Source organism: Mus musculus, chromosome 7 (genome assembly GCF_000001635.26).
Source record: "Mus musculus strain C57BL/6J chromosome 7, GRCm38.p6 C57BL/6J".
In the NCBI taxonomy this organism is placed as follows: Eukaryota; Metazoa; Chordata; class Mammalia; order Rodentia; family Muridae; genus Mus; species Mus musculus.
Window position 1 is genome coordinate 16192814 of NC_000073.6, and position 70092 is coordinate 16262905.

General features: G+C 49.3%; 3 protein-coding genes and 1 non-coding gene across 25 annotated transcripts; all 4 read right to left on the minus strand.

Annotated features, from left to right (window-relative positions):
- Window positions 1-4406: 4406 nt before the first annotated feature.
- Window positions 4407-29265, minus strand: Dhx34 (DEAH (Asp-Glu-Ala-His) box polypeptide 34). Of its 11 annotated transcripts, none has more exons than XM_017312311.2 (17): window positions 28238-29176; window positions 25175-26137; window positions 23406-23717; window positions 22411-22665; window positions 21529-21631; window positions 19996-20213; window positions 17701-17875; window positions 13175-13368; window positions 12584-12685; window positions 11054-11290; window positions 10761-10934; window positions 10359-10476; window positions 9117-9223; window positions 6862-7146; window positions 6032-6208; window positions 5753-5888; window positions 4407-4617 (listed from the first exon to the last, which is right to left on the minus strand). In XM_017312311.2, exons 2-17 carry the CDS (start codon window positions 25883-25885, stop codon window positions 4484-4486), a joined length of 3438 nt encoding a protein of 1145 aa, XP_017167800.1. In that variant the 5' UTR covers window positions 25886-26137; window positions 28238-29176; the 3' UTR covers window positions 4407-4483. The 11 variants fall into 11 exon arrangements, 8 of the variants coding, with proteins under 8 accessions (XP_017167800.1, XP_006540432.1, XP_030098852.1 ...); XM_006540369.4 differs by having other exon boundaries at window positions 27853-29176; NM_027883.3 differs by lacking the exon at window positions 28238-29176 and adding an exon at window positions 29185-29219 and having other exon boundaries at window positions 4408-4617.
- Window positions 29266-41773: 12508 nt separating this feature from the next.
- C5ar2 (complement component 5a receptor 2) lies at window positions 41774-51341 on the minus strand. Of its 11 annotated transcripts, XR_881730.3 has the most exons (3): window positions 49480-49551; window positions 43608-45161; window positions 43007-43569 (listed from the first exon to the last, which is right to left on the minus strand). XR_881730.3 is itself a non-coding variant. In NM_176912.5 (2 exons), the coding sequence occupies exon 2, from the start codon at window positions 45143-45145 to the stop codon at window positions 44111-44113; it is 1035 nt and encodes a 344-aa protein (NP_795886.3). In that variant the 5' UTR covers window positions 45146-45161; window positions 51210-51341; the 3' UTR covers window positions 41774-44110. The 11 variants fall into 11 exon arrangements, 10 of the variants coding, with proteins under 10 accessions (NP_795886.3, NP_001139477.2, XP_011248896.1 ...); NM_176912.5 differs by lacking the exon at window positions 49480-49551 and adding an exon at window positions 51210-51341 and having other exon boundaries at window positions 41774-45161; NM_001146005.2 differs by having other exon boundaries at window positions 41774-45161; window positions 49480-49518.
- Window positions 41925-42051, minus strand: LOC115486844. Its single transcript, XR_003947191.1, has one exon. It is a non-coding gene; the product is annotated as a U6atac minor spliceosomal RNA (small nuclear RNA).
- Window positions 51342-53929: 2588 nt separating the features above from the next.
- Window positions 53930-66727, minus strand: C5ar1 (complement component 5a receptor 1). Of its 2 annotated transcripts, NM_007577.4 has the most exons (3): window positions 66700-66727; window positions 66332-66436; window positions 53930-56277 (listed from the first exon to the last, which is right to left on the minus strand). In NM_007577.4, the coding sequence occupies exons 2-3, from the start codon at window positions 66332-66334 to the stop codon at window positions 55225-55227; spliced, it is 1056 nt and encodes a 351-aa protein (NP_031603.2). In that variant the 5' UTR covers window positions 66335-66436; window positions 66700-66727; the 3' UTR covers window positions 53930-55224. The 2 variants fall into 2 exon arrangements, with proteins under 2 accessions (NP_031603.2, NP_001167021.1); NM_001173550.1 differs by lacking the exon at window positions 66700-66727 and having other exon boundaries at window positions 53932-56277; window positions 66332-66525.
- Window positions 66728-70092: the final 3365 nt, after the last annotated feature.

The window sequence follows — 70092 nt, forward strand, 5'->3', positions numbered from 1 at the left end:
TTCTTTCTCTCTTTCCTTCTTTCTTTTTTTTTTTTCTTTTTGACAGTCTAACTATTTTGCTCTGGCTGCCCTGGAACTAACTATGTAAAGCAGGCTAGCTTCTTCAAACTCATAGAGATCTACCTGTCTCTGCATCCCTAGTGCTGGGATTAAAGCCATGTGTTTTTCTTTTTCCTATTTATTTCTTTAGTTGTTGAGAGAAGGAGGCTGTGTGCTACATACCTATGGCAGTCAGAGGACAAGCTCTAGGAGGGAGTGGGCTCTCTCCTCCTAAAAGAGTCCTGGGGACTAAACTCAGGCCACCAAGCACCTTTTACATACAGACCCCTCATAGACGTTGTCGAATGGCAGCTCTGGGACACAATTGTGTATCCTTTAGGCTGCACATCATTGATTAATAATTTTTCAGTTTATTCATGTTATCTCCACGCATTGTTTTGTCTACACGTGTATCTGTATAAGGGCATCAGATCCCCCTGAACTGAAGTTACAGAGAGCTGTGAGCAGCCATTGTAAGATTTGGACAGTGCTCTTAGCCACTGAGCCATCTCTCCAGCTACTATCACTAAAAATTTTTAGTGTTTCTGTTTATTGACAATTTTATGCATATATGTAATAACCCTGGATTCTTTCCCTCCTCTCTCCTTTCTCTCTCACTCCTGGCTGGACTCCTTTTTATTCCCAAAACAGTTGCACTTGCAGACTTTTCTGTTCTGATGTAGTTTGCTTGCTTGTTTGGTGAGCCACAGGGCATAATTAAGGTTGCTTTCATGGGCATGCGAGTGGCTCACACAATCAGGCTTGGTACTATACTATTTTCTGGGGGTTTGTTCAGTTGCTAGCTTGCTTGCTTTTCCTTTGAGACATGATCTCAGTAAACTGCCCAGGCTGGTCTTGAAGTTCACATTCTCTCTTCTCAGTCTCCCAAGCGCTGGCATTATAGACTTTGCAATAAGTCCATCTTGAGGTAGTAGCTTTTAGAATATTCTAAACATCTGAGGGGGTGGGGGGAACACCTTACATAAGTCACTTTCCACCTCACACCCCAGGCCTGGCAGCTAAGAACCCACTTCCTCTCTCTGTGGACTTTGTGTGACAGAACTTTCCTGGGGAGATGTATCACATGACTGCTCACTCCAGATGGGAGCCCACAACAGGCCAACGTGTGGATATCGTCAAAGTCCACATTAGTGAATCAATGGGTTTTATTGTGGTTGCTCACAGGAGTATAGGTGAGGGGCAACTTACAGGAGCAGAAACAACTCAAAGACAGCTGTATCACCAACTCACCCAGGCATGGGTGACAGCTCTGGGAACCTGAAACACACTGCATAGCTTGCAGGCAGCTCAACAGGCTGGAGAGTGCTCTTTCCAGGAGACTCGGTTGGTCAGAACAATACCAGGAGGCTTGGCTGGTCTGAGTAACTCCCAGAAGCCTTTGTTGTTTCCTCTTAGTGAGGTTGGGGTCTAATGAATCTGGTCAGTTTTAGGGACTTCCTGAAGCAATTTTGAATTGTTTACTTTCTGTTGTAAGGAGCTTCCCTGAAGGATGGATAGAAACTAATACACAATGGGCTGTCTTGCCTGCCCTGAACCCTGCATGATCATGACCATGGTTCTTAACTTTAGGCTTCACCCATGAGAAAACAGTGCATCCACACTTCACTTGTCTCTTGTGCTGAGGATGAACTCCAGGGCTTTTTACACATTCTGAGAAATACTGCACATCTGAGCCACACCCCCAGCCCCTCACTGGGGGATTCTAGGCAGAGGCTCTACCACTGAGCCACGCCCCCAGCCCCTCCCTGGGGGATTCTAGGCAGGGGCTCTACCACTGAGCCACGCCCCCAGCCCCTCACTGGGGGATTCTAGGCAGGGGCTCTACCACTGAGCCATGCCCCCAGCCCCTCACTGGGGATTCTAGGCAGGGGCTCTACCACTGAGCCACACCCCCTCGCTGGGGGACTCTAGACCTTCTTTCAACTGCTGAGCCACACTCCCAACTCTTGACTTTTTTGAGACAAGGCCTTGCTTTGCACCCAAGGCTGGCCTTGAACTTGAGGTCCTTCTATCTCAGCTCAGAGTGTCTCTATTAAAGGTGTGTGCCCATCATACTCACTAGGGTTTAACAACTGGGTAAAGGTAAGAGATTAGATGTCTGGAGCTCTCCCAAGGTCAGACTTGGGACCTTACGGCATCTTTCCCTGTCATCTTGGGACGTGGCTGGAGTCTCTGTAGTTGTTCATTCTTCTCTGGTGATCACTGAAGCTGCTGTTGCTGAGAGCTAGTGAGCCCACTAACCTATCATAATCAAAGCCAAGCTTGAGCTCCAGCATGGAGGTGAGAAGAGACCAAGCACTGGGGGTGGGGGGAGCACCTTCTGAGAAAATGGACAGTTTCTCTATGTTCATCATCTAAAGGCTAAGGTTCTCAAATGTTATGTAGCCCAGGCTGGCCTTGAAGCCGCTGTGTAGATGAGGCTGACTTTGAACTCCGCACCCTCCTCCTGCCTCCTGCATGCTGGGCTTGAGGATGCCACACAGCCTGCACTGCTGTCTCCAACAGTACACTTAAGTTCATGCATAGAGTTCTTCAGTCTATTTCCTGATGAGTGAGTGTCTCTAACTGGTCCTGATGGTGGTACTGGTTTGAGAAGCCATGGACCTTCCTGGGCACAAGGCTGTAAAGGCCTCAGGCTCGCTCCGTTCCCAGCTTGGCTTCCTGAGACCTTCTATGAGTGGCTTCCACCCTCCCCACCACAGTCTGCACCCTCTGAACCCTAAGACCCACCCTCCCTTGTTTCTTTCAGACAGATGAGAAAAGCAACCAATGCAGTGAGTTTCGTAGGCTGTCTTTCAAGAAAGTGCCCCACTGAACTGAGTTGACTGTGTCTGTTTTGGGACGTGGCCCTTGGACTTGACACTGCGGGGCCTGTAATGGTGGCTGCTTCTGTCCCTAGGCCTCCTGCTTTATTGCTCTCTCAGATTCAGCACTTCACTTATTTTATCCACTTCTTGCCAGCTGACTGCACTGTTTGTATGTGTGGTGTATGCATGTGTGCCCATATGTACATATATATGCATGTGTGCACATGCGTGTGTGTGTGTGTATGTATACGTGCATGTGTGTGCATGTGTGCACATATGTACATATATATGCATGTGTGCACATGTGTGTGTATGTGTAGGGTATGTATATGTGCATGTGTGTGCATGTGTGCATGCGTCTGTGTGTCTGTCTGTGTGTCTTAGCTCAGAAGCTGACCAGGTATGTTCCTTGATCAGTCTCCACCAGGTTTTGAGACAAGGTCTTTGGCTAGGCTGGCTGGCCCACGAGCTCAGGGAATCCTGCCTCTGGCCCTAGTCCCAGCATTAGAGTTAGACCCATGTTGTTAGGCTCAGCTTTTTAATTGTTTTTTTTGTTTGTTTGTTTGGTTGGTTTTTGGTTTTTGGTTGTTTTTTTTTAGTGTGGATTCTGGGATCCACACTCAGGTGGCCTGAGCCGCAGGCCCTTTGCCACTTGAGGTGTCTCCCAGCCCCGAGGGTATTATTGTGTGAGGCTGATGGAAGTCCCTCACTTCTGTCCACTCTCTTGCTTCCTTAGTTTGCAGTGAAGACTGGGGATAGAAATCCTTCATGCCTTAAGATGCTCTGTCGGGGACTGAGGTCACAGCAATGCATTAATAACACCACAGCTGGGTTCCACCTCTGACTCCGGAGGCTGCATGTGTCACAAGAGGCTGGGCCGAGTGGGAGTGGGAGTGGGAGTGGGAGTGGGAGTGGGATGCCTGAAGCAGGCCTGAGGAGCTGCCTAGGGGATGAGGAGGGATGCAGGGGGCGGGGGGCGGGGGGAGGAGCAGAAAGCCTCCAAGGAGTGGGGTGTGACTAGGAGTCCAGCAGCAGGAAGTGGCTGGGCGGGCATCTCCAGGTGTAGCCGTGGTCCCACATGAACTTTAGCCCCGCCCCCCATCTCTACTTCTAACTGTCAGAGACCCAAGTGGAAGGGCAAACCTGGGGCAACAGACTCAGAGGCCTCAGGAGATTGGCTAGGCTCCCAGATCCCACACACACAGACTCACCAGGGCCTCAGTGTGGCCGCTCACCTCACCTCCCAGGGCCCCTCAGGGCTGCAAACACATCAAAGAGACAAAAGCTTGCTCTGTGGAGCCTTGATGGCCCAGAGAAGGGAGGTGCTAAAGGGCTGAGATGGAGTGGGGGGGGGGGGAGCACCCTCTTCCAGGCGAAAGGGAGGGGGTGTGGGGGGGAGGGCTTGTGGAGGGGGACTGGGAAGGGAGACAACATTTGAAATGTAAATAAATAAAACAATTAATTAATTTTTGAAAAAAGGCTTGACTTGGCGAGGGCCAAGGCTGGGTTTCTTCCCACTGAGGGTGAGGGAGGCACAGGTCCTGAAGCAAAGCCTGACTTTATTTGCATGGACACACTGCTGTCCCCCACTTGGGCGCTCCAGGAGCAGTGCTGGCTCAGACATGCTGCCTTCGATGTCTTAGTACCTCAGTTGGGGTAAAGAGGAAGTCCTGCCCGCACACCTGGCAGTGGTAGGGCCTCTGCAGGGCTGATGTCTTCTGTGGTGGTGCAGGAGCAGCCTCCTCAGACCCTGCAAAGGAAAGGAATGGCTCTGGTTCCCACCCAACCATGGTGCCTGTGAGCCAGCCTGGCCCCAGCATTGGGGGCACACAGCCACAGTCTCCCCTGCGGAGTGGCACTGTGTGACTGTGTGGCTGTGTGGGACTGTGGGACTGTGGGACTGTGGGACTGTGGTACTGTGTGACTATGGCACTGTGTGACTGTGTGACTATGGCACTGTGGGATAGACTGTGTGACTGTGGATCTGTGAGATTGTGGCACTGTGGGACTGTGGCACTGCGGCATTGTGTGACTATGGCACTGTGGGATAGACTGTGGGACTATGGGACTGTGGCACTATGGGTCTGTGTGACTGTGGCACTATGTGACTATAGCACTGTGGGATAGATAGACTGTGTGACTATGGCACTGTGGGATAGACTGTGTGACTATGGCACTATGGGTGTGTGTGACTGTGGCACTGTGTGATTATGGCACTGTGGGATAGACTGTGTGACTGTGTGACTGTGGCACTGTGGCACTATGGGTCTGTGTGACTGTGGCACTGTGTGACTATGGCACTGTGGGATAGATAGACTGTGTGACTATGGCACTGTGGAATAGACTGTGTGACTGTGTGACTGTGGGACTATGTGACTGTGGCACTGTGTGACTCTGTGACTCTGTGACTGTGGCACTGTGTGACTATGGCACTGTGGGATAGACTGTGTGACTGTGTGATTGTGGCACTGTGGGTCTGTGTGACTGTAGCACTGTGGCACTGTGGGTCTGTGGGTCTGTGTGACTGTGGCACTGTGGCACTGTGGGTCTGTGGGTCTGTATGACTGTGGCACTATGGGACTGTGGCACTGTGGCAGATGAGGCAGAGCACACTAAGGCAGAAGTGGCTGTGCAACAAGGAAAGCACAACCGCCACTGAAGAGAAAACAGGAGAAGAGCCAGCCCACTGCTCCTCCCTCCCTGAGCAACCAGGCTTCAAGGAATCCAGCAAGCCAGTCACAGGAAGCAATGTATGGTAGACAGTGGTTAAGGATATCACTCTTGGCACAGGACACACACACAAAGACACAGACAGTCACGGACACACAAACACACAGACACAGACAGACACATACACACAGAGACACATACACACACAGACTTGCCTGGATCATCGCCTGGCGCCTCAGGGCAGGTGTTCTCATGAGCAATGCGCTCCAAGGGTGTGAAGGGCATGTGCAGGCCACAGTGTGGGCAGGTCCAGAAGGAACGCAGACAGTCACTGTACAGGTCAGTGTCACTCTACGACAGAGGAAACGTGTCAGGACCCCTGCTTCAGCGGCTGGAGGCTCCCAGCCCCCACAGGGCATAAGTGTGACTATAGCTGCCAGCTGGGCCTGGAGCTTCCAACCACCCACTCCAAAGCCACAAGCGACCTCACTCACCGTGAGGCAGTTGTAGGTGAGATAATCAGAGACAGCGTAGCCCCCCTTGGTGGGGTGTGGAGACAGGGTAGAATTTCCAAAGAGGCCGGGCAGACTAGGGGCGGTCGTGATGGTCTGGGGTCCCACGTAGAGGTTCTGGGCTTCTAGACCAGTGAGCCTTCGGAGGCGGTAGGGAACCTACAGAAAGGGAGAGCAGAGACAGAAATGGGGTGGGCGCCCCCAGAGCCAGCTCTGCCTAAAGCCCTCCCTTGGACTTTGCCTAAGCCACTCCCAACTTGCTTTCAGACCTTTGTGGCCCCAGTGGCTCCTCCAGCCACCCTCCCCAGGCTCACCCTCTGCTGCCTCTAGCTGATGAGACCACGGCCAGACCTTAGCTACCTTGTCCCTCCTGCAAGGTGCCTCAGGCTTGGTCCCCTTTCCCCAACTGCCTAGGCCTGTCTTCACATGCGTGTGACTGACACACACACACACACACACACACACACACACACACACACTGAAGTCAGCCTGGATTCACCCCTCTCCTTGGACTCCCATGGTGCAGAATCAGAAATGACTATTCCCAGCCATGAGGATGGTTTCAGCCCACTCTGCTCACATCTTCCTCTCTGTTCTCACAGGAGACCCCTGGGCCCTCATGCTGCGCATGTCCTTAGCATACAGAAGGCACCTGTCATCTGCTCAGTGCGTGGCACATAGTGGTGTCTAGCAGCATGGCCTCTAGAGCCAAACACCGGTGCTTCCCCACATCAGCCATGTGACCTCAGGTACCACTGAGCCTCTTTGAATCCTTAAAGGAGCCCCCACTAAGTGACGCCCCCTTCTGGTACCTTGGCCACCATGAACTGCAGCAGCTCCCTGCTCAGAGCAGCCACCTCCTGGGGGCTGACTGCTGGAGACCCCATGTCTTCCTCCTGCTCTAGCTTCCGTCGCTGGGCCTGGCGGGCCAGCTGCCGGTCCAGGGCACTTTCCCAGTGGACACGGAGCCGCAGGGATGTTGCCAGGAGCCGGACGGCACTCTCGCTATCTGCGAGCTGCAGCTCTAGCCAACCGTCAGCCACCAGGCGGGAGCAGTCACCGTTGGTGTCAATGGAGCGGCTGAACAGCAGGAGGGACTGCAAGAGAAAAGCTGTGCGGCTCAGGAGGCCACCTCAGGTGCCACCTGGCTGTGTCCCTGCCTACCCCTCATTCACCCATCCATCTGTGCACTCACCTGTTCATCCCTCACCTGCCCACCTCCTACTTGTCCACCACGACACCCCATGTCCCTCTCCCACTAATCTATCCCATCTACCTATCCATCCCCCGTCCATCCATGTACCCAACTGTCTGCCTCTGCCTGTCTTTCACCTATCCATGTACCCAGCTGACTACCCATCAACCCTCATCTGTCCTTCCCTCCCCTGTCCATTCAGCTTCATGCCCACCCCACCTGTCCACCCATCCAAGTGTCTACCCATCACCTGCCTGACTACCTAGCCCCCCCCCACCTGCCTGTTCTCCCGTCCATCCATCTGTCTACTCAATATAACCGCCCAACAATGCTGCAGGCCTCCTCTGCCATGCTCTGGTGCCATGTTGGAGACACAGTGGTCAGCACAAAGCCAGCCCCACCACCAGTCAACATTCAACTTAAAGAGACAAGGATAAAATTAAAGAGTGCAATATCCTGGAAACCTAAGAATCAAGGCACCTTAGGGAGTCACAAAAAAGGGAGTGTGACCAAAGGAAGTAGTTAACTGGTGACACATGCTTTAATCCCAATCCTTGGAGGCTGAGGCAGGAACATGGAGGCCGGAAGACCCCAGACAGAGAGGCACATGGGTTCCTGACACCAAGGCAGAGCCAATCTCACAAGGGTAGGGCTGACTATGGGTGGATGGACTGGAGGCAGGTGATGTCCATTTGAGTGGATGGGTGGACAAGTGGAGGTGGGCATGAAGCTGAATGGCCAGGGAAGGGAAGGACAGATGAGGGTTGATGGGTAGACAGCTGGGTACATGGATAGGTGAAAGACAGGCATTTGGGTGATGTTCCCCTCATCATAAGCAAGGAGTAGCAAGAGGGGATTAGGATCCAGATGTCACCCCAAATGGTGAATGTCTCATTGCTACCATCTCACGGGGTCCCACACCATGCCTCTCTCTGTAGTATGCAGAAGCCCTGGCTGTGTTGCTTTTCATTGGCACGTAAGCCCCACCCAGCTGGCACAGACCCCCAGCCCCAACAGTAATGGTGGCTGGCACAAGGGAAAGGCCTCAGTGGGTCATGGGCCACAACTTCCTGTGGCCCCTGCACAGGTTCCTGCCCTTCCCCGGGAAACAAAACCAGAGGGGTCTGAATAGTGCAGACATCTGACTGACAGGAGAATCGGTTGGGGCAGCATGTGACCCTAGAGCTATTATCTACCTCTCCCTGTGCAGCCCAGGCGGTGACTCGACCTCAGCTTCCTGTGGGTAGAGTGGAACACCTAGCCCATGGAGGCGACTGTGGGCAGGCCTGGCACTTTCCTTAGTCTCTTCCTGGACAAGGCTCAGCTTCCCACAGCCACCACATCAAAGCTGCCCCAGTCTCCAGCTGTATACAGCAGCGCACACCTGCCTTGGGGCCTTGGCACATGCTGGCCCTCAGCTAAGGACACTCCTGTGATTCTGGCATGGTCCCTTCAGGACTGCAGCCAGTCAGCACATCTCATCAGCTCATGTCGTACCACCTGGTGCCCCACCGGCCGCTCCCCAAGCCCTAATTTTCCTGGTGATTTAAAAACATACACATACACACACATACACAAAATCTCAAATAGCTCAGGCTGGCTTGGAACTCATGAGCCACCTATTGGGATTACAGAGGTTCTGAGTTCTCTTGAAGACATGACATGGGCTTCCCTGAACTGTGAGTTCAGAAGGGCAGCACCCTCGGTATGCCTCTGGGTGCTGGGGACAGTGCTTGGCACCAGCGGGCACTCAACAAGTAACCATGGTGTAGAGCCTTAAATGAGAACCACCCACAACTGCTGCAGACCAGAAGCCAGTGGGTGTGGAGGGCGGCTCCTCCAGGCAACTGTCCAATCTGAGCCAAGGCCTACCTGGAGGGCCGGGATTCTGACGCAGTTCACCAGGTATGGCTTGTTGGTCTCCAGTAGGGAGACGAAGGCCAGCAGCTGATGCTTGCAGCTCATTTGGTCCCTGCCATCTGAAAAGCAAAAGAGGCATCTCAGGCCATCTGACTCTCCCTGCACCCATGGCCACCCGTCCATCACTCAGGGCCCGTGTCACAGCACACAGACAGCACGCCCTGGGCATAAGACAACTTTGAGTTATTACAAACACTGCCACAGCCTGACACTAAGGAACAGCTATCCACCTTGATGGGTCACCAGCACTATCCTGACATATGCAGTCCTTGTTACTAAATGACATGAAGTCTGGCCTGTGCTTTGAAATGCTCTGGCAAGGGCTGGTAAGGTGGCTCAGCTGGTAAAGGCGCTTGCTGCCAAGTCTGACAACTTGAGTTCAATTCCCCGGGACCCATATGGTAGGAGAGCTGACTCCGTCAGGCTGACCTCTGCCTGCGGTACCTGCGGTGACATGTATGCCCTTGAACACACACACAATAAATGTAGAAGTATTATTTGTAAAAACACGAGGTTCCAGCAAAGACCAACAAGGGAAAAATGAACCCAACCCTCCAGGTAGCTAGTGAGGGGACAAACAAGGCTGGGGACTGGGACCACTGCTGAGGGTTCTCGAGGGCATCCACAGCTCATCACTGCCTCATACGGTTGGAAATTTTCAAAGTGGAGAAAAAGAGAAGCTGAGGACGAAAAGGGAGGTAGGGTGGAAGGAAATGCTAGCAGCGAGGGCCACAGCCTGGTCACGATGGTTAACAGCGTTCATTCTGCCCTCCACTCTGCCAGTCCGAAGCCTTGTTGTCTTTTTCTGTGACCATCTCCCATTCTCCACACCAAGGTGCGTTGAGCTGGCTCTCGAAGTTGGCCTGTAGGGGCCCCTGTGGCTCTGCCTGTTGCTGCCTGTCTGCATGAGAGCTGGGGGGACCTCCCTCCTCAGGGCCAAGCTGAGGCTCTCGCTTCCCGCTTCCCAACCAGCACAGTGCTAACGGCAGTGTCTCACTGGCTGGATTCAGGAAGCGGCCTGGAAGTTCAGCACAGTGTGCTGTCTGCAGCCCGCTGGGCTGGTGAGCCTTCCCTGGAGTTTCCCTCCCACAGCACAGCACAAATAGGGGATGGGAAGGAACCCTGGGAATGCCCGAGTGAGGGACCTGAGTTGGAGGTGCCACCATCTGTCACGTGCCACCAGGGTCACTGTACCTTGGCTCCCTTCTTGGCCTGAGGCCTCCTGCCCCTGTGTGTGTAATACCTCAGGGCTGTTGGCAAAGACACAGGTGGGGTGCAGCACGGTGCCCTGCTTGGCCTGCGTGTGGAAAATCTGCAGAGGCCAAAGGCAAGCACTGGAACAGGAGGCCCCGACCTGTCCCGCGGAATACCCAGTGCCCTTTCTCCTCCCCTGGGACAAAGTCCTTCTCCTTATTCACCAAGTCCTCCAGATTCCTGCCCAAGCTGGGTGTGACCCTCTGCCTTGCCCTCCTCCAGCCCTGTCCCCTCTGGCTAGTGTGCAGAGCAACCCAAGGACAAAGCCAAGGGTCTTTCTGTCACACTAAGTTCCCTGGAACCCAGGGGGTGCTGAGGAAACACGTTAAAAGAGAAGTCTACCTGGTCTGAGTCCTTGCGGCCACTGTTGAACGCATCGGGCACAGCCAGCTGTGGGTACAGCCCCCGCCCGAGCACCAGCTTGAGCAGGGCCAGTTGGTCTCGGGTCAGGTCCTGGGCTGAGCTGGCAGCTGCCTGCAGCTGCTCCAGGTTGTGCCGAAGCTTGAATTTCACATCCTGCAAAGGCAAGAATGCGTGGTGGCTCTGAGGGATCCCGACCCCTGCTCTAGAAGGTGTTTGTGTCTCCTGTGTCCCATGCCCCTTCATGCCCCTGGCCCCGTACATGGCCGTCCCACCTGGATGTCAACGCTGTCAGCCCTCTGGGAGGTAGAGCCCTCTCGGTCCTCTTCATCGCTGGAGCAGCCATCCTCCTGCAGCCTCAGCACCTTGCGCCTGCGTCCCCCACCCTCCTCATGCTGTCGCTTCAGCTGGTGCAGGGCCCTGCGCTCTCGGCGCTGCTGCAGCCGACTGTAGCTGTCCCCTGGGGCCACTACCTGGGCCCCACTCAGCAATCCATGATCCTCCAACAGCTCCTATGAACAAGAAGGGCTCAGGTGAGTGGGCTCTGGGCTGACACAGCCTCAGGCCCACAGGCTGGTATGTGATAACTTCCTGGTATATTCTCCTCAGTGCAGAGTGAGGGTCACCCCATACCTCCCAAGGCTGTGGAGGCGGGGGGCGGGGAGGTCAGTCCTTGGCCCCAGACTTGAGTTCTGTGCCCTGGGAACAGCTCTTACTCATGAACATCTGGTCAGGCACAGATGGTTCACAGGAGAGTCAATAGCAGCTATTCCCAGAGCTGCCTGCAGGCTCACTTGAGGGCTAGCATGGGGCCCTCAAGGTCCCACAAGATTCTTCTCAAAGCTGGGTTATGCCTGGGAACCTGTCAGGAACACCTAATCTCAAGCCAGACCTGGCCATGCATACCTGTCATCCCGGCACTCAAGAGGCTGAGGCAGGGAAATCATGGGTTTGGGGCTAGCCTGGGCTACTTAATAAGGCCCTGTGAAGAGAAGAGGGACTGGACGTTTCTACTCAGTGATAAAGCACTTACCTAGCATGAACAAGGCCCTGGGTTCAAGGTCAACAAGAGTAGAACCAAAGCTCTGGAAGCTGCAGAAGTGGGCAAGGAATGACTGAGCCCAACACTGAGAGCCTAGCAAGGTTTCTGAGTCCTAACTGGCCCACCTGCCCTCGAGGCCATGGGCTACCCCAGGAACTCCTATTGCCTCCATGCTACAGACCACCACAAAGCTCAGTGTATCTGAGCTTCCTGTAAGTGACAGAGAGAGGCACACAGAACTGAAGCCACACAACAGTGGAGCGCACAGCTCTGTCCTCACTCACCTCCAGTGACCACAGTGACACGCTGCCCACACAGCCTGCCACGTGAACATAGGCGGCAGCTGGAGAGCTATTGTATCTGCCCATTGGGACTGAAGAGTGTCATTACTTTCATCTTCCAGGGGAAATTTCCAGGGGAAGCTAAGGCCCAAGGGTTGTGGTGGAGGGCGGGGCCTCAGGGGAAACCACACTGTGAGAACGAGCCGAGCCACGTTGGGCTGCAGACACATTGGCTGTCCTGTCACCTTGAATGCCCCCCCCCCCCGCCCCCAACACTCACCCTGAGCTGCAGGTCAGCAGCCTGGGGCCAAGGTGAGCCTCTCCCCTAGGATGCCATACAGCCAGTGACCCGTGTGCCTTCCCCAAGAACACTCTCCAAGGTCCACGCTTTTGCCACCTTGCCAAGGCTGCCCCAGTCCTGCTCCCCTTGTGGGACGGTGATGTGGTGGGGACCCAGTCACCCAGAAGGGTCTGGTCCTCACCTTGAACTGGCGCCGCAGGTTGGCCATCTCATACAGCCGGTGCTCCTCCACACCCCGGCGGCGGCACCACTTTCGAGAGTTTCCGCTCCGCTCAGACTTCACCTGGTTGAGGGGCAGACACCTCAGAGTGAGGACCTGGCCAGCTGTGGGAGCAAGCCCCAGCACGGGAGCCTCTGAAGCAGGGCGGGCTGGGGGCCGCTCTAAGGGACCCTCCTATCCTTTTTCCAGGACTCAGCCCCAGAGCTCATGCACCCCGACAGGAGCACCCAGACAGCATGCTGGGTTAGGTGTCCTGGGTCCTCCCCCTGAACTGCCACTGATGAGGGCTCAGGAATGGTAGACTGGGTATATAATGTCCCCCAGGAAGGTTGGCCTTTCTCTAGATAGCACTGGGTTCTGTCGGATACCCTGTGGATCCTGGGCTGGGCACTGGCTGCCACACCCCCACCCCCACCCCCACCCTGGGCACCAGAGCATGAATGGCAGGGACAGAGATTCCTTGGGTAGACTCAGGGCTCAGAAACATGAAGCAGCACAGCTGGAGGGTCCTCCAGTGGGGTTGAATGACAAAGGCACCCAGCCCAGCCTCACCTGCACCCAGGCATTGAAGACATTGAAGAGTGTGAAGGGGTCACCCTGGTCACTTTCCAGCGGTCTCCGGGCAGTGGCACAGTCCAGGTTGCTCTGGGCACTGCGGGTGAATGGTGACTGGACGCTGAGGGCAGCAGCAATGGTGAGCACAGGCTCTGCCAGGCTGAACATGGAGCCGAGGATCAGCATCTTCCCTGTGGACAGCAGGGGCAGCTAAGCCTCGGGAAAGTCAGCTCTCTGCTCTGGGGCACTCAAGGGCCCTGCTCTCACCTCCTTCTCCACTGCTCACAAAGAGCCTTAGGAACCAAACAGGCCGATGCAAACCTACAAGCTGAGATTTGTGGTCCCAGAACCTTAAGGAAGAGCCTCTGTTTCCCCATCTCTCCACTAGAGATCATGACCGGAGTTCCTTCCTTCAGCTCATAGGGCCCATTTTAATGCTGGCCAAAAATTTGAGCTACCCCTGACCTCCACCAGCCTCCCTTGGCTTGATTTCCTTGGCTCCCAGTGGCCACAGCTCTCCTCCCCTAGTAAGACTTGCACACAGCCTGCCCTGGTTTGTCTTGGTGCTGACTGTGCTTATAGCAGAATAAAACTGGCCACAGCCTTCATTTAGTTTGACGAGGAGGAGGAGGAGGAGGGTGGGGAGGAAGAGGAGGAAGAGGAGGAAGAAGAGGAGGAGGAAGAGGAAGAGGAGGAGGGAGAGGAAGAGGAGGAGGAGGAAGAGGAAGAGGAGGAGGGGGGGAGGAGGGAGGCAAGAGTAGGAAAAAAGGGGGAAATGGATGGCTGAAAGGTGATGTGGGACAGGGAAGGTTATGGGTAGGCACACTGGAAACACGTGTCCATATACCTGTGCCCATCAGTGAGGAGCTGGGAATCCCCGGGCTCTGGAGACCTGTGTGGACTTTCTGGGAGCTCAGACCCTGTCTGCCTGCCCCTGTCACATGCCTACACATCCACACTGCTCTCCTTACTGCTCCCTGGAGCGAGAGGCACTGAATAGTCAGACCCAGGGCTGCATGAGGCCCCAGCACGCCGAGATCCCCCTCGGTCCCTATCATTCACCTGTTTTGTGTCCATGAGACCCAGCAATGGGCTTCCCGGGACCGTCCCAAGACCATTTGTGTCTCACTGTGAGCCACTCAGAGCCAGCCCATCGGGGGCCATCTGTGCCACATGCCCTCTGCTCTGCCACTGCACATGCTCGCTTCCCCCCAGGTGACAAGTGGGTCACAGACTCACACCCACCACAGGAGAGGATGTGGAACATGGAACCACAAGCTCTATGCCTTCCCTGATGGGGCCTGCTTCACACACACCCTGGAGCACGTGCCAGTTCCCTGGCTGAGCCTGCTTCCTCACCTCTCCTGACGAGGATCAGAGGCCAAGTCCTCACAGGGAGCAGAGGAAATGGGGTGAGAGCCCGAAGCTCCCCTGGCACAGCACAGTAAGAGCCCTCAAGCACACTCCATCCCTCAGCTCTGGTTCCTTTACTTTAGCCTGAACTCCTTCTAAACAGACAAAAGCAGCCATCTGCTTGGCCATGCATGGGAGGCCTCAGACACCACGGCACCTCGTCTCTTTGGGCTGCTTGACCGGGGACATGAGAAATCACCTCGGCCACAGAGTTGGGCAGCGTTGGGTGTGTGGGTGGCCCTGCTGAGGTGGCAAAATGTGGGCTGTGGTGGAAGCAGAACATCATGAGTCAGGAGGACTGAGGTACAGGGTGACTAAGAATGAGTAAGAGGAAGAGACAGCCTGCTCTACACATCTCGTGACAGCCCAGGGCCGGCAGAGCAGGCAGGAGCAGGCTGTACAGAAGTGGGTGGATCTGAGCTGTGGAAAGGTTGGGACCAGGCTGGTGAGGGGCCATCGGACCTCGCTCAATCGGGCACCTTCATCTTTCCCTCAGGCCAAGCCCACTCCCAGTGTTAGCACCTGCAATGGGATAACTGCCCTATGAGAATGAGTCCTAACAGCGTGTCACAGGCAGGACAGTGTTTGTAGGCCCACTCCCTCAGGGCTAAAGCCCCTTCTTGGGAATGGATAGAGACAGGCTCACCCCATCCGCTCCAGGACACTGAACCTCAACAGTGCAAAGTTAGAGTTAGGTTTCACTGGGCCCCAGGCCTGGTCCATCTCCTGACTCACCAGACTGATCTGTTCATTTTCTACTCACCCCCTAAACACACATACACTCACACACACACACACTCACACACACACACACATACACACACATACACACACACTCACACACTCTCACACACACACTCACACACACACACACACACACGCACAATCTCTCACACACACATATACTCACACACTCACACACACATACACACTCACACACAAACATACACACACTCACTCACACACACACATACTCACACATACACACACTCACACACACACTCACACACATACACACTCACACACATACACACACACACACACACACATGCACAATCTCTCTCTCACACACACACATACACTCACACATACACTCACACACATTCGGCAGAGTTCTCCTTAAACACTCCAGTCTTTCATCCAAAGCTTCTTACTGACCCCAAGCCAGAGGCAGCACTATCCCTGCCTGCTGTTGGGCCTGTGCTTACGTGTCAGTTTAGCCCCACTGCCGCCTGGCACCCTCAGAGGCAGTGTGCTGTGTCCCCCAGGATAGGCCTCTCCTCCTCCTGTGCATGTGTGAGCTCCGTGATTGTGGGATGAGTGTGGGGTTTGACTCTTCACTGTCCCACTGGCTTCTCCAATACTACTGGCTCACGGCATCTAATGATGGGGTGGGAGGTGGCACTATTGTGGGCACACTGAAGCTGCTGGGAGGAGCAGTTTGCTGTGTCACACCGACCAGCAGGCCTCCAGTGCAGCGGCTCTCAACCTGTGGGGCACGACCCCACTGGGGACTGAACAACCCTTTTGCAGGGTTGCATATCAGATGTCCTGCATGTAAAATATTTACATTATGACTCATAACAGTAAATTACAGTCACGAAACAGCAATGATGGGAATGTTATTGTTGGGGGCAGTATCCATGACAGCATGAGGAGCTGTGGTAAAGGGTCGCAGTGTGAGGAAGGTTGAGAGACCTTGCTCTAGTGGAACAATAGCCACCAAGGCGAGAGGACCCCACGATCACAATGGTGGGGCTTTGTATGGTTTTGGCTTCTTGACTACATACATACAATTGGGTTGTAGGCTACTAGGCAGGGACAGCTGGAATGAGAATGTAGAGGAAGGGAGCGGGCTGCAGAGCGGACGTACCCTGTTGCCAGCACACACATACGCATACGCCACGTCTGACACTGACCTGCCCGAGTGGCCGTTTCCCACCCCGCCCCCTCCAGTCTCACAGCATTTATTGTCACCTAGTGATGATGTGCCACTGAAACAAGATGAATAGATGTAGCTCCCGGCAGAGGACACCTTTACAAACACTGGACTGTCTTCCCAGCTTGTCCCATTTCCGGCTGGAAACACTCCGGAGCAGAATAGTGTTACTTCCTTTTAGCTTGATCCAACCCAGCTGTTTTCTTGACTTTGTTTTAGAATGAACCTCTTCTGCATCATTTAAACGAGGTTCATGCGCTCATCAAAGCCAGTAACACAACCCTCTATCTGCATAGTCACTTGCCCACACAAGTATCTGAAGATGAGGTAGACAGCCTGCTACCTTCTGGCCCTGGCCGCAATACGCCATGGTGGAAGTCAGACCACACAGGGCCACCTCAGAAAGTGACTTCCGGAAGGAAGAACTGGAGTTTATCTTTTCTTACCCTTCTAAGGTTCTTTCCTTCCAACCTTATCTGCCCTCTTCCTCTGCCAGCCATACAGGCTTCTAAAATCACATTGGAAGGTTCCCACAGGGCCTCAGCACTGGCTAGTCCCTTGGCCTGGCACGCCTTTCTGTCACATGTGTCCAACATGGCAGCCACTAGCCACGCATGGCCACAAGTACTTGGATGTGGCTGATCAAAACATGTGTGCTGAAATATGAAAATGCACACTGGACTTCCAAGACTTACACGAAGAAACAACACAAATACCGGATAATTTTATACTAATTGTACATTGTGAAATGTTTTGGGTGTCTGTTTAGACAAAATGAATTACCAAAAGCGGACTCTCCCATCTCCCTTTGGATTCTCCCATCTCCCTTTGCTGAGTCTAAAGTTACACACAGTATGTCTGGTTTATGTGGGAATGCACTGCCCATTCTGTCCATACTGCTCGCACCTCGTCTCCATATCTCCCATCTCCACATAGCGTCAGCTTCCTGAGCAAGGTGATGGTAGGGCCTGGCCCTCCCTATACCTCCTGTCCATCTCCTGTTCTCGCTCTTGCTCTCCCCCTCCCCCTCCCTCTCTCTCTCTCCTTGTCACACCTATGCTGTCACACCCCTGTGTATGCCTGGTCTGTGAGTGTCCTAGGAAGGACCCAAGTGGCCCACGGGTCACTCAGAGTGAGCAGGTCTGTGAGCTCTGGGGGAAGGGATCCTTACCAATTACAACATCTACAGGCAGCTGGGCCAGCAGGGACCCGATGGGGGTGAGGGCCTCCGAGCTGTCCAGGGCCCCCTGCTCTTGGAGATAGAGGATAGCGGTTTCCACGCTGGCAGGTGGAGGGGGCTCGATGAAGGGGAAGGTGCGTGGGTCCCCCACACTCATACTCTTCATCTGCAATGACAGGCAAATATCCTCAGGGAACATGTGAGCCACTGTGGTACACAGACTACAGGGCATCAGATTCATCAGACTCCAAAATACCTGCAATGTCTATCTGTCTGTCTGTCTCCCTCAAAATTCTACTTGGAAGAAGTGCAATTCCTCAACCCGTTAGAGCAACTGACTTCCAGCTTACAGAGGGACTGCACTGGGCTAATCTGACAACTTCCCCGGGACAAGGCACACCGAAGCTGGAGTGCCCCTGACACCCTCTCCGGGTGGGGGAAGCTGGGGAGAAGCCTAGAGCTACCAAAGCCGTACTGCCTAGACCAGTCCACCACAGCACAAAGCCCTTGGATTGCTCCTTGGCTGGGCGTGCCGCCTCTGGGGGGCGCAGCAAGCCTGTGACACATTTGGCTGTACTGTGCTGTGCTTACTTGTAGGCTGAAGAATCCCCACCCATCTAGGGGGCCAGGGGGTGAGTCAGTTCCAGGAGAATGTAACGAGACACCCCCATCACCAGGCTCATCTCAGCATCCAGATCAAATACTTCTCGGTGACAAGAGAGTTCAGAGAGCCTGCCTGGACCATCTGGGGCTTGGAGGTCAGGCCGCCCACCTGGCCACCTGCCATCTCAGCTTCAACCCTGTTCTTTGATGCTGTTAAAAAGGACGTCCCATGGGTAACGCATGCCATCCCAATACCCAAGAGGCCAAAGCAGGAGAATTCTGAGTTCAAGGCCAGCCTGTGCTATAGAGTGAGATCTTGCCTCAACACGAGCACACACACACATGATCACACACACACACACATGATCACACATACAAACACACACACACAATATACACACACATATACACACATACACGCATACATATACACGGAAACATACACACACATACATACTTTCTCTGTCACACAAACACACACTGAAAAGTTGGGGAAAACATTTAAAAAGAAAGCAAAAGTGGAGTGTGTGTTTTGCTTTAGATTTCCCGCAGTGCTCTAGCCAGTGCTTCTGCAGTTGTATTTTGAGATCTAGTGACAGGCTCTTTGTATGGCCCAGACCGGCCTCAAATCCCACATCCCCCTGATTCAGCCTCCTGGGCGCTGGGACCCTAGGCGTGTACCTTCATGTAGGCTGCTGTCATTTTAACTGGCAGGTGGATAAGTCACCAGTGGGTCAGAGGATCCGTCCCAGACACGCCTGGGCTGTGTGGAACCACGGCAGGCACAGGTGGCAGCCTCCCTTGCTTCCTCTCTTTTTTTTCTTTCAATCTTTGACAATGAACCCAGGGTCCTGTTTGAGCTACACTGCCAACTCTCTCCACGCTTCCATTTAAGACAGATCAGCCTCACCTCAACTCACTCTGGAGCCTGGAATGAACCTCACCCTTAGACCTCCTCCTCCAGAGCTGGGATGCCAAGTGTGGCCGCCATGCTGGGTTTGCACAGTGTTGGGGATGGAGCTCAGTGCTGCACTCATTCATGCGAGGCTCTCTAGCTGAGCTCGGCCTCAGTCCTGACAGGAAACTCTATATATACACTTGCCACTCAGCCTCCGAGTGAGAACAAGAGAGCTCTGTTGGACATCCCATGAGGATCTCTGTTACAGACACTAAACCAAAAGCTACACTACAAGACAAAGGTCATGGTTTAAATGTCTTAAGAAATCTGGGGCTGGAGAGATGGCTCAGTGGTTAAGAGCACTGACTGCTTTTCCAGAGGTCCTGAGTTCAATTCCCAGCAACCACATGGTGGCTCACAACCATCTGTAATGGGATCCTATGCCTTCTTCTGGTGTGTCTGAAGACAGCAGCAGTGTACTCACATACACAAAATGAATAAATAAATCTTTTTCTTAGAAAGAAAGAGAGAGAGAGAGAGAGAGAGAGAGGGAGGAAGGGAGGGAGGGAGGGAGGGAGGAAGGAAGGAAGGAAGGAAATAGGTAGGTAGGTTGGGAGAGAGGGAGGAAGGAACGAATCCAGTGTCAAAAGCTCTGCTTCCAGCAGCCAAAGCCCTGGCTGTGCCCTTGGATCTGTGGAGCAATTCTCCAATCTGAGTGTGAACAGCCTTGGCTGGGTCAAAACCCCTCTGGACTCCTCTCGCCAAGCAAGATCAGGAGGCCTCACCTGAAGCACCAGTGCATCCAGGGCCACCCTGCGGATTTCCGGGACTGGGTACGGCGCAAAGGCATCATAGTCAGACTCGGCATAGAGACGGTAGCAGACGCCGGGGCCCGTGCGGCCCGCTCGGCCCTTGCGCTGCTCAGCACTGGCCTGGCTGATCCAGAATTCCTGCAGCCGCTGCAGTTTGGCCTGTGGGTCGTAGCTCATCTCCTTCACCTTCCCTGGGTGGAGAGAGGGTAGGAGCGGGTGCTGAGGAGGGCAATGAGCATGCGCAGCAGCACAAAGACCTGCTGGACATCCGTTCAGCCCCATACATGCCACTCTGCACCACAGCTCCTGAGAGAATATTCTAGGCCTGCCCCAACGTTCTGCTGACTTCCAGAGCATGGATCAAGAGTGCCCAGTATATGCTGCACCCAACCTTTCAGAGGTGGGACTTGGTGGGAGGGCTTCGCATCACTGCGATGTGAAGGGGACAAGTAGGGCTTCACCCTGCTCTGGCCCCACCCCCTTTTGCTTCCTGGCCCAGAGTGAGCTGTCTTGCTGTCACACACTCAGACTTTGTACCACAGGCCCAAAGTCCCAGGGTCGCTAGGGTCCCCAGGGGCAGAAGCCATGAGCCAGGCACATCTCTGCAGAAGCGATGAGGTGAGGTCTGTTAGGTAGGAGGCTGGCTGACACACACACCCTTTATTTACCTTTTTTTTTCCCCCCCTGATCTTTGCTCCTTCGGATGGAGCAGTCATCACACACACTCCGATTAAGTAAGCAGCTACTACTCACAGGCATAGGTATAGTCACGGAAGACAGCCACAAGCAAAGGTGCTGGTCTCCAGGACCAAGTGCACAGCCACACTGTATCCACTATCTTTGCTGAATTTTACTGCCTCAAAGTCAAGAGCATACCGTGTCTAACAGCACTTAAACAATGTCTTCGTGGTACATGATATTATGGGATGTTTTGCCTGCCATGCTGCCACTAAGTCCTAAGGCTCTCGGGCATTCACAGTGTACCAGGTGCCCCACATCCAAGAGAACCAGTTCACTACTCCTTGCAACATGAGGATGGTGTTGTTTCCATTTCCATCTTACAAAGGTGTCCACGACCGGACCCCAGTCCAGTCGGCTCTAACACATCTTAGTAACTAGGCTAGGCTGACAAACCAGTGAATCTTCCAGTTGGGAACACAGAAAATAAAGCCAGGGATTTAGAGTATAATGTTGGTCCTGCTCCCCAACTGTGGAAGCAGGGGTGATTACCAGGTGTGAACACTTGTACAGGCCCCAGAAAGCTGGGGCAAGGCTATCTAGAAAGGAATAGAGCTAGCTCAGCAGGAGATCAGTAAGCACAAAGGCCCTGGGGCAGATGTAAGCCCTTGGAATGTCTGGGGGATGCTGAGGTGTTGCCTGGGCCCCACAGCTCAGTACCACCTCCTCCCTGCAGGGGTCTAGGGCTCCGTGGCCACATCTCGATCTACACCTATGTTTCTCCCAGGTCCTCGTGGTAGCGGAGTGTGCGTAGAGTGGCATCCTCACCAGAATCCACCACGAAGCGGATGCCATCGATCGTGACTGAGGTCTCGGCAATGTTGGTGGACAGGATGCACTTCCGGACTCCAGCTGGAGCCACATCGAACACCTGGGGCAAGGGAGGAGGTCACGTCAGGAGCTAGCTCAGCCCTGACAGACCTGCTTGTTTCAGTGACATCCTGGGTGTTCCAGGCATACTTTACCCATGGCCTAATACAGCCTCCACACCCTCCTGGGTGCCTACCTCTCCTACGCATCATCTGAGCCATCTCAGGCCCCCCTCCTTCAGCTCCTCAGCCCCTGAACATTTCTTAAAACATCCCTTGAACTCGGTCACTGCCCCTAAACCCTGGCTCCTTCCCAAGTCCAGGCTCTCTGTCTCTACCCTCCACCCACAGAGCTGTTCTATGGCCTCCTGGTTCCAGTCGAAGACGAACACACTCCAACGCTTACCAACCCTATCTGCTTCCTCCCTGCTCAGAGCTTTCCTATGGCTCCCCAGTGTGCTCAGGACAAAGCCCACCCACTTGTCAGTCCCAGACTCCTGTCACCGAGGCCCTGTCTAGGTGCTTGGAAACAGCTAAGCATAACGGCCAAGAGCAACAGCTATGATGACACCCAGCCTGCCACATGTCTCTGTAAATAAAATTTCATTGGAATTCATTGAGAGCACCTGTGGCCTATAAACCTGAAAGCATCCCCCTCTGGCCTTTCACAGAAAATCTGCCGACTCTTGGCTAAGATCCTGGGTTTACAGGCTACTTGGCCATCTGATGGCCATGTGACCCCACAGAAGCCCACTGGCCTGGGACTGGGGGATAAAGCCAGCGTAGCTACACTTGCTTCCTGGCCTAGAGACTCCCCTGCTTTGCAGACTGTACTCAGTACCTTGTCCTGGTCAGACACAGAGAGGGCGCTGTGCAGCGGCAGCACCACCCAGCGCTGGGTGAGGCTGGCATAAGCCTGGGCTGCGTCCAGCACCGTGGTGATCTCCGCCATGCCACTGAGGAAGACAAGAAGGTCCCCCCGCTCCTCGGGGGGATACTTATTGTCGATGGCCTCCAGCACCCTCAGGAAGGGCCGTGGGTCCAGCTTCTCTGACTTGGATGCTGTCTGGTCTGCCTCCTGCGGCTGGTAGACTACCTGTGAGAGAGCAGAGTGCAGTCACATGCTGTCTCTCTGGAGCAGCAAGCAGGCAGGGGCTACGGGCTCACGGGGGGTGGTGGGACTGGTTGGTAGGTGGCACACTCAAGGTGGGTAACTTTTAGAGGAGATAGTGAAATTAAAGAAAAAAAACTGAGGTGCTGACAGTGCTAGAGGTTTTAAAATTCCGGTGCCGACTACAAAGCTGTGTTAACTAAATAGCATGCATGCTCTTAGGGAATGGTACCCTGAACCAGAAGAGCTGAGCCGGAGAGGGCCCTGCCCAGCACTTCTTAGGAAGCATCCACACGGGCATGCAGACCCACAGACGACTAGCAACACTGAGGTCCTGCCCTGCATTTGGCTACACCAACAAGCACAGAGCCTCACTACACAGGCAACATCTGGACAGGGTGGACACATCTGACATGTACATAGAGATGCAACTAAAGATTCTATGATGGCAGACCATCCAGCCCAAAACGTCAAGCCTGCAGCCTGAGAGAGCCCTGCCCTGTAAGATGGTAGAGCTGTGAGAAGCCTGAGGCCCTGAAGGACTGTGTACAACTGAGCAGTCTTTCCATCTGGAAGAGCTGTAGTTCCTAAAAGAAAAATATTGCCTCTCCCTTGGCAGACCCTAGTGGGTGGGAATGTTGAGGGACCAGATACTTCAACATGAGGGGCTGTCGGCTGCAGAGACAGTGGGAGACCGAGTCTAGGGAGGCCGCAGCAGTGCTCACCGTGATGGGGAAGAGCCTCCCAGGCACCTGCACCACCGGAGCATGGCTGAAGTAGCTGGAGAAGAGAGAGATGTTGATGGTGGCCGACATGAGGATGACCTTGAGGTCAGGCCGCTGGGGCAGCAGGCGCTGCAGGACACCCAGCAGGAAGTCATTGTGCAGGTGTCGCTCGTGGACCTCGTCCACGATCAGGACCTGGTACTGGGGCAGGCTGGGCTCACGCTGGATCTGGCGTAGGAGCAGCCCCACCGTCAGGAACACGATCTTGGTGGCTGCCGACCGAGTGCTTTCAAAGCGGATCTGGTAGCCAACCTGGGGTGGGAGGAGGGAAAGCAGCAGGTCGGGAGAGGATGCGACAAAGCCCAGGCACCAGAGCTCCTCCCTGTCCTACATGGGAGTCTGAGGCAGAGCCATGGCTGCCGGTCACACTGAAGTCGCCACGGTTCTGCTTGGCACACAAGGCGCCCTAGAGCTGGATTTCCTCCCCTGGATGCAGGAGACTATGTGTGGTTACACTCTCGTCATGTCTGCTGCAGTTCATATCAGAGCAATGGACAGGAATCCTAACAGCTATGATTTCCCCCTTCTTTGAGTCTTTATTATGCACCGGAAACACTACCTGAATGCTGCGAGTGCATAGCTCATGTGACCCTCACCCCATGGCCCTGTCTTGACTTCACATGAGGAAACACAACCACTTATCCCAGGTAAGAGCTGGGACAATACTGAGAAATATTTCTTAACCCTGACCTCACATTTCCCCATACACACACCCATGCCCCTCACATATACACACAACCATACCTCACACACACCCATTCCTCATGCACACACATCTGTACCACATACACACACCCATACACTCACACCCCTACCTCCACATACACCTACACCTTCTTGATGAACTCTGGCTTTAAATGCAGTTCTTTGGGGAGGGGAGTGGTTTTTTGAGACAGGGTTTCTCTGTGTAGCCTTGGCAGTCCTGGAACTAGCTCTAAAGACCAGGCTGACCTCAAACTCAGAGAGCCACCTGCCTCTGCCTCTCTAGTGCTGGGATTAAAGGTGTGCGCCACCACTGCCTGACAGGAGTACTTTTTCATAGCCTAAAAGTAGGCAAAAAGTCTCAAAACAGGACTCAAAGTGTACTAACCATAGGAAAAACAAGGAGAAGGCAGGTGGGAGAAAAGGCTGAAGGGAGTTACATTATAATCGCAACAACAGCAGAAAATTTAAGTGGTAGAGACATGTTTAGATTCCTAGAGGCTGCAGGTGTGGTGGCGAATGTCTTTAATCCCAGCACTTGGGGGACAGAGGCAGTCTTTAATCCCAGCACTTGGGGGGCAGAAGCAGGCGGATTTCTGAGATCGAGGCCAGCCTGGTCTACAGAGTGAGACTCTGTCTCAAAATGAAATCCAAGCATTCTAGAGCATAGAGTACTGCAACAGGTTAGGGATGCAGTCCCATGACATACACACATACACACTCATACACACACACATACACACACAATAACAATAACAAACCTGTCTTTAATGGCTGCTAGGAAATAAGATGCCTGAGCCTGACAAATGCTTCCATCTGTCTAGCTGTTAAGGTGCTATACTGGTTGATGCTAGCTAGCGGACCCTGTACAAGCTTATCTGTAGAGAGACGTTCTAGAAGAATCGTCTCTAGTTCTGCGCCTAAGTGTTAACTTTTATGCACACTGCCTCGAGGACTATCAACTCATCCTACAGCAGAAAAACCTGGGAACCTGCTGTGCTGCCCACCTGGGAGCCATACTGACTGAGGCTCTCGAAGCCAACGCGCTTGGCCAGTGAGATGCAGGCGATTCTCCGGGGCTGAGTGCATGCCACGTGACTGAAGCCGGCGGCCAGCAAGTACTGGGGCACCTGAGTAGACTTGCCACAGCCTGTGTCCCCGGCCACCACCACCACCTGGTGTTCCTTGAGAGTCTGCAGGATGCGGTTCCCATACTGGGCGATGGGAAGTGCCGCTCGCTCACGCTGCAGTTTGACGAGCCTCCCAAAAGCCTGCTTCTGCTGGAAGTCTAGGTAGTGAAGCAATGCACGGCGGAACTCGGACACTCTCTCGGGCGGCAGCCCCCTGCCGGGCCCATGACGACCCCGAGTGTCTGGGCTGAGAATGGAGAGGTTGATGCGGTAGCGTGGGTCGTAAGTGAGAGGTAGGTCAGCTAAAGCAGCGATGCCATGTTTGGGCATGCCAGGGTCCTTCTCCTTCTTCTGGGAGGTCTTGAGGTGCTGGAATCTCTGCAGGCGTTCAAAGAAAGCCCAGAACTTCTGACACTCCTCTGAACCACGACGGATATAATCCTCATCGCGGAAGAATACATCTTCCAAGAGACAACGAGTCTCTGGACAATTCCAGTCCCATTTCTCCGGGGCCTCTTCCTCCCTGGGAGCTCGATGGTGGTCTCGGTCTCGGTGACCCCTCCCCTCCCTTGTCCTGGGAGGAGGCATGGTTCCTATCAAACTGCTGTCACAGAAACAGTCTCCGTTCTGATCGCTTAGACTAAGTATTCTCACCTAACTCCCGACCCCAGGAACTGCTTTCTCTTCAAAGAGTCACCTCCCCTTTCCATGTACAGAGGCTCTGTGGACGGCAGGGTGGGTAGCCAGGGGCCTGGTGGGTAGGTGGAGCTGCACAAAGCGCTTCATGACTCCTGCAGTGGTCTCTGGAAGGGACAAGGGTCCATTCTGGACTTCCAGGTTCTGGATGTTTGGAGAAGAAAAGAGAAGATATATATCCATTCACTTTTAGAACATCAGTTAAAAGCCTGTTGTTCTTCAAGCTCTGGACTAGGAGGAGGAGGAGGCCATAAATGCTACTACATGTTGGTCACATGATCAGTCAAAGGGGAGTCTTGTAAGGAAGACAGAAACAACGACAATAGGCAACAGACTTCATCTGGGGTCTGTCGGGCTTCACAACACTGAATGGCGTCCCTGGAAAATGAACGGAATGTATCTGTGGTGTTAGGGATTGGTTTTGCCTGCCTGGCACATGCCATCCTTTACCTGGCAAGTTTCCATCCTCCTTCAGAGAATAGCTCATCACATACACATGGCTCTCAGGGTTTAAGCAAACAACAAAGGCCTGGCCAGCCATGGTATTCCTTTTGGTCTGAGGAATGGACACAAGTCCCAGTCAGGTCCCTACTCTGGAATTTGCACCTGGTCGCTAGGAGAGAGAAGCCCTCTGTTTTTATCTAACCAGACGAGTTGGGTTAAACCTGAACCCATTCAGAGTAGCTCTAGGGCATGAGTCTTTCCTAGATATGTACCTCCGACAAAACCCTGCCTGTGGACACAGTGGTCTGACCACTGTGAGGGGGCGTAGGAGACGCCTGGTGATATCACCAGTGTGCAAGGCTTAGTTCCTGCCAACACTCCGCTTCTTGGCTAAGTAAGAAAATGCCTTCCACTGCCCTACAGTGTTGAGATAGAGCCCGGCCCCTCACACATGATACACAAGTGGTCCACCACTGAGCCATTCTGCTTGAAGTCAGAATCTCTCCGGTCAGCTGAAGAAAAATCACAATGAAGGACATAGCTGTGTGCCCAATTTTCTGGAGGGAAGTCCCTCATTCTTCCTTTTTGTATAAGTTATATCTTATTCTGTATATGTGTTTTGCCTGCGTGTGTGTATGTGTACCAATGACGCCCTTGGAATCCAGAAGGCGCCAGATCCCCCTGAAAGTAGACTCACAAGTGGTTGTGAGCCACCATGTGGGTACTGGGAATTGAACCTGGATCCTTTGGGAGAGTAGCCCATGCTCTTAACCGCTGAGCCATCTCTCCAGCCCTTCATTCTTCTTTCCTAAAAGGATTTATCAGGACAATGAGATGGCTCAGTGACTAAGGGCATTTGCCACCAAGCTTGGTAAACAGAGTTTGAGTCTTGGAACCCATATGGGAAGAAAGAGCTGACTCTCTCAAGTTTTCCTGCCTTACACACACACACAAATAAATAAAATTTAATATGTGGGGGCTGATTATGATTTTAAGAGGCCCACACACTCCCTTGGTAAAGGACCTGGAGACAAGCAGGTCATCAGGTTTGAATCTGATCAGTTACCACAAGCAAACAAGTTTATCTGAAGTGGTTTTCTTCATCTATAAAATGGGAGCAGTATCATCAAATATCAAAAACACTGTCAAAGAGGCCAAACGGCCACTATTACTCAGGTTTAATGCTTTCTCTCCACAAGAAGAGATTCCAACACATGGAAAACAGCAAAGGCACAGAGCATCCAACCAGGGGGGAAAATAACACAAAAGGCCAGGAATTCTCTCTCGATGGCATTAGCAAACCCAACTCAGCCTTCATTCTCTCAAGGGTCATCATGAAAGAGCCCAGAGGTTGGCTTTATGCAGTCACAGGGGTGGGAGGGACTTGGTCCCCTCTTGGGAGTTGTTAGAGCTACCTTTGAGTGTCCAGGGAGGAAGACCTTGTGAGTCCCACAAACATAGCAGACACTGCAGAGTACAACACTTCTGAGTAAAGACTGAAGCTCGGTGATGACAGGACTGAGAGAACTCTATTCTAGAAGGGAATGAGGACCAGGCCTTGGAAAGCTGCTAGAAGATGGAGCCAGTGATCCTCAGAAAAAGACTGGGACAGTAAGGAGGAGAAAGCTCCTTCTAGGCAACAAAAACCCTGACTCACACTAGGCCCAACATCAGCACCCATGGCTGCCAATGGGTCTGTTCCCTCGGGCATTTTACTCCTTCATTTGGTTTGGGGTCTCAGGTAGTTTAGCCTAACCTTGAACTCTCCACACAGATAAGCATGACCTTGAACTCACTCACCATCCAGTCTCCACCACATAAGTGCTGGGACTGCAAGTAAGCACCATTATGTCCAAGTATGGCTTACCGGGCCATCTTCCCAATACCTCTCTTTCTATTTCTCTATTTCTCCCTCTCTCCCCTCTCTCTCCTCTCTCTCTCTCTCTCTCTCCCTCCCTCCCTCTCTTCCTCAGACCTCCATTTGAATTTCTCCACTTTCTCCATCTTGTTTCAACTTTTCCTCAAATTTATTTATTTTTGGAGACAAGAGTCATCCTATGTAGACTGGGTTGGCCTTTAACTCACAATCCTCCTGCTTCAGCCTCCTGTGCTCAGATCCAGCACCTAGCTCCCGGCCCTCTATTTGTTTACAGTTCTCCAGTCAATACTTTTATCTACCAATGGTGCCTTTCTTTACAGCTACCACTCCGGTATTTCTGTGTAGTCTCAATCACATATGTATACATATATGTTCACTTTCTCACAACATTAAGACTATTTCCACTCTATTTTGCTAAGCTAAATAAGCAGTGCGAGGAACGCAAATCTGGGGTGCATTTCTTCCTTTCGCCATTTTTCAGCACGACTCTACTATCACCTCCAACTTTCAAGGTTCTGTTTCAAACTCCATCTTTTCATAACTGTGGGTCTCACCACCATCCAGGCTTTCTTGCCAATCTCTTCCTGGCGCCCTTGTGAGCCTCTCTTGCAGGCACCCCATCACCCTGGTCCCCTTTTCTCTCCCTTTCTCAGAAACTTGTTCCCTCTGTGGTTTCAGTTCCGGGCCTCTTGGTCCTCCAGCTTCTAAGAATCGCGCACCGCCAGAGCTCTCTGGGTCCTGGCACATTCCTTCATTAAAATTGGGGTTCTCTTGACTCCCCTGCTCGCTCGGAACTATAGCCCCACACAAATCCTGCACCAGGGACCAAAGCCACGCAGACACCCCGCACACACGCCCCGCCCCTTACCTCCGAAATAGCACGGACGCCTCAACTTCCGGTCCTAAATGGTCTGCGCCTGCGCACGCTCCCGCCACTCTCCAGACTGCGCATGCGCAGATCGCGAAAGCGCGACCTGGCCTCTCCGTACAATGAAGCCCAATAGGGAGTAGCGGGCGGGCCAATGCCCATCGCACAAAGCGCTCTTGGGCACCTGGCTTCAGGCAGTGTTTTGGGTGATTTGACGCCCTCTAGAGGCCAGAGGAGGGGTTATAGGTAAGTGCCAGTCCCTAGCCGTGTCCTCTCCACAGCCCTGTAAACCCAGAATTACTAGAAAGTCAAAAGTTTCGGGTCCAAAAAACAAAACAACGCACGCCTCTAATCCCAGCACTTGGGAGGCAGAGGCAGGCGGATTTCTGAGTTCGAGGCCAGCCTGGTCTACAGAGTGAGTTCCAGGACAGCCAGAGCTACACAGAGAAACCCTCTCTCAAAAAAACAAACAAACAAACAAACAAAAAGTTTAGGGTCAGCAAGGGAGCTCAAACACTATTAAAACAGTCCCGTGACTGGGCGAACTAGTGCACGCCTTAAATTCCAGCACTTGGGAGGCAAAGGGAGGTGGATCTCGGTAAGTTCAAGGCCAGCCTGGACTACATAGTGAGTTCAGGTCATCCAGGACTACATATCTAGACCATCTCAAAAACCTAATTAAATTAATAAGACAGTCATGTGGTCACTCTATCACTATAACTCACTAATAAATAATCAGATGTAACCCCAGCAGCCTTAAGCCAGGGACCAGCTCTGTGCTGATCAGTCTTGTGTCCCCTTAAAGCCCTCTCTAGAGCCACACATGTTAAATTAATGACTAAATGGGTGAGAAAAGACTCCAGAGAAAACTACACAGTACTCCTCGATGTGCCAATCACTGGGGAACTGAGCCTCAGTTTCCCCATCGATAACCTAAGAAAACTTGTTGCAAAAAAAAAAAAAAGTCGCTGAAAAGCATATATAAAAATATATAGGCCAGGCTGGGTTGTAGCCAGGTTTTGAGTTCTCTGTTTCCTCTTCTGGTTTCTCTGTGCAGCTCACTTTTTCCCCCCATTCAGATATTAGTGCACTGAAGCTGTCATCTCTGACCTTGCTTCTAAAAGCAGCTCCCTCCACAGAGCGGGCATTATTGCTCAATATTTTATTTCTTTGCTTATTCATGTATTTCAGACAAGAACTTTCTCCTTTGCCCAGGCTCCAACTACTCATCCTTCCACCACCGCCTCCTGAGCGCTGGAATGTTCTTCACCCCGTCCTATTTAATCTTACTTTTGTGACTATCTCTGTGTCCTCCAGTAAGATGTGTGCTCCGTAAAAGTGGAGAACTCTTCTGTTTTGTTCACCAAAGTCTCCTCTGTGCAGAGAAAGAACCCCAGACCTTAAGAATGTACCCCTCCCCAGGTAGTACAATACTAAGGGTAAAGAAGACATTTGGGGGCTGGTGAGATGGCTCAGTGGGTAAGAGCACCCGACTGTTCGTCCGAAGGTCAGGAGTTCAAATCCCAGCAACCACATGGTGGCTCACAACCATCCGTAATGAGATCTGATGCCCTCTTCTGGAGTGTCTGAGGACAGCTACAGTGTACTTACATATAATAAACAAACAAACATTTAAAGAAAAAAAAGACATTTGGAAGCATATAATCTAAATCAATGATTTACCAAGGGACTTATATTCACAGCAAGCAGTAAAAAGAAAGTTTATGCACCTTTTTTTTTTTGAGACCGGGCCTCATGTAGCCTAGGCTAGCCTTCTTATGTAACTGAGGATGGGCTTGAACTCCTGGCCCTCCTGTCTCCACCGTCTGAGTTCTGGTCTCCCACGTTTGTATCAACACCAGCTATTTTAGTTGGTGCAAAGGATTGGTCCCTAGGCCTCATCTAAGCTAGGCAAACAAGGAACACGGAAGACGGAGGGGAGGAAGCAGCCTGGCAATGAGACAGAGAAATAGGGTGGATCGTAGACACACACCAGGGCTAGGACTCAGGCTTGGGAGCTGAGGTGGAAGGGAGCCATGGAGGAGTTTCAGCAGAGGAAGCATTGTAGACAGTATCTGCTGTCCATATGAAAAACAAACAATGGCGAATTGTGTTAGTCAGGGTTCTCTACAATAATGGAATTTACAGACTGAATCTCTTTGTCTATAATATATAGAAAGGGGATTATTAGAATGTCTTACAGGTTAGGGTCCAACCACTAAACAATGGCTGGCTATAAACAGAAAGTCCAAGAACCCAGAAGTCACTCAGTCCATAAGACTGGCTGTCTCAGCTGGTCTTCAGTAGATGCTGAAACCAGGACACTGGAATTCTGTGGGACTGTGATAGGCAGCCTATTTTGGTTGAGTGGGGCTTGTTCCAGTGACTCAGTAGAGAACTCTACAAGGGACAGAAAAGCAAGCCACGTTCCCAGAGACAGGTGCCTGACACCACAGAGCCCCCAACTCCATAATTCTGTGACTATCAGTCACGCAGACAATGTCCCAAGCTTCTGGCATTCTGGCTAGACTCCACCCCCACAGTTACCTGACTAAGCCAGGTATGCTCCTCCCCACAGTTACCTGATAGCCCAGCCCACTATCAGAGGGGCTGCTTGGCCCCTCCTTGCTCTCTTTAGCCCTCACCTTTTTTACTCTCTAGCCCTCCTCCTCTCTCTCCCTTCCCTCTCCACGTGGCCATGGCCGGCCTCTCTCTCTCCTTCTACCTTCTTTCCTTCCCTCTGCCTTTCTACAATAAAGCTCTAAAACCATAGACTGTCTCTGCTCATCAAGGCCCGCCGTGCTTGAACGATGGGATAGGCTTTCCCCTAAAGAGCCATGTCCAACCTCCCGCCGGAAGGCCATCCTGTGCTCCAGCCATGGAGCGGACCAAGGACTCTCGCCTGCCTGGAAACCATCCAGCGCCTCCTCTCCCCCTGCCCTCTCCTCCTGCCCTCTCCTCCCTTTGGCCCCAGGGCTCAGTGCTGCCCCGGAGCCCCCATTCTATTCTCAGCTCTTCCGTGGTATCCAGCGTGGGATGCTGGAGGCTGGGAACCTGGTGCCTAGGACTGCCCCTTGTCCACCACCGCCGAGTGGGGTCATTGGCTTCCCACAGCCAGACACCCACCCGGGGCCGCATGGAAAGCATGCGGCACTCCTCCCATGTGCGCCTGCCCAGAGCACCGGAACGCTGGCAGGACGCGGGTTCTTTCCCACTCCCCTCTTTCTCCCACACCCACGGCCCTGCAGAATTCCAAAAAAAGTGGGCTCTAATGCCAGAGAAGGAATGGACTTGCTAGCAAGGCAAGAGAAAGCAGACAAAGACCAAAAGCAAGCATCCTTCTTCCATGTCTTTATATAGACTCCCAGGAGAAGGCGGGGCCCAGATCAAAGGTGTGTTTTCTCACCTCAAGATCCAGATCAAAAGTGGTGTCTTCACTCTTCAAGACCTAGATCAAGGAAGGGCAGTGGTGCTGCAAAATCTGTCAAAATGGCAGCTAGCCACTCCTTCCCATCCCAGCCTACAGCCACCTGCCCTAGCAGGAGTTGTCAAAAATGGTAGCTCCTATCAAAATGGTGGCACCATGACATCTCTGCAGCCTGCAGCCATCACAGGAGCTGTTCACAGTGGTCCACCTTTCCTGCCGCAGACTACAGCTTTGGTGAAACACTCTGCAGGAGCTGTCCCACGGGAGCTGTCCACAGTAGCAGTACCTCCTTTCCAGCCTTCCTGAGCAGCATCCCGAGAGATGGAGCCTCAGCCAGAGCCACCTGTGGACGGGATCAATTTCCCATCCTAATCCATGGGCCCCATGCAGGGGAAAGGCAGTGAAAAAAGCCCCCAATCCCTGAACAGGAAAACCCACAAGTCCCTGAGCTTCTCATAAAAACCCACCAATACCTGAGTCCCCCCAAGCTCAGGATTTACACCAATCCTAGTAACTTTAATTTTTTTCAAATCCTATTTTTAATGATGGTTCTTAAACTCTTTAACTTTCTTATAGCCCACCACCCACCAGAGGTACTGGAAAAGAAAGTATATGGGGCAGGGGGAGGGGGAGTGTGAGAAATGAACTTATCTTAAAGGGTTCTTTGGAGATTTCTCATCTGTGTTGTCTGGAAATCGGCAGTTCAGTTCACAGGTTAGCAGTGGCAGCTAGATCCATTTGCAAACACTTCATGGAAACACTGAGAGTGGGGATAGCAAACACAGATCAGCAATGGTGGCACTACCTAGCAGAGACAGCCAGGCCTCAGCCTCCGCATGAGTCAGCTGGAGGGACCAGGAGGCAGGCCAGGAGAAGTTCTCAACTGTGCCTCTCTCAGGGAAGTGAAGACCAGTGAAGAAGCTAGACCAAGAAGTGCTGGAGAGCTAGCTCTATAAGCAAGCCTAGCTCAGCCTCCATCACTGTCCAGCTAGTCCTTTTTATATGCTCTCCAAACATCACGTGTCCTCCATGGGTCTTGCCTCAGCACGTGCATCTATCTCAGCTGACATCACTGTGCCAATCAGCCCGAGTTCACGGAAGCAGCAAGAAACCATGGCACATCACCAGAAGTTTTTTGCTGCATATCTCTCTACGGAGTCCTGACAAATGCAGTTCAACTACCCAGTGTAAGGCAGACCAACACATACATGTTGTTAGCAAAGAATCCGTTATCGTATGTCCTTTGACGTGCTTGCTCTAGCAGAGAACATCCTTTCTCCTGTGTCTGCTTCAGCTAGACATTCCTTCAGGAGTCTGCCTTAGTCTTTCACCTGTGTCTGCTTCAGGAAAACACTCCTTCACGTGTTTGCCCCAGCAAAACCCCCTCCAACACAAATGACTCTTCAAAGAACCCTTATGTTCCCACTTCAAATCCTCACTCTGGAAATCTCTGCCCTGAAAAGCTCTGCCCACTAAGAAATCCTATATAAGCCCTGCCCTTGTCCAGTTCCCTGTTGCCCATTCCTGGGAGCAGAGGGCAGCCACCCCTGGCTTCTTCCCTCTTCGCTGGACCCTCCAATAAATCTCTTTCGTAAGATTTTCTCTGTGATGTAACTCTCTTTTCAGACATAGAAAAGAAGCAATGAAGAGAAGACGTGAAGAGAAGGATCAGGGACGGGGCTCTGAGCTCCTCAGTTCAGCTGGGGACCCCCTCCCCTGGAAGCTGTAACACTCTGCTGAGGAGGCTTCCTCTCATAGCTATGTCTCAGGATGCCCTTCCATTGGGACACTGTGCAGTCTCAAAGCTATAAGGCTCCTGACCTCCCGTGTCTCAGGATGCCCTTACACTGAGATACCTTCTCCCCTCAGATCGGTAATCCATTTGAACAGGAGCACTTACACCCAGCACTTAAGATGCAGAGGCAGATGAATCTCTGTAAGTTTGCAGCCAGCCTGGTCTACAGAGCAAGTTCTAGAACATCCAGGGCTACCCAGAGAAACCCTGTCTTGAAAAAAAAAAACAAAACAAAACTGGAATCAAAAGATGTGTGTCTTCCTACCTTAAAGGTAGACTAGGAGTGGATCCATCTACTTCAAACCAAGCAAAAAATATCTCACAGGTATGCCCTCCATTTCTGGATTGTAGTTCATTACACATGTAGTCAAGCTGGCAGCCAAGAATAGCCATTACATGAACCAAGATGAGGAAAAAGAAGAGCAGAGTAGTGGGCCCTGAACAGAGGGGCTGTAATGTGATTTATTTTATGTTCCTGGCCCTTTAAATGATTCCCCCAAAGACTAGTCCACTCACAGTTTGTAAATGCTTAAGCTAGAACTGCTTGACCCTATGACCTTTAGTGTCAGTTGCCTCTTAGACTTCTAAGAACAGAAGAGGATATTTTAAAAGCCAGCAGAGCCTGAGAGACAGAGAGAAGGGCCCAGGAGGCAGAGTAGTAGGACTGGAGTAGGGTCCAGGTGGCAGAAGAGTAGTGTCAGAGAGTAGGATTAGAGCAGCCAGTTGATGCAGAGAAAGAGTGAGCAGATTGAAAATAACAGGCAGTTGAGCCAGGAGAAGCTGAGCTGGGGGAGAGAAGATACTGTTACGAGACAGGAGAAGAACCCACAAAGTAGCTAAAGAAAAATAAAAGCTACAGTTGGCCAGACATAGGGCTACCTATTTATAGGGAAAAGAAACATTAAAAGACAAGTGGCCACCAATGGTGGCTAGGCAGAAAGTGAGGTTTGATTTCAAGTACAGTGGAGCAAAAGGCAGGAAAAGGAGGGATAGTTATTTTGTTTCCAAAAGCCAACAGGGTGTTTCCTGAGGCTGTTGTTGGGACATCCCCAGCATGGTTTTAGCAGCAGTTTTTTTCTTTTCCTTTTTCTCATTTTGGGATGTTTTGTTTATAAAACACTGACTGAGCAACTGGACAAAAATGAGGGTGGAAATAGAGAAGCTCTGGAATAAAAAAACAGAAGGCAGGACATGCAGTTCTAGAAAGAGCTAATCGCACCTTCAAAGCAATGTTTATAAAACAAAAGGGGAGAATAAAAAACCCAGGGATAGACTAAATAGTGTTCTGTTAACTTTAAATTTTCTGAACGTTAATGAAAAAGGAACAACAGCATCTGAGAGACACTAGATTACAAAAAACAAAAAAGAACAAACTGTGTAATTGAATCATCCTGTATACTACATTCTCATGTGTTAACACATCAGAATGGAAGCCAGCAAATGATTTTCGTTGGGGATGCAGATTTGTTTATATTTCTATAGGAAACAAAAGCTGTGGATAGCATCAAAACTGATAAAGTTCAGAGTTGAGTAGGGGAAGTTTCTGAAAATCTTAGCCATCCAAAAACAGCAAAGAAGAAAGCCTGGCCAGCCACACTGCCTTCCACTGCCAGCCAGAAAAGCCTGGGCAAGAAATGTTCAGCACCTAAGCACTGACAGGCCTATGAGCAGGACTTTGGTCTCCTGCAACACAGAGCCATCCACAATGCAGAATAACAACAGATCCACGAGCTGGACTTTAAGATAGACTATGCTGAATGCAGCATCCTGCAAGCCCAATGTGGGTCTGCAAGCCAAAGGTTCACAGAGCTGGAGCAGATATTGAGAGACTCCATCAAAGAAACTCCGGAACACAAGATGCTAGAAGATAAGATAGTCCAGGAATACAAAAGGAAACAGAACCCACACTTCCAGAAAGAGAAGTGCTGCTGTTAGGTTCCTCTCTCAGTTGTGGATCTGCTCCTGAGTTGATCAACAAAAGGATCACATCAGACCCCTGGGAACCCTGAAAAGGACATTAGAGGAAACGGAGAAGCCGCTTCAGAACTGCATAACGAGTAGCTAGAACTGTTGGGCTTGGGGTAGGGAAGCGTAAAAATGAAAGCTCTATTTTCTGAGAACTCAGGAAAGTAAATGCAGTTTGGGATCTGAACTGCATCCCAAAGGGAGATTGAACAATGTTTTTAAGGAGAGAGGGAGCTGGGGGCAGAGGGGAGCTGCAGTGCTCTCCAGTCGTATTTTGACATTGTGGGTTAAGCAAGGGAGTACTTGTTGGAGATTGGGCCGTATCCAAGGCACCTGGCTTCCAGGTCCTTAATTTATTCCCCTAGTTAGGTCCAGAGCTCAGAGTGATAAGAGGACGAAGGAGCAGGTCAGCTGCATGCAGTTAATTAGGGCATAATAGGCAATTGGTTATATGTTTTTATAATGTATGCACCTTGATTTAATTTCTATATTCTTTACCTGTTAACAGACAGTTAAGAAAACATTTGGAGAAGTGAGGTAGGAGTTCGTTCCTAGGCCTGGGAACATGAACTCATCTGACCCGGCCAGCAAGATGGAGACATTGTCCCTGCAACATCTGGACTCAGACAGCTGTTTACAACAGAAGCTGTTCTGCCGTTGGGAAGTCCCCAGCTGCCTTAGGGCCTGGAACCTTGAATTTAGTTTCTCCCTAGGATCAAATGGAGTTTGAAGACAAAATGGTCGTACTTAGAGTAAGTTTCTTTTGCATGTTCCCAACAAAACAAGCAGGAGAAAATGTAGTGTTTATTTTCCGTGCCTGGCCCCATGGCTAGTCACCTGACTCTTTGGGAATGCTTACACATTAGAACTGCTTGACCCTTTGACCTTCAGTTCCGGTTGCCCCTGGGCTTCTGGGAACAGGAGAGGATATAAAAAGCTAGCAGAGAGTGGCAGAAGGGAAGTGGGCAGGAGTAGGGTCCAGGAGATAGAAGAAAAGAGATTGAGCAGAGCGAAAACAAGAGGCAGTTGAGCCAGGAGAAGCTGAGCTGAGCCAGAGAAGATACTGTTACGAGACAGTTAGGAGAAGAACTCATACAAAATAGGGAATAAAGGAAGAAATAAAAGCTACAAGGAGTTATGTCAGCCAAGCCTGCGAGATGGTAGAGGAGATGGTAGGGAGTTGAGGCCTGGCCACTAGAAGTGTGATCACCAAGATAGAAAGATGGGAAAGTTATTCTGTCTGGACCATATGAGTTGGGTATCCCTTATTCAAAATGCTTGAGACCAGAGCATTTCAGATTTAAGCTTTTTTAATATTTCAGATTTTGAAATATTAGCATAGGTATATAAAGCGAGATACTTTAGAGATGAGACCCAAGCCTGAATACAGAATTTATTCCTTTACATTACCTCCTCATAGTCCTGGTTTCAGTTACTTTCCTCTTGCTGTGATGAGATGCCATGACCAAGCCAACTTATAAAAGAAATCATGTAATCAAGCCTTGCTGAGAGTTTTAAAGGGTGAACCCATGACCAGCCCAGCAGGGAGCATGGCAACAGGCAGCTAGGCAAGCATAGCACTGGACATTAGCTGAGAGCTTACATCTGATCTGCAAGCAGAAGGCGGGGGGGGGGGGGGGAGGTAAAGCACCAACTGCAGAGTAATGTAGGCTTCTGAAACCTCAGATCCAATCCTCAGTGACACACCTCCTCCGACAAAGCCACACCTCCCAATCCTTCCCAAACAGTTCCGCCAACTGTGGACCAAGCATTCAAATGTACGAGTCTCTGGAGATTGTTCTTATTTAACTACCACAAGCCTGAAGGTTGCTTTTACACCACGGTTTGAGGGGGGCTGTGGGTTTTGTTGTTACTTAGGCGGTTTGGTTTTGGTCTAGGTTTGGTGTTTGTTTTGTTTTGAAATGCTTATTTCTCTTATGAGTGTTTGCATATTTATATGTGCACCATGTGCATGCAGTGCTCAAGGAGGCCAGAGGGGGGTCACTGTATCTCCCAACACTGGAATTACAGATGGTTGTGAGCCACCATCTGTGGGTGCTGGGAATTGAACACCAGTGCTCCTGACTGCTGAGCCATCCCTCTAGTCTTAAGGTTCTGGTTGTTTGTTTGTTTGTTTGTTTGTTTTTGTTTTGAGACAGAGTCTTCTGTAGCACAGGGCTCAAACTCACTAGCCACGGGTGACCTTGAACTTCTCCTGCCCCTTCCTCTTGAGTGCTCTGATTGTAGACATGAGTCATCACACCTGCAACCTGTCCTATGAGGTCTGGTGTGAGTTTTTCCATTTGCTCTTCTAGTCAGAGTACAGAAAGTTGTGGGGACCTGAGGATGTAGCTCAGTCAGTAGAGCATTTGCCTGCTATGCACAAGGTTTGAGGTTCCATCCCTAGCAATGCATAAACTGGGTGTGGTAGGTGGTTTGAATGAGAAAAATGCCCATAAACTCATATATTTGTATGCTTAGTCCCCATGTGTTGAACTGTTTGGGAAGGATTAGGAAGTGTGGCCTTGGAGGAGGTGTGGCCTTAGAGGAGGTGTGCCACTCAGGATAGGACTTGAGGTTCAAAATCCCACATCAAGCCCAGTCTCAATCTCTCTCTCTCTCTCTCTCTCTCTCTCTCTCCCTCCCTCCCTCTCTCTCTCTCTCTCTCTCTCTCTCTCTCTCTCTCTCTCTCTCTCAGTCGGGATGTAAAGCTCTCAGCTTCTGCTCCAGTCCCATGCCTGACTGCTTTCCACCTTGGTCATTTAAAACTCTTAGCAGTGTCTCTTCCCAGAGATGAGGGTTGCTAAGACCTAGGACATGGAGCACGGTGACTCACTCCTGTAGAAACTCAAGGTCATCCACAGCTACATTTCAAGGTTTTAGACCAGCCTGATCTACATAAGTCTCAAAAAAAAATTGGACTTTGGGGCATCTTGGATTTTGTATTTCCACATAATGGGTGGATGTTCAAGCTAACTTAAGTTTGAACTACATACTAAGAAAGTCTTTGTGACTGCATTGCTATGATCAAACACCATACCCAAAAGCAATATATGGAAGAGAGAGTTTATTTGTGTTTCCACTTCAAATGGAGTGTCCATCCTGGCGGGGGAGGCTTGACAGCAAGCAGCCAGAACAGGAAGTGAGGTCACATCTTCAGTGGTATATATAGCTAACTGGAAGTGGAGCAAAGCTGTAGACTCTCCAGGCTTCCTCCAGCCAGGCTCCACCCCCTAAAAGTTCCACAAACTCGCCAAATAAACGTGCTTATGGGGTACATATCTTTCAAGCTCCCACACCAGATAGGGGTGAATGTTCAGTGAGAAATTAGACAGCAGTATCAAACATTTGGAAAACAGACAGAGAGATGGCTGCTATTGCAGAGAATCCAAGTTTCCAGCACTCACAGTAGGCAAACTCACAACCACCTGTAATTCCAGCTCTGGGGAAATCTGATGCCCCCTAGTGGCCTCCATGGGTAGCACACACACACACACACACACACACACACACACACGGAAAACAACTCACATGGGATACAAATCCGTTATAATCAACAGAATACACTAAACACAATTTTAATCTTTCAAGGAAGAACTACATTAAATTGTTGTTGTTGTTTTGGTTGTTTTGGTTTTTGAGACAGAGTTTCTCTAGGTAGCGTTGGCTGTCCTAGAACTCACTCTGTAGACCAGACCAGCCTCAAACCCAGAGATCCACCTGTCTCTGCTTCCCAAGTGGATTAAAGGTGTGCACCACCATCACCTGGAAAACTACATTTAAAAAAAAAGAAAAATGATGGACATATCAAATCTGTTGCTAAGCCACCACCCACCACCAGCACTACTGCACAGCAAGCAGTTCTTGGGAAAATAGTGAACTGTGATTCACTGAAAACGTAAAGAAGTATGTGTATGTTAAGAAACTAGCACAAGCCAGCTGTGGCAGTGTGGGCACGTAACCCTGTCCTTACTCTAGAGGTTGGCAAAGGAGGCCTGGCATGAGTCTGAAGGCCTGCCTGGGCTAATGGAGAAAGACACTGTCTCAGAAAACAGATTTTAAAAACCACACAAATGGGGGCTACAAGATGGTTCTGTGGGTAAAATATTCAACACACAAAGAGGAGGACCTGTGTGTGGATCTCCGTCATTCATATAAAGCCAGGCACCATCTCACACACCCACAGTCCCAACACTGAGGAGGTGGAGACAGGAGATTGCTGTTCGAGCAGTCTAGATAATTCAGTAAGCCCCAGAGAGACACTGTCAAAAAATAAGGCAGAGGTCTGGCAAGATGGCTCATCGAGTAAAACCCTTGCACTACACCTGAAGACCTGAATTTAATTCCTGATGCCCACAGAATGGAAGAAGAAAGCCAACTCCTGAAAGTTGTCCTTTGTGCACCACAGCGTGTATGTGACATCACATGCACACACTGATAAATAAATAGAAATAAAAATTTTTGAGGGATGTCTGGAAAGATGGTTCAATGGCTAAGAGCACGGTCACTCTCTTCAGTCACACCAGAAGAGTGCATTGGATCCCATTATAGATGGTTGTGAGCCACCACATGGTTGCTGGGAATTGAACTCAGGACCTCTGGAAGAGCAGTTAGTGCTCTTAACCACTGAGCCATCTCTCCAGCCCAATAAGTCTCTCTTGTATGGCTATTTCTGGAGAGACATGAACAAACATTTACTCCTGCCATATAGGGAACTGATTGACAGTCCAAAGTAAGGGTGTCACTAAAGTCCAATAAAATGTTTTCCTTTCTAGGAGTTGCTGTGGTCATGGTGTTCCTTCACAGCAATAAAACTCCAAGACACTGTTTGAATGAGCTTGGTGTCTTAGTTAAGTTTTACTGCCAGCTTGACACAACCTGGGGTTGCCTGTGTAAAGGGAACCTCACTGAAGACTTGCCTTCATCAGGTTGGCCTGTGGCTATGTCTGTGAGAGAATGTCTTGACTGATGTGAGTGGATGAACCCACTGTAGGTGTCACCATACTTAGGCAGGTGACCCTGGGGTCTGTAAGGAAGCGACCTGAGCATGAGCAAAGAGCTAGCATGCAGACAGTGCTTCTCCATGGTTTCTGTATTCAAGTTCCTGTCCTGACTCCCCTCAATTAGGAATTATGATGTAGCAGTGTAAGCTAAATAAACTCCTTGCTCCTTTAAACTGATTTGGTCCGAGTGCTTTATTACAGCAGCATAAAGAAAACTACAGCACTTGGGGAAGAAGGGACCTGGTGTATGTGGTCAGTTTCAGGAATATCCTGAGACTTGTGAGTTGTTTACATCCTGATTCTTAAGCAGTGTAACTTGTTTCAGTTTGGAAAAATTATTGCACAGCCGTCTGAACCAGAGAAAGCTTAGAATAAACAACAAAACACAGTATTTTTTAACATCAAGAGATTTTATGTATAGTTACACAGAAAATACATTTGGAAGATCTCATGAAATTTCTCCTTCATTGTTTTAAGACTAAAGAATTAAATAGAAACTCTCAAAGTGTACTTTCCTTTTCTTCTTTTTTTTTTTGTTGTTTTTGTTTTTTCTTTTATTTTGTTAGATGCCACGAAATAGGTAATAGGCAATGCCTTAACCGTATGTGTGTTGTTAGGCCCAAGGCCTCTTCCATCCTTGTCAAGGGGGAGTGCTAACCTCTCCTTTCATACAACACCAAAGTGTACTTTCAAAAAGAAATTTTTGCCAGGCAATGGTGGCGCACGCCTTTAATCCCAACGCTCGGGAGGCAGAGGCAGGTGGATTTCTGAGTTCGAGGCCAGCCTGGTCTACAAAGTGAGTTCCAGGACAGCCAGGGCTACACAGAGAAACCCTGTCTCAAAAAACCAAAAAAAAAAAAAAAAGAAAGAAAGAAAAAATTTAAAAGACCTTCTGAAGAGGCTCTCTGGTCCAGTAAATTAACCAAAACTTTTTTGAACTTTTCAGACAGACAGATGTATACATTGTTCAAGGAGGGTTTGGGGTGGAGCTCAGTAACAGGACAGCTTCCTAGAGTCCCCCTGTGAGGAAATCCAGATGTCGCTCAATTGATAGAGCATGTGCCTAGCATGCATGAAGCCCTGAGGTTGATCACCAGCACCCCATAAACTAACGTGTGGTGATACAGACTATAATCCCAGCATTCAGGGGATGATGAAGGTCACCCCCTTCATAGTGAGTTCAAAACCATCCTGGGCTCTATGAGACCCTATCTCAAAAAAAAAAAAAAAAAAAAAAATCAAAAAAGAAAACCAAGACCAAAGCCAGGCCCTAGGGATCTGTGGGGGAGAGTTGGCTGGACACAGTATGCCATAGGCGTTAAAGTTCTGCAAACCTGGAGTAAGGTGGGGATCTACTCAATGTACAGCATATACCTGTATGATTTTTAAAAAAAAATAAAATAAAATAGTTTAAAGATCCTCGAAAATAACAAAAAAGACACCAGCAACACAAACAGGCCCACTGAGCAGTTGAAAACAATCAGAGTGTGGACAGAGGAAATGCAGTACTTTCTAAGACAGAGGAGGGGAGAAAGAGACAAGACGGAGGAGTTTGGGGCTGGTGAGATGGCTCCGCCAGTAAAGGTGCTTACAACCAAGCCTGACACCCTGAGTTCGATCCCAAGGACCCATATGATGGAAAGAGTTGTCCTCTAACCATCGTCCCACCCCACCCCTACTCCCTCCATGCTTTCCGACACAGGCAATAAATAATTAAATGTAATACCAAAATATAAAAGATAGAGTGAGTTCCTCTCTCACTCTTAGGGGACTTAGGATTTATCTGGGCATTTGTGTTGAAGAGATTGCAAGATAGGAAGAACCCTTGTTTCTGGGAGGGATGCAAGTCAGGGAAGGCTTCTTGGAAGAGATACCCCAGAGCAAGGCCTTTGTGTTTGCTCTGTCTGCTTGGAATAGTTCCCCAGATTTAAGCATGGATGCTCAGGTCCATTAGTCAGGTTTTGGCTCAGTCATTACCCGTTGTTCAGGGTGCTAGCCTACCTGACCTAGGCTGTCCAACCCTGTGTAGTGTGTGTGTGTGTGTGTGTGTGTGTGTGTGTGTGTGTGTGTCCCTAAGGTTAAGACTGGATGTCTTCATCTGCTACTCTCCACCTGGATCTCACTATGTAGATCAGGCTAGCCTGGCTCGACCTCCCAAATCTCCATCTGGACCTCACTACGTAGATCAGGCTAGCCTGATCTCACTATGTAGATCAGGCTAGCCTGGCTCTACCTCCCAAATGCTGTAATTAAAGTTATCACCACCGTGCCTGGCTCCACTCTATTTCTTGAGACAGGGGTTTGTTGATTGGGCTAGACCACTTGTCCAGAGAACCCCTTGGATCCACCTATTCCCTCAGTGCTGGGGTTAGAGGTGAATCACCATACACAGCTCTGTGAAGGTGGTGGGGCTCAAACTCAGGTCCTGGTTTGTACAGCAGGCACTCGAGCAGTCTCCCCAGCACCCTCTTTGGGTTCTATGGAACATCTCAACCTTGACATAGTCCATATCCCGTCAAGTGTTTCCTATACGTCTTCTTGTGTAAACTGCTAACTCCTGGGGAAGGAATTGGCTCCAGCCACTGTCAGCCCGGGACCTTTATATCAGGGTTTTGAACGAGCAAGTGCACAATGAATATTGAATGAAGAACAAAAGCCATCTCCGAGCTCCTGCATCCAGCTATGCTTGAAGCTGCACAGTTGTGCGATGGCCTAGGAAATCCAAAGCCCTCTTGCCTACACCGGCATCTCAGACACCATTTCGTGGCTGGTGGATATGGATACCTTGGTCACCGCACTTTCCTCATCCTGTGGATCCCTCAGGGCCCAGTGGCATGCAGCCTGGAGTGACTTGCAGAGTTGTTTTCTTCCGAAATACAAAAACATTATGGGATTGAGAGCACTGTGAGCCAGGGCCAGGCCATTAAACAGAGGCTCCGCCTCCAGGACCCGGGCGAGGAGCAAGGAGTGCGGAGGAGCCGCTGCAATGATTACCCGCAGGACGTGATAAGGGGTCCAGCAAATGAAAAACCCCACCACGACAGCTGTGCCCAGGGGCCAATGGCGGCGGGCCATCTGCCGTTGGAGGATGCCGTGACAACCGGCCATGAACACCAATGGCCCCAGGAAGCCAAAGAGGAATCGAACAGTGGTGATGGCAACCTCGGCGCTGACCGATCCCCCATAGTCTATGCCACACACAAGTCGGGGAGGATAGTGCTCCTGAAGCAGCCTACGGTAGACAGCAGAAGGCACAGTCAGCAAGAGGCCCAGCATCCAGGAGGAGGCCTGGACCACACGCACCCCAAATGTTCGATGATCTGCACCCTTCCAGGAGGGCCTGAAAGCCAGTAGGAAGAGGTCTCCGCTGAGGCCGGTCAGGAGCAGCACACTGGCATACATAGACAGAATGGTGATGGAGGACAACAGCCAGCAGCCTGCCGCCCCGTATGGCCAGTGGCCCTTTTGGGCGATGGGCACAGCCAGGAAGGGCAGAGACACACAACAAAGCAAGTCGGCCATGGTCAGGTGCAGGAACCAAGAGGCCCCAAGCCTGTGGCGGGACTCTTTCCAGGTCACCCACGCCACCAGGGTGTTGCCTGGCACACCCACCAGGAAGACGGCTGCATACAGCACAAGCAGGACTATCAGGTAGACATCACTAGTGAAGCAGGTGCCAGCTGGGCAGTCTACGGGCACGTCCGGAAGGTCACTGTAGTGTTCATGGTCATACTCATAGTCATAATACTCGCTGGTGGTGTGGTTCATCATTCTGGCCCCCAGACACCTGCAGGGGACAGGAGGGAAAGTCAACGGAAAACTCCAGCTTTGCTGTCCCCGGGCAAGGCGGGTCCAGCGGCTCCATGCTAGAGACACCAACACTGTGGCGCAGGGTGCCTGCACTCCAGGGTACCAGCATTCTGTGCCGGTTATTGCCAACTAAGGGATGAGCCTCTAGGAACTCCACGGAGGTCTGGTCTTATTGTGCTAATTGATGTGGGCAGATCCATGCTAACTGTGGAAAGATCCCTGGCTGGGATCCTGGAGAAAGAGGGCCAACAAGATGGCTCAGCAAGTGAAGGTGCTTGTCACCAAACCTGATGACCCGCGTTCAATCCCTAAGACCCACACGGTGAAAGAGGAGAAAGGGTGCTAAAAAGTTGTCCTCTGACCTCCACATGTCTGCCAAGCAGCACATACATACTCACACACATACAGAAAATAAAAATGAAGATTTTTTTTAAATGAGATAAAAATAAATGGGGAAAACGTGGGCAGCAGCATGCAATCACCACTAGTGTTTCTCGACTGGTTTCAACGTGATCAGCTACTTCGAGCTCCTATTGCCTTGAATTCCCCTCCATAATGGACAAGATATTGGAACTATGAATCTGACTATAATAATATGTGGTAATATATACTAGTATATCATATACAATATTATTAATATAACTATCAATAACCTTATAATCTTATTAATTTTTGCAATTAATATAATTTATATTATATACATTAAATATATAAATGAAAATAATATATTAATAATATTAATTTATATGTTGGTAATAATATCATTAATAATATAATATTGTTATATATTGTATAATATTAACAAAATCATATAATATATATTAATGTATAATGAATAGTAGATAATATAATTGTATTGATATTAATATTATATTACATAGTATGTATTATAGAAATATTATAATATTAATTCTCTAGATTATATATAATATATAATGACATAATATATAATAATCTATAATAAGTACCTTCTCCCTTAAGTAGCCCTTTAAGAGTATTTTATGTAGACCAGAATGGCCCCAAACTCACAGAAATTTACCTACCTCTGCCTCCCAAGTGTCTTGGGATAAAAAAGTGTGCCACCACATCTGGCTGTGGAGTATTTCATCACAAGCAACAGGAAAAGAAACTATTAAGATAGAAATAATTAGCCAGGCAGTGGTGGTGTACAACTTAATTCCAGCACTTGGAGCAGAGGCAGAGGGATCTCTGTGAGTTTGAGGCCAGCCTGGTCTATAAAGCAAGTTCCAGGACAGCCAGGGCTACACAGAGAAACCCTGTCAGAGAGAGAGAGAGAGAGAGAGAGAGAGAGAGAGAGAGTTGCGTGTGCCCCTGGGGAATTTTAGGTGGGTGTTCTACCACTGAGTCACGCCCCCAGCCCCTCATGGTGTCTCTTCACAGCAATAAAAACCCTAACTAAGACACAAAATTACCTAATAAAATAATAATAATAGTTTTAGGATATTAGAGGGCACCATTTTGTGCACGTGCAAGGCCTGGCCCCAAACACCTTTCAACACTGTGTTTTGATACAGTCTTGGTAAGCCGATTCTGCAGCTAAAGAGGCAGAGAGAGGGTGAGTAACTTAGTTAAAATCACTCAGCTAAGAAGACAGAACTGAATTGCAGCGTGTCCCTAGGGAGTCCAGAAATATTACCGGCCCCAGATGTGAGAAACTGGGAAGCTAGTCAGCCGTGTATCCCCGTGGCCCTGAGCTGACCCGCAGTCACGGCTGGCTCTGTCTGTGCACATCCTCCTCTAGGACCCAGCTCACCAGTTTGGTGGGACAGAAGAACTAAAGCCTAAGAAACACACACAAGACACAAAGCAGGCGGGGAAGGACAGGACCTGGGCGGGAGGGGACACCCAACCCCATGTCTGGAGTGGCTGGAACCTGCAGCTCTCATCTGACTATTTATGGGTTGTCTGGCACTGCCCAAAGCCTTGGCCAACACTGTTAAAACAGGAAGGACAGAACGGAAATTGGGACACTCTCAGCTCTGCCAGGTAGCCAGCTATGAGGCCAAGCCATTTTTCTGAGTAGTTTTCCTTCCTTAAAGTAAACTGTACCTGTTTAAAAACAAAACAAAACAAAAACTCACCTGTCACCCCAGCACTCAGAGGCTGAAGCAGGAGAAATGCCATGATTTTGAGGCCAACCTGGGCTATAAGTTAAGACCCTCATCTCAAAACAAACAAACAAAACAAGCAATATAGAGCATAACAAGAGTACAAAAACTCAAAGCTTCAATAGCTGTGTGGCCTTCAACAAGCTGCGGAATCTCTGTGTACCTGTATAGGGATAATCACAGACCCCACCTGGGAGAGCGAGCGCTGCGGATAGTCAGTGTAGTTAGCGGATCTGCTATGGAGACAGGCTGCCACAGTGCTCGTCCACAGCAAACAGCAGACAGGGTGTGCCTGCTCGTGTGTGTGTTTGTGTGTGTGTGTGTGTGTGTGTGTGTGTGTGTGTGTGTGTGTGTGTATGTGTGTGTGAACTGCTGTTATCACTACCTCTCTTCCCATCTCTGACCCCACCCTTCACAGCTACTACTGATAATAGTCTGGGACAGTTTCTGTACTCAGTCACTATCAGCCTATGGTATTTCCTCTGTAAAGAGAGACAAGGATGGTTCCCAGAATTCATGTTCTCTCTCTCTCTCTCTCTCTCTCTCTCTCTCTCTCTCTCTCTCTCTCCCTCTCCCCCCTCTCCTTCTCCCTCTTTCTCCCTCTTTCCAACTTAAGTAAGGGCTCCAGCACTGAGCCACGCCCCCAGCCCCTCACTGGGGGATTCTAGGCAGGGGGTCTACCACTGAGCCACACCCTCCAGCCCTCCACATTTTTTCAGACTGGATATCTCACAGAACCTCAAGTTTGCCAACTGGCTCAACAGATGGGCCAGAGAGTAAAAGAAACCTTCTTTTCTTATCTGCCTTCTCATCTGGGATTACAAATGGACACTTCTGCACCCAGTGACATTGCTTTCTTTTACAGTAAATCATTTATATTTGTTTGGCTCTATACACAATACATAAAATATTATTGCCATTATTTTACATATGTCTATGCACACAAGTGTTGGCCACATGTGTGCAGTTACCTGCTGGGGCCAGAAGAAGGCATCTGACTCCCTAGAGCAGGAGTTACAGGTGTTCGTAAGCCACTGATAAGATGGGTTCTGAGAACCTAACTCAGGACCTCTGAAAGAACATTGCATGTTCTTAACCATTGAGCCATCTCTTCAGCTCCAAATTGCCACTTTTAAGTATAAGCCAGGAGTATGCCTTTAATCCCAGTGCTCTGGAAGCAGAGGGAGGTGGATTTCTGTGAATCCAGCCTTGTCTACATAACGAATTCCAAGACAGTCAGAGCTACGTAGAGATATTTTGTATCAATAATAACAACAACAACAACAACATACAAGCTGATGAGAAAAGAGATGGTGGTGAATTTGAGCAAAACTCAAGAACATTCATATATAATATAAATGTCGTAATGAAACAGATTATTTTATATGATTCAGGGCTGGGGGTGTGGCTCAGTTGGTAGAGTGCCAAAGTCCCTGAGCTCTGCTCCCAGCACTACATAACCTGTGTTTGATGATCCCTGTACTCTGGAGGTGGAGGCAGGACACTCGGGTGTTCGAGATCACCTCAACTACATAGTGAGTTTGAGGTCAGCCTGGACAGCATGAGCTCTTGTCTCAGGAAAATACAACATATATAATCTGGAATGCTAATTCTGACTCCCAAGATTTCAAAATGAAAGCTTCTAAGGCAAACATTATGAGCCTCTCCACCCCTTCTCGCAACCTCCTTTATGCCTCCCTTCCTCACCTCTCTTCTGACTGGTCCCAAATTGGCCGAATGCACAAGCACAGCAGACCTCAGCAGCCGCAAGGAAGCCCAGAGTCTCTCCACCAGGGACAGTAGCGGGCCTGAGTCTCAGCAATGCAACCCTTCCCCAGATCCTATGGGATTCTCTGAGGACCCTGCGCAACCTTCTTAACCAGGAAAAACAGGCGTGGCCTCCGCTAGCCCCAGGGAAATAGTTGTCTTTTCTTCCTCCCCGTGAGTCACAAATTAACCCACAGACAGAAAGGTCGGAAAAGCCGAAAGTGTGTGCCTCCACCCGCAGCCTCACTACTATCAGCTTCCTGGAAGCCAGAGGTGTGTGGGCTTTGAACAGCAAGGTCTGGAGGGCTATCTCTGAAACCACTTCCCACCCACCCTTGGCACTAAAGGACCCCTAAGATTCTGCAGTAATCACCAGCGGCCTGCTAACCCTCCACTGACCGGCTGCGCTGTTCTCTGCCTCTCATTCCTGCCAGCCACAGACTCTTAAAGATCTTTCCTTCCTCAAATGTTGTGAGGATGATAGCCCAGAATGAACCCTCCTCAGAAAGATCAAGAAGCTGAGCCCAGGGCCTGAGGTTTCCGGGGAACATAAAATGCAAGTCCTGTCATGCAGTGGTGGCGCACACCTTTGATCACAGCACTCAGACAGGTCTCTGAGTTCGAGGCCAGCCAAGAGTCACAGAGAGACAGCCAGGACTACATAGAGAAACCCTGTCTCAAACCCCCACATGCCCCAAAATAAGCAAATCCTGTCCCCTTTCTGGGCCTCTGGTTTTTTTACCTGTAAAATGGGAAGACAGCAGGCATAGGAGAACATGCTTGTCACTCCAGCACTCCGGAGGCAGAGGCAAGGGGGAGCTCACGGGAGAGATCTGTCCGGTCCCCATGGGTGGATTGGTGGGGAATGTGCTCGTCACACAAGCATGGGGACCTGAGGTTGAAGTTCTGGAACCCATATAATAGCCACATTCAGTAGTATATGTATGTGATGCCAGCGTTCAGAAAGGAAGACAGCCAGGGAGTCAAAATCCCTGGAAACGTGGGCCAGCTGGCCTTTGCCATTACAAGCAACAAGAGACTCTGTCTCAAAGTAGAAAGGAAAGCTCTAGAATTAAGGCTAGCCTCTGACCTTCAAATACAAACTGTGACTCTCACAGGCCCATGTGCACAGATATTTAAAGTGAAAATTATTATTAGATATTTATTATTATTATTTGTAGTAGTAGTAGTAATGACAAGAACAAAAAAGAAGTTGGCTATAGTGGCTGGGTTTGGTTTGGTTTGATTTGGGTTGGGTTGGGTTTGAGACAGGGTCTCACGTAGGCCAGAGTGACTTCAAACTCACAGATTTGCTTTCCTCAGCTTCCCAATTGTGGGAATTAAAGTGTGCCCTAGAGTACACTGTCTTAAACTATACACCTACAGCATGGTGCAGGCTTAGGACACCGAGCAGGACATGGCCTCAACCCTGACATGGACTCTCGTCACTCAGCAGTTCCTGATGGTCGTCTTTCTCTCTGAGCCTTGCTTAAGGCTGAGAAGGATGCGGTCACAAATTCTTCTGTTGATATTTAGAGCATAAAGTCATGTTGTTAGAGGAAATTGCTTCTGGGTCAAGGCACTACAGATTCTGTGATGCAGGCCTCTCCTCTCTCTCTCTCATCCTGAAAGGCCTCAGTGTTCTCCACACCTCAACATGGGAGACTTACCTGGTCAACAGATGTGCCAAGATGATAAAAGGTCTGGAGCAGTGCACAGCTCAGTGTTAGGATATTTGCCTAGAATCCTCCAGCAAAGGATTGGGGGCCTGGCTCAACAGAACCAAGAACTCACCAATGAGGGGCTGGGAGTGTGGCTCAGTAGTAGAGCTAGGGCTAGGGCTCCTCAGGTGAGAGTGCTTGCTGCTGAGAGCGGTACCTATGAACCACCTCTCCAGGGCCCTCCCTTTCCTTCCACCTTGTGTTTAGAGACCAAGGCTCTCAACTTGCTCTAGATGCTCACTGATTAACCCAGGCCTGCTGGTCAGCAAGCCCTAGAGATCCATCTGTCTCACTCTCCCGTGCTGAGGTTACAAACACAACCCACCGTGCCTCTGTACCAGGCAAATCCATAGCCTGGGCTGGAACGCATATCCTTATGTTTAAATGGCAAACACTTTACTCACTGACCCGTCTCCCAGCCCCTCATATTTCATCCCAGAAGACTCTACTGCAATGTAACAGCTTCCTGGATGTGAGCTCCCGGAGGTCACCGTTACAAGGGAAGGCGGCTCTGGCCCCAGGCCTTGGAGCCCTGCATCTGAAGAACAGATAGGTGTGTAAGACCCAAGGGTCCAGAAGGCTGGGGCTGGGGGAGGAGAAAGAACACACTAGAGTCCGCCAAGCTCTCAGCCCACTTCCTTTCCTGCTCACTTCCCCTTCCAACCCTGTTGACATAAGCAGATTCCACAGGCCACACATTTGGCAATCCCCTGGACTCTGCAAACTTCTGTTTTGAGCTGCGTTGCTTAACCCTGACCTGCCTGGGAGTCACCTGGGGTGGGGGTCTCTCAACATGACCACCACCTGCTGTATGTCCAATTCCTTCCTTCCTTCCTTCCTTCCTTCCTTCCTTCCTTCCTTCCTTCCTTCCTTCCTGTCTTTCTTTCTCTTTCTTTCTTTCTTTCTTTCTTTCTTTCTTTCTTTCTTTCTTTCTTCCTTCCTTCCTTCCTTCCTTCCTTCCTTCCTTCCTTTCTTTTAGATTAATTTATTTTTGCCTTTGGTGCATGAGTGGTTTGTCTGTATATCTGCGTGCTACACACCATGCCTGTGGAGGCAAGGAAACTGCATCAGCTCCCCTGGAACTGGAGCTACAGACAGTTGTGAGCTGCCCTGTGGGTTCTGGGAAGGAAACCTCAGTCCCCTGGAGGAGCAGCAGCCAATGCTCTTAAACCACTGAGCATCCCTTTTTGTCTCGTTTTGGTTTTAAACTGGCCTCTCTCTGCAGCCTGAACTCACGGAGGTCCACCTATGGCCGTCTCCCAAATGCTTGTTACCAAGCCTGGCTGGGATTTTTGTTGTTGTTTGTTTGTTTGTTCATTTGTTTTTGTTTGTGTTTTCAGACAGAGGCTCATGTAGCCCAGAATGGCCTCATGTAGCCCAGGCTAGCCACAAACTCTCCTTGACTAGATGAGCCTCCTGCCTCTACCTCCTAAATCCACCATGCAGATTTAGTTTCTTTGTGTGTATATATTTGTTTTATTTTGAAACCAAGTCTCACTTGGACTGACCTGGAGCTCACTAAGTAGCTGGCCTCAAACTCCCAGAGGTCTGCCTGCATCTGTGTCTGGAGTGCTGGAATTAAATGCATGTACCACCACACCCAACCACTATTGGAGATTTTATTCAGTGCAGGGGACTGAACCAGAGGCTTGTGCGTGTTAGGCCAGCATGCTACCTACTGAACTGAAACACTGTATCCTGGGCCCAGCTTACATATTATATATAATTTTATATGTATGGGTGTTTTGCTTGCATGTATGTCCAGCATGTGTGGGCTTGGTGTCCAAGGCAGCCATTACAAATCATTAGGAGACACTATGTGGATGCTGGGAACTGAACTAATCCTTTAAAACAGTAGTTCTCAACCTTCATGATGCTACGACCTATGACCCTTAAATACAGTTCCTCACTCTGCAGTGTCCCCCCAAACCATAAAGTTATTTTCATTTCTACTTCAAAACTGTAATTTTGCTAGTTATGAATCGGAATGTAAATAATTTGGAAACAGAAGTTTGCCAAAGAGGTTGAGACCCAGAGGTTGAGAACCGCTGCTCTAAAAGAACATCAAATGCTCTTAATCACTGATCCGTCTTTCTAACCCCACCCCACCCCCTAGCCCCAGCCCTCAGCCCAACCCTTAAAACAGCATCTCATTACAGCAAGGCCAGAAGGAGGTGAATCCCTACCTACTACTTACTCCCTGAACCAGGAAGCTCAATCGCAGCCAGAGAAAAAGATTGATGGTAGGGTGCTTATGGGAAACTGAGGGCTGTCACAGGGGACTCCCTTAAGGAGGGGACACCTGGCAAGAAGACAGGATGGGAGCAGGATGGTCCTTGGAAGAGGTGCTGGGCAACCAGGAGATCAAGGGAAGGGAGAGGCATGAAGGAGGCGGGGGGGGGTGCGGGGGGGGGGGGCAGGATGTAGAGCCGGGTGTGTGGTAAGAAGGGAGGGCTGGGTCTGTGATGGGGCAGCTGAAAGGGCCTGGGTGAGCAGGTTGCCAGTGTGGTTTTTCCTGGAATGGAAAAGCAAGGGGAGGAAGAGGTTCTTGGGACAGCTGGGGCATGGGTCAGTGGGTGAGAAGCTCAGCTGTGGCAATACAGATGTGACCGATAATGAGAAAAGCCACAAGAGGGAGACAACTGGGAGTCAGGAGGACTACCTATAATCCCACCTCAGCTGTAAAACCAGCTTAAGGCTAGCCTGGGCTACATGAGATCCCATCTCATATATTAATTAATTAACTAACTAATTGATTAAATGTTTCAAACTCATAGAGGCCATACAAAACATAGAATAAAGCTGGATGTGGTGGCTCATGTCTTTAATCCTAGCACTCAGGAGATGGAGGCAGGCCCATCTCTGTGAGTTCTAGGCCAGCCTGGTTCACATAGTGAGTTCCAGGACAGCTAGGGCTATGTAAAGAGATCCTGTCTCAAAATAAATAAATACATAAATAATAAATGCCAAGGCATGGAGCCTGTAAAAATTCAGTGAGGTTAGTGTCATCATATAGAAAGTGTGAATAGCAGAACACAGGTAGGCTGGGTCTGTGATATGTGACAACCAGTGGTCACATATCCACTGGGAAGAAGAGAGGGCCTAGCAGAGCTAAACTCCAGTGTTTTCCATCATATACTGTTTATTTGGATCTCATGAGACAGTCTCCCTGGGTAAGCCAGGCTGGGTTCTAAAACTCAATTCTGGCCCCTGAACCTCCCACATGCTGGGATATAGGTTTGCGCCACCACACCCAGGTCTTCTTTCACATTTTTAATTTGACCAGGAAATTCAAAACCATTCCCATGCTTGCATGATACTTCTGGTGTTGATCTGTACATATTTTCTAGCCAACACATACACTCATGCACACACATTCATTAAGCTGAAAGAACGCATTATAAGACAGGACACCTCTGGCCAGTGATGTGACTCAGCAGGTAAAGGTGTTTGCTGCCAAGTATGATGACCTGGGTTCGATTCCATGAGGACCTTCATGGTTGCAATGAGAGAACCAATTTCAACAGGTTGTCCTCTGACCTCCACACATATACCATGACATTTGCCCAGCACCACCCCCTCACCCCCCACAAAATAAATAAATACGTGCTTTTAAAAAGTTAAACAACACATTTCTGTACCTTTTTAAAAAAAAAAAATTTATCAAGTAAGCCATGCATAGTTGTTTTTACAAAGCTTGGATATGTTGGGTTCCATTAAATACCATTCCTGAAAACACAAAATTGTAGAAATAAAGGATAGGTCGGACACAACAGCACAGGTCTACAGTCACGACACTTGGGAGATGGTCACAGGAGGATCTGGAGTTCAAGGCCAGACTACCCTACATGAGACCTTGTCTCAAAAAAAAAAAAAATCAAACATAGAAAAGAAATAAAGGGTGGGTGGATACTGGTTGCCTGGGGTTTGGGGCTGTAGCTTGCTTATGTGATATATCCATAAGCCCTGGGTTCCATTGAGACCTGGGTTCAGACCAGAACCATAAAAAAAAAAAGGGAGGAGGAGGAGAAGAAGGAGGAGGAGGGAAAAAGAAGAGGAAGAGAGGAAGAAGAAGGCCAGGAAATTCTCTTGTTCTCTGTTATCCAACCCCTGGAGGTCATCATTAGGTGTATCTGCCTAGCCACTGCAGGTGGGCAACGTAGCCAAGAAAAAAAAAAAAAGCCTTAGAAAAAAAGCCGAGTACTATCTTAATGTGATGCTTTTCATCAAAGGAATTTATATTTATAATCTCAGCCTTCATGAGGATCCTGGGCTCAAGGCTAGTCAGAGCAACTTAGAGAATTGCAGAAAATTAAACATGCAAAGAGAAGGAAGGAAGGAAGGAGGAGAGGCAGGAGGAGGAAGAAGAGGAGGGGGTAGGAGGGCTGGAAAAGGAGCAGCTAGGCCAGTTGTGGCTTCTCCTCTACACCGCCTGACTCTTCCGGGTTGAGGTGTCCGTCGTGGACGGAGTGAAAGTCTTGCTATCCCTGCCCACTGAATCCTCAGAGAGAGCGTTTCGTATGATGCTGGGGAGAGACCTTAGGAGTCGTCCATGGAAACCCTGGCCAGCCATGACGTAGATGATAGGGTTAACACAGCAGTTGATGTAGGCCAGGGACACGCACAGGGAGTTCAGCTTCTCCACCCTCTTCAAGGTGGGCGAGGACGGGGGCAGCCACGCTATCATCACCCCGGTCACCTGATAGGGCAGCCAGAAGATAAAGAAACAGATGACCACAGCCATCACCACTTTGAGCGTCTTGGTGGAGCGCGTGGCCTTGCGACTCCAGGTCCGGAGCAGGAGGAAGGTGTAGCAGATGTTTAGAGTGAGCAGAGGCAACACAAAACCCACCATCAGCCGCAGGATGGCCACAGCCTTCTCTTTGGGGAAGCTACCCCCACCATAGTTAATACCACATACAGTGTGCTCTGAGTAGAAGTCCTTATATGCCTCCCGGTACACGAAGGATGGAATGGTGAGGAGCAATGCTAAGACCCAGGCCACTCCACAGGCCATCCATGCCAGGCCAGTCCCGCGGACCTTCTGACACCAGATGGGCTTGAACACCAGCAGGAAACGGTCGGCACTAATGGTAGCCAGCAGCAGGATACTGGCGTACATGTTGAGCAGGATGAGCGAGGGCAGGACTATACAGGCGGTGGCATCAAAGTACCAGTAGTTATGATTTAAAACGGTCGTGAACAGGACAGGCAGTGCCAAGCACGAGAGGAGGTCGGCCACCGCCAGATTCAGAAACCAGATGGCGTTGACGGCCCGTCTGGCCTCGAAGGCTGTCACCCACACCACCAGGGCATTCCCAGGTACTCCCACCAGGAACACCACCGAGTAGATGATAAGGGCTGCAACATCCCCAGGTTGCCGCTTCGGGAGGTGAATGCCATCCGCAGGTATGTTAGGATCCATGGTTCCATAGTGATCATAGTTGATTTCAAAGCTGCTGTTATCTATGGGGTCCTAAGCAAATCAAACAGGTAGATTGTGTGAGTTGGTAGACACATTCCCAGGGGATGGAGGCATTGCCCGTCTTTCTGAGTCTCAACTCTACCAAGGGATGCTGAACACCTATAAAACTAGTATAGTTTGTAGATTTTATTTTGAGACAGGTTCTCTGTTAAATTACCCAGACTGGTCTTAAACTCACTCTGAAGCCCAGGATAAACTGAAATCATGGTGGTCCATCTACTTCAGCTGCCCAATGCTGAGACTACAGGCATGGCTCTCCAGACCTGGGCTTTAATCAAGTATATGGATTGGGGTAGGGAGGTGATGAGAAAAAATCTCGGGGCTGGTGAGATGGCTCAGTGGGTAAGAGCAACCGACTGCTCTTCCGAAGGTCAGGAGTTTAAATCCCAGCAACCACATGGTGGCTCACAACCATCCGTAACGAGATCTGACTCCCTCTTCTGGAGTGTCTGAAGACAGCTACAGTGTACTTACGTATAATAAATGAATAAATCTTTAAAAAAAAAAGAAAAAAAGAAAAAGTCTCACTCTGTAGACCAGGCTGGCTCCACTCTTACAGAGTTCCAACTGCCTCTGGCTTCTGAGTGCTGGGATTAAAGGGGTGCAGTGACTGACCAATGAGGTATTATTTTAATTTGTCACTGTCTATGTATGTATGTATGTATGTATGTATGTATGTATGCATGTATGTATGTATGCATGTGCATGCCATAACACACATGTGAAAGCCAGGGGATAACTTTGTGCACTGCGTTCTCTCCCTTAACCTTTATGTGGGTCCTAAGATAGAACTCAGGTCTCCAGGCTTGGGCGATTACCTGCTAAACCATCTTACCATTGGTACTGTATGGGGGGAGGGGGAGACAGGGTTTCTCTGTGTAGCCCTGTCTGTCCAGGAACTCACTCAGTAGAACAGCCTGGCCTCGAAGTCAGAGATCTGCCTGCCTCTGCCTCCTGAGTACTGGGATTAAAGGTGTGTGTCATCACTTCCCAGCTGATGTGACTTTTTAAAAGTGTGTATGTGTGTGTGTGTGTGTGTGTGTGTGTGTGTGAGAGAGAGAGAGAGAGAGAGAGAGAGAGAGAGAGAGAGAGAGAGAGAGAGAGAGAGGAGAGAGAGAGAGAGAGAGAGGAGGTGCCCTGGGAGGCTAGAAGAGGGCATTGAACACTTTGGAATTACATCTGGTTGTGAGCTACTCTACATAGGTGCTTGGAACTGAACTCCTGTCCTCTGGCAGGTACTGTTGACTCCTGAGCTACCTCTCCAGCTCCCAGTGATATAAAGACTCAAAACATGTATGAGGATTGTCCTGAGTTCAAGCTCAGCTTGACCTATGTGTCCAGACACTACACACACACACAAATAATAATAATAATAATAATAATAATAATAATAATAATAATAATATTATTATTATTATTATTATTATTATTATTATTATTATTATTTTGTTGTTGTTGTTGTTACTTCTTTGTCATTTAGTTTTTTGACAGAATCCACTGTATACCAGGCTAGTCCCAAAACTCACTATGTAGCTCAAGATGATAAACTACTGATCCCCCTGCCTCTACCTCCTGTGTGCTAGAATTATAGATGTGTATGCCCTGAATTTGGACTAAAACCCAAAGTTGGTATAAAGACAGGACAATGACATCTAATTTTGAAACACCTCATTGTTGGCAGTGAAGCTTTATCCTGGTGTCCTCGGTGGGCTGGAAATGTGACCATGGTGTATAAACATATTGGGCAATGTGGTCCTTTGAGAACTGTGACCGATATCTGTGGGTTTGAGGTTTCCTTCTCAACCTTCCGAAGGCTGAGACCTTTAACACAGTTCCTCATGTTGTGGTGACCCCCAGCCATAAAATGACTTTTGTTGCTACTTCCTGACTGTAAGCTTGCTACTCTCTGACAACAGATTGAGAACTACTGCTTTAAATGATCTTATATTAAAGCGGGCATGGCGGCTCATGGCTACAATCCTGACATTCAGTAACAGGAGGCAGGGTGGGGAAGCATTCAATGATCGCCTGCCTTACAGGAAACCAGTCTCAAAGCATGAAGCCACAGACTCCAAACCCAGCACAACATTAAACTAGAAATGGTGACTCCCACCCCAGAATCTGGGAGACAGAGGCAACAGACTCATCCTCAGATGCACAGTGATCCTCATTACCAGTCTGGGCTACTTAAGAAAAAGTTTTATACATTTTTCTCTTTGATTAAAATGATGGACAGAGATGCCAGGTAGTGGTGGTACACATGTTTAATCCCAGCATTTGGGAGGCAGAGCCAGGTGGATAAGCATGTATTTGAGGTCAGTGTGTTGGGCATAGTGAGTTCTAGGACAGGACAGAGCTGCTAACAAAGACAATGAGATACTGTCTTTAAAAAAACAAAAAAACAAAACAAAACAAAACAAAAAACCAGAGGGCTGAGAGATGGCTCAGAGGTTAAGAGCACTGGATGCTCTCCTAGAGGTCCTGAGTTTAAATTCCAGCAATCACATGGTGGCTCACAACCATCTGTAATGAGATCTAATGCCCTAGTGTACTCATATACATAAAATAAATAAATAAATCTTTAAAAGAAAAAATAGAAAGAGAGAGAGAGAAAGAGAAAAAATAGTTCGACATTTTAGTATAGGCGGGAAGCAGGCAAAGACTCCACCCCCAGCTGAGGATAGGCTGTCCTTTGGATACTGGCTTTGGAGTTATCCCCTGTGATCCAGACCTATGGGGCATACAGGTTCCTTTGCAAATTTCTCTGGCTCTGAGCCTCCCTTTCTTCCTTCATTATCTCCTTGACAGTCTAGCAAGCCACCCATTTTCCAAACCCTAAGTTTTGGGACTTACAATTGGAAGTGGAGGCAAAGTATTTGGGGCCAGCAAAAGGCAAAATAAGAAATAAGAACTAGCCAGGTGGTGGTAGAGCATGCCTTTAATCCCAGCACTTGGGAGGCAGAGGTAGGTAGATCCCTGTGTGTTCGAGGCCAGCCTGGTCTCCAGAGTGAGTTCCAGGACAGCCAGGGCTACACGATGAAACCCTGTCTCAAAAAAACAAACAAAACACAGAAGTGGATGATCACAGTCAGCTATTGGATGGATCACACGGCCCCCAATGGAGGAGCTAGAGAAATTACCCAAGGAGCTAAAGGGAACTGCAACCCTATAGGTGGAACAACAATATGAACTAACCAGTACCCTGGAGCTCTTGTCTCTAGCTGCATATGTATCAAAAGATGGCCTAGTCGGCCATCACTGCAAAAAGAGGCCCATTGGACTTGCAAACTTTATATGCCCCAGTACAGGGGAACGCCAGGGCCAAAAAGGGGGAGTGGGTGGTTAGGGGATTGGGGGGGTGGGTATGGGGGACCTTTGGGATAGCATTGAAAATGTAAATGAGGAAAATACCTAATTAAAAAAAAACAAACAAACAAAAAACAAAAGGAAGGAATGAAGGAAGGAAGGAAGGGAGGGGGGAAGGAAGGGAGGAAGGAAGGAAGAGAGGGAGGGAGGGAGGGAGAGAGAGAGAGAGAGAGAGAGAGAGAGAGAGAGAGAGAGAGAGAGAGAGAGAGAGAAATTAGAAGAGATGGGTCACCAGTTAAGAGCAGTTGCTGCTCCTGTAGAGGACCAGAGTTGTGACAGCTCGCAACTGTTTAGAACTCCAATGGCAGAATCTGACAACTGATCTTTGCAGGCTCCTGTAGGCACTTGGTGCACATATATACACTCAACAGACACATATATACATAAAACAGATAACTTTTCTTTTTAAAAACAGAAATAAGAATTAGAAGTAGATTTTGACACGGGTATGGTGATGTGCACTTGTATCATCTCAGGACTGGGAAGACTCGGGTGGGAAAATCAAGAGTTCAAGACCAGCCTTGGTTACTAAGAATGAATGGGTGAATGGTTGGGTGGGTGGGTGAAAGATGAATAAAAAGATTTATAGATCAACGGATGGGACATAGGTGATAGAAAGACAGGCAGATGGGTTAGGAACATAGCTCATCTTGTAGAGTGCTCATTTATCATGTATGAACCCTTGGGTTCCATCCCCAGTGCTACATAGACTGGACACGGTAGTGCACCTGTAACCCCTGAATCTATGTGGTGGAGGCAAGAAGATCAAGAGTTAAGAGCTATCCTCAGGGCTGGTGAGATGGCTCAGTGGGTAAGAGCACCCGACTGCTCTTCCGAAGGTCCAGAGTTCAAATCCCAGCAACCACATGGTGGCTCACAACCATCTGTAACGAGATCTGACGCCCTCTTCTGGTGTGTCTGAAGACAGCTACAGTGTACTTACATGTAATAAATAAATAAATCTTTAAAAAAAATAAACTTCAGTACCATTATAAAAAAAAAAAAAAGAGCTATCCTCAGCTAGGTTGGGGGTTCAAGACCAGGCTAAACTAATAGAAGAATAGAAAATGCCTGGGTAGATGATGAATAGCTAGAGATGAATGGTAGAGAAACAATGGATGGAGCATAATTGATAGCTATATTGACAGATAGAAAAACAGATATGTCGATATGCAGCTAAACTGATATGTTTATAGAAACAGAAACATAGATACATACAAAGATTTATAAGTATATACATGGGTAAACATATATACACCATAGACTGCATGTGGGGACTCTTGGGGAGGAAACACAAGAATTTATGGTAATGCTCGCCTGTAATGCCAACACTGAGGAGGCTGAACAGGAAGATGTGGCGCCCCAGACCAGCCTGGGCTATGCATTACATTGAGTGTCAGCCTGAGCTACATAGCGAGACCCCATCTCAGTAATAATAAATAACAACGACAACAAAAGAAGATAAATAAACTTCTTGTACTAGCCTCACACTTTTCTATAATTTAAAAATATTTCAAGCAGGAGGGTGGTGATGTGATGCACACCTTCAATCCCAGCACGGGTGGCAGGGGAGGACAGATCTCTGAGTTTGAGGTCAGCCGGGTTTATAGAGTGAGTTCTAGGACAGCCAGGGCTACACAGAGAAAAACAAAAAGAAAGCTAGAGAGAGACAGACAGACAGACAGACAGACAGACCCAGGACCCAGCCACTCATTTCACTCTGGCTCACCCTCAGTTCTGTATCTTTCTACTTGTTACTCTGGGCATCCCCACATCCCCAGGGTCCCATGCTCAGGTCACTTGAGGATTAATTCTGGGCCCTATAGGAAACCTCACAGCCTGCCCTCTGGGTATTCTCAAGGCCCCAGACAGGGTGGAATGCTTCTCCTGGCATCTGCAGATCTCACCATCCTTACTACAATGACTCAGACTTCTGACACGGGCCTCTCTAACCCCATCTCTCATCCTTGCCGGCTGACCTTCTCCTTTCTTGCTTCCTGACATGATCTCACCCTGTCCTTTTCGTGACTTCATGAGGCAGAGAAAAAGATGCTGATCGTAAACTCTGTGGTTTCCTGGGGCTTCCAGATACAAACATCTCAGGAAGCTTTGGCCTTTACAGAGTTCCTGCGAGGAGGGGAGATCGGCTGAGTGCACTGCATAACTGTGATCCCAGCACTCGAGAAGCTCGGGCAAAAGGTGCTTGAATTTGGGGCCAGCCTGGGCTACCAAAATTCTGTCTCCAACATAAAACAAACAAATGAAGACGGATATGAAGATGAAGAATTAAGAAGGAGGAGGAGGAAGAGGAGGAGGAGGAAGAGGAGGAGGAGGAAGAGGAGGAGGAGGAGGCAGAGGAGGAGATGATAATGATATTTTGAACTGACCAAAAGGGACTGAGTAACTTAGTAATAGCCTCTAGGCAACAAAGCACTATGCAGTTTTTAAAAGAATAAGGTAGTTGTTAATGAAATGATACAGAAAGGTCTTTGATATCTAGGGAAACTTTGTTTAAAATAGGAAATAGCAGTGGACAATGCACAATGTATATTACCTGTAGAAGGAAGGATGCACAACATGTGCATGAATGTGTGTGTGTCCATTCACGTGTACATACAGACTAGCCTCACATACTGACAGTAGTGGCTGCCTCTAAGGAAGGGACTGGGACTCGGGAATTAAGAGAGTTTTCTCCTGGGCTGGAGAATGGCTCAGCAGGTAAGAGCACTGACCGCTCTTGGAAAGTCCTGAGTTCAAATCCCAGCAACCACTTGGTGGCTCACAACCATCCATAATGAGATCTGATGCCCTCTTCTGGAGTGACTGAAGACAGCTACAGTGTACTTACATATAACAAATAAATAAATCTTTAAGAGAGAGAGAGAGAGAGAGAGAGAGCACTTTCTCCTGTTTATATGGTTCTTGGATGTGGAATACAATATATGTAACATATTATATGCATACATAATTTGAACTATTATAGAAGATGTCATTGTCCCTCCGTATACACAGTGTCCATGTCTGTGGACTCAACTAATCATAAGGTCAAAATATTTTTTAAGGAGAAAAACAATTGAGAAAAAAAAGACTAAGAAGGAAGTGGAGAGATGGTTCAGCAATGAAGAGCACTGTCAGCTTCCGCAGAGGACATGTGTTCACTTCTCAGCACCCAAGGGGATCTCACAACTGCCTGAAACTCCAGCTCCGAAAATCCAACACCTTCTGTCCTCTGAGGGCATCTGCACGCGTGTGACAGACAGACTCAAAAGCGTACACACAATTAAAAACAAATCTTGTAAGACAAATAAATAAATGATATAAAAATAGTTGCTTAAAGAATATGAACTATAGCCGGGCGTGGTGGCACACGCCTTTAATCCCAGCACTCGGGAGGCAGAGGCAGGCGGATTTCTGAGTTCGAGGCCAGCCTGGTCTACAGAGTGAGTTCCAGGACAGCCAGGGCTACACAGAGAAACCCTGTCTTGAAAAACCAAAAAAAAAAAAAAAAAAGAAAAAAAGAAGACTATAAACTATTATACAATATAATATATAAAATGAACATATATGTGTGTATATATCGAGAGAGAGAGACCAGAGGTGGAGCAGGAGGACAGGAAGTCAAAGCTATCCTTGGCTACATAGTGAGTTCTAGGTTCAGCCTTATCTACATGAGAACCTATTTCAAAATAACAATAATTAGCCTGGGGCTGGTGCGATGGCTCAGCGTGTAAGAACACCTGACTGCTCTTCTGAAGGTCCTTAGTTCAAATCCCAGCAACCACATGGTGGCTCACAACCATTCGTAAGGAGATCTGACTCCCTCTTCTGGAGTGTCTGAAGACAGCTACAGTGTACTTACATGTAATAAATAAATAAATAAATCTTTTTTAAAAAAACAAAATAAAATAATTAGCCTGGTCCATAAGTTTACATGCTTTTTGTATTTTCTTTTGAGACAGGGCCTCTTTCTCCTGAGTGCTGGGATTACAGGTATGGGCCACTTGTGAGGGGCTTTCAACTGCTCTTTTCTTCATTTAACACATGCAACCCTCATTGGGCTGCTACTATGGCCACACCCACTCTACAGATTTTAAAAAGTGGGGCTCTAGGTTAGTTAGAAAGCCTCCCAAAACCTATCAGCAAGAGCAGGGGTGGGGCCGAATCCCAAGAGCCTTCTCTTTAAAAGGTTATACCGCCTAATGCGTGGAATGCCATTGGGATAGTATATGTCTGTTCAAAGGCTGTGTTGCCCTTGAAATACATGGATATTCTACAGCTCCTTTATTGATAGTTTGCTATGTAGTAAATCTAAAGTGCTTAGCAAGAGGACTAGCATACAATAAGCACTCAGTAAATGCCTATTCACAATATTAAAAAAAAGTATTCATTCAAAGCTAGGCAGTGATGGCACATGCCTTTAATCCCAGCACTCAGGAGGTAGAGGCAGGAGGATCTGTGAGTTTGAAGCCAGGCTGGTTTATAGAGCAAGTTCCAGGGCAGCCAAGGCTACACAGAGAAATCCTATCTTGAAAAACCAAAAGAAAAAAATTATTCATTCAAAAGAAAAATTATGTTTAGGGGCTAGCCACGGTGGTATATGCCTGTGATCCCAGCACCAGGGAGCCTGAGGATAATCATGTGATTTAGACCATTGGGCTACATAGTGACATCCTGTCTTAAAAGATCAAGGACTGAAATGTTGTAGAGCCCCTGCCTAGAATCCCCCAGTGAGGGGCTGGGGGCGTGGCTCAGTGGTAGAGCCCCTGCCTAGAATCCCCCAGTGAGGGGCTGGGAGTGTGGCTCAGTGGTAGAGCCCCTGCCTAGAATCCCCCAGTGAGGGGTGAGGGGCATAGCTTAGCCATAGACTACTGGCCTAAGAATCCAGTCACGGGCTGCAGAGATGGTTCAGCGGTTTAGAGCTCTGACTGCTCTTCCAAAGGTCCCGAGTTCAATTCCCAGCAACCACATGGTGGCTAATAACCATCTGTAATTGGGTCTGATGCCCTCTTCTGGTGTCTCTGAAGAGACAATACTACTCACATATATAAAATAAGTAAATCTTTAAAAAAAAAAAAAAAAAAAAAAAAAAAAAAAAGGGCTGGTGAGTTGGCTCAGTGGGTAAGAGCACCCGACTGCTCTTCCGAAGGTCTGGAGTTCAAATCCCAGCAACCACATGGTAGCTCACAACCATCTGTAACAAGATCTGATGCCATCTTCTGGAGTGTCTGAAGACAGCTACAGTGTACTTATATATAATAAATAAATCTTAAAAAAAAAAAAAGATACTGACAGCCTATTCCAGTATTTAAAACAAACAAACAAACAAACAAAAAACAAAAAACTCAGTCACGCCCCAGCCCAAATCAGGGACTCTACAGTTCGGGTGGTCAATAAAGTGACTTCGTCTTCAGAAACGTTGTGTAGAAAGGAAAAAGAACCCACCCTGTTCTGGAAACCCCAATTGCTCGGGGCAGACACAGGATTGGATGGGACAGAAGAAGGATGAAGAAAGCGTGTACCCTCCCTGTCATCAAGTTTTCCGTTTCCTCTTTTGTGTGGATGAAGCAAGACCGTATCCTCTGTTACAGTGGGGCCAAGTCGCCGCTGGTCTAGCACCATGCCTCAACGTCAGGTCCCAGGCATGGAGAGGGACCTGCCTAGAGGGTCATGGCCATTAACCACAGAAGGACCCAGGCCATCAGTGCTCCCATCTGGGCTTCCTCTAACTTTTCTGGGAATGGGCGTTCTTTCAAACTGGCTGTCAAGACTCTCAACATTGACCTTCCTTAGACTTCTTTACATGTTTACCAGGCTGGCCTCGAACTCACAGAGAACCTCCCGATTCTGCCTCCTGAGTGCGGGATTAAAAGGTGTGCGTCACAGCACCCAGTCTCTGCTTGGTAGTTTTAGACTCAGCGTAGGAGACGGAACCCTGGGCCACACTCAGGCTAGGCAGTGAGCTACAATCCCAACAGGTTTCTGCAATTGTTTCATTCTTCCTTCCTTTATTCACACTGTTTGAGTTTTTGTTTTGTTTTGCTTTTAGTCTTTGAGACAAAGTCTCAACAAAGTTGCCTAGGCTCGCCCCAAATCTCAAACCTCCTGCTAGGAGCCAGGATAGCAGGTTTGAGCCACCACCTTGGCTAGTTTGTAAAATTATTTTTTTGTTCTTGCTTTTCTGAAGTAGGGTCTCATGTAGTGTAGCCCAGGTTAACCTCAAAATTACTATGTAAGATTGAATTTCCAATCACTCCCACCCAGCTGTACGAGGTGCTGGTCATTGGACCCATGGCTTCCAGCTCTCCCACAGAGCACTCTCACACCTGATCTCTACCTCCAGCCCATTTGTCTCTGAACACAGTATCTCATAGTGTAGCTCACACTAGCCTAAAAGTCACTATGTAGCCTTGACTGCAGCATCCTGCCCCGGCCTCTTGAGGGCTCAGATTACAAGTGTAAATGAACATGCCCAACTTCTAGAACTCTTCAGTGAGGAGAGCTGACTCCAGGGTCTCCTGTCCTGAAGAACCTTCTTGAGCCTACATCTTGGTGAGGCCGCCGTGGTTCCCATAAATCCCCTTAGTCCGTTGGCCACATCCCATCTCAGAGTGTGAGCTCAGGATGGGAAAGGAGCTAGAAATGGGCAAAGAAAGTCAGACAGGGAGAGGAATCCACTCACCATGTCCTGGCTCCTCCTGGGTTCTGTGGTAACCAGCGACGGATGCCTGAAGGTCCCTGTCACCCAGGCTGTGCCTTTTAAACCCTCAAGAAGAGATGCAGGCAACTGAGAGGAAATGACTGTCTTGTCTCCTGGAGGTGCTCATTGGTCACTCACTGACCATCCTAGCTGAGGCTCCCTCCACCGGTGCTTACCCAGTACACCCTCAGCACCACCCAGTACCAACCAGCCAGGGGAGAGATGTCAACTTGGAAAAGGAAGGAAGTCTCTGGCCCCAGAAGGGGAAAAGGCAATTTCCAGGACTTCTTCACTTTTGGGGACGCAGCTGCTTTTCCTGGCCTCGTTCCCCAATCTGAGGAGGAGCCTACCTCTTCTGAAGGAAGTTTTGGAGTTTCTGGGGTTTCTACATGACAGAAATAATGACCACAGCTCCCCAGCCTGGTGGCTTTTATAGCAAGAAAGCACACAGAGGGCTGAAGAGATGGCCAAGGTCTTGGCGTTTTCTCTTAAGGGGGTTAGGGAGATGTGTTAACTCAATGCTAGCACTCAGGAGACTGGGGCAGGAGGATCACCCTGGGCTGCAGAACAGGACCTGTCTCAAATAATAAAGCAAAGCATGCTGGGATCATGGCTTGGTTGGTTAAACACTTGCCTAGCATGTGCAAAGCCCTGGATACCATTCCCAGCACCGCATAAAACCTGATGTAGTGCTGCATCCGACCCCAGCACCCAGGCGGCTGAGGCAGGAGAATAAGTTCAAAGCCATCCTCCTGGCTGCACAGTAACTTCTAATCCAGAGTAGGCTTTGTGAGATCCTTTGTAGCAGTGGCTCTCAACCTTCCTGACACTGTGACCCTGAAAACAGTTGGTTCCACATATTGTGGTGACCCCCAACCACAAAAGCATTTCATTGTTACTTCATAACTGTAATGTAAATATCAGATATACAAGATATCTGAGATGTGACACCCTCCCCCCAGGGGTCAGGACCCACAGGTTGAGAACCTGTGCTTTTTAGCAAAGACAAAATTGGCTCAGGTTAGGCACAATTATACATGCCTGTAATTCTATTACTTGGACAAAAGCAGGAGGATTAAAAATTCCAGGCCACCTGCATAGGAAGGACCAATTTTTTAAAAAAATAAAAATAAAACAAACCTATGGTCACATGTGTGGTACGCAATCCCAACACTCTGTAAACTCATGGTCAGTAAGAGCCACATAATGAAAGCCTATCTCAGGGCTGGGGGGCGTGGAGCATAAGAGATGAAATGTCTTATTCTGTCTTAACAGCCTAATTAATCCTTTGTTGTGTTTTCTGTTTGTTTGAAACCTGAAATCTTCTATCTTCTCTCTTCTCCTCCCACATCCTACCCTGAACACCTGATGCATCAGCCACGTGAGACCACAGGACCCCGGAACTCCTGTGAGTATGCAGCGAGATGGGCCGTGAAAGGAACACACTCCGGAGATTTCAACGATGTCTATAATCTCAGCATTTGGGAGGTGGATGCAGGAGACACCATAGCTCAAGTTCATTCCTAGCAATACAGACAACCCGAGACACCATCTCAAACACTCAAAAACAGCCAGATGTGGTGGCACAAGCCTGTAATCCCGACACTCAGATGGCACAGACAGGCAGTCCTCTGTGAGTTTGAGGCCAGCTCGTCTACATAATGAGTTTCAGGCCAACCAAAGCTATATAGAAAACTACCTCAAAACAAGAGTAAAAACTAAATAAAGTAAATATGTAGCTTTACTGATTTGTTTTCTAAACTTGTGTGTGTGTGTGTGTGTGTGTGTGTGTGTGTAGGTCAGAGGACAAACTTGTAGGACTTATGTCTTTCCACCATGTTGGTCACAGGAATTGAACTCAGGTCAGCAGGCTGAGCAGCAAGCACTTTACCCACCGAGCCATCTCGCTGGCCCCTTTTCTTGGGCAGGGCTGAAATTTTTTGACTTACACAGTGGAAACCAAACAAAGCTGAAAAGTCTCATGACCCAATAACATGGGAAGTGTGAGCTGTCCCTTATCTACAGCCCCAGTGCCCTAGGAAGCCTGTCCCTTGCAGGAGTGCATGAACCAGCTGAGCAGGTGGCTGTAATCCATTGTTCCCTCAGGGAAGCTGAAAGTCCACCATAGGGTGGCAATCAACAACTACTACCCTGTGGTGCTGAGTGAGGCCCCAGGCTGCAGCCACAGTGGCTTCTAAGGCAGGATGTGGTGGACTGGTCATTGCAGAGCTGAGATACAAGTGGCCTTCCATGCTGATCTGATCCGGTGGGCTTGCAAGAGGTTCTAGTATTTGCTCTGCCCAAGAAGCAGGAAGCAAAAGACAAACAAACAAACAAAAAAACACAGGGGGGGGGGGAGAGAGGGGGGAGGGAGAGGGAGAGAGGAAGAAGAAGAAGAAGAAGAAGAAGAAGAAGAAGAAGAAGAAGAAGAAGAAGAAGAAGAAGAAGAAGAAGAAGATGATAGAGGAGGAGGAGATGGAGGAGGAAGAGGTGGAGGAGGAAGAGGAAGAGGAGGAAGAGAAGGAAGGAGGGGGGAAGGAGGAGGGAGGGAGGAGGAGGACTGTGGGAAGTGCCAGGGGGTGGAGAACTGACTGTTGAAACCTGTCTTCTGACTGCTACTTGTGCACCATGTACCATGGGTGCACACAATAGATAGATAGATAGATAGATAGATAGATAGATAGATAGATAGATAGATAGATAGATAGTAAATAATATAGTTTATTTATACATGTCTATCAAATATATTATATATACTAAACATATATTTATTATATCTTTATAGAATATACATTTACAATATATTATATATAAAATAGATACATTATATATAAGATATAAAAAATAAATTATTTAAATAAAATAAATAAATAAAATGGAATTTTAAAAGCTAACTAATTAGGCTTGGGCATACAATAAACAAACAAACAAGTAAAATGTAATTTTAAAAGTTAACCAATTAGTCCAGGCCGAGGTGACGCAAGCCTTTAATCCCAGCACTTGAGGAGGCAGAGACAGGCAGATATCTATGAGTCTAAGGCCAGCCTGATCTACAGAGTGAGTTCCAGGACAGCCAGGGATACACAGAGAAATTCTGTCTTGAAAAACAAAAAGAAAAAAAAATTAACTAAATAAAAGAGATTGTGTTAGTTTTCTGTGTTGGCTGTAACAAACAATCAGAGGCTTGTGGCTTACAAGGCTGAAAATTTACAATCACTCTTCCAGAATCCATAGGTTCGAGAGTCATGGGGTCATGGGGATCCAGGAGAGCCCGATAGAATGTCCCAGGAGGGTCTGGATCTCTTTTCCAGTTCCTTGTGGCCACTGGCTGTCTCCTTCCTCACACGGCCCTTCTCCTCCGTGTGTCCTCCTGACTCGTCTATGGACACTAAAACCCCCGTTTCCAAATACGTTTATATCCACAGCTTCTGGGGTTTTTTGGGGGGGGGGTTGTTTGTTTGTTTGTTTAAGGTGGGGTCATCATTCAAACCACTCCACGGACCAAACTGTTCTCCAAAGTGGAGGGGTCATTTCAAGGCATGTTCTTGTTATTGCCACTAGAAGATTCTATGACTCTGAAGCACCTAACGTGAGCAGGGTAAATGGATCCTGGATCTTCTGAGATCATCCAGCTCTTGCTTGCTATTCGAAAGGTGGTCCCATATCCTCTGCCTTGGCCCCTCCTGTGTAGGAAAAGAATGCAGGTGAGGGACCTGAGGGCATAGCTCAATTGGTATTGAGCT

Bases quoted from the DNA above. Each gene is read 5' to 3' on its own strand.
- Dhx34 (XM_017312311.2), bottom strand. From the start codon at position 25,885: ATGCCTCCTCCCAGGACAAGGGAGGGGAGGGGTCACCGAGACCGAGAC. The intron at 11,291-12,583 runs GTGAGGACCAGA...TCTTGTTCATAG, and splicing joins ACCTGCGGCGCCAGTTCAAG to GAGCTGTTGGAGGATCATGG. The intron at 4,618-5,752 runs GCAAGTCTGTGT...TTTCCTTTGCAG, and splicing joins GGCGCCAGGCGATGATCCAG to GGTCTGAGGAGGCTGCTCCT.
- C5ar2 (XM_006540057.4), bottom strand. From the start codon at position 46,936: ATGTGCACAGACAGAGCCAGCCGTGACTGCGGGTCAGCTCAGGGCCAC. The intron at 45,162-46,841 runs GTAATATTTCTG...TGTCCCCTGCAG, and splicing joins GTTTCTCACATCTGGGGCCG to GTGTCTGGGGGCCAGAATGA.